This window comes from Zootoca vivipara, chromosome 8 (genome assembly GCF_963506605.1).
Source record: "Zootoca vivipara chromosome 8, rZooViv1.1, whole genome shotgun sequence".
In the NCBI taxonomy this organism is placed as follows: domain Eukaryota; kingdom Metazoa; phylum Chordata; class Lepidosauria; order Squamata; family Lacertidae; genus Zootoca; species Zootoca vivipara.
Window position 1 is genome coordinate 20,670,267 of NC_083283.1, and position 72,089 is coordinate 20,742,355.

Below are 72,089 nucleotides of genomic sequence, written 5' to 3' on the forward strand. Positions count from 1 at the left end.
TTTCTCCTCCTCCGTTCCTCTCCCGCAGCCGCCGACAGCAAGGAGACCTCCCAGGGTTCGGAGAAGCGCTTGCGCAGCGCTTCTCCGAACCCTGGGACCTGTCATTGCTGTCGGCGGCAGGGGGACAGGAACGGAGGAGGAGAAAGCGCTGCTTTCTCCTCCTCCGTTCCTCTCCCGCAGCCGCCGACAGCAAGGAGACCTCCCAGGGTTCGGAGAAGCGCTTGCGCAGCGCTTCTCCGAACCCTGGGACCTGTCCTTGCTGTCGGCGGCAGGGGGACAGGAACGGAGGAGCGCTTTCTCCTCCTTCCTTCCTCTCCCCCAGCCGCCGACAGGAAGGACGCGTGCACTCTCTCCCCCCCCCCACCTCCAACCGCCGCTCCTCTCACGGGCCAGGGAGGGTTGTGAGGAGGCCTTCGCCGGCCTCCACCCTCGCTTCCCTGACGTGCCCTGCAGTGAGGCAGTGTCCGGCGGGAGCGGCGGTTGGAGGAGGCAGAGGGGGGGGGAGAGTGCGCGCGCGCAGTCTCTGCTGTCCAATCCCTGTATCCCTGGGGCACATGCGCAGTACCCCAGGGACACACGGGACAGCTTGGACGCAGGGACATCTTGGACATTATTATATAGGATTAAATAGATGATGTATCTGCAAAGCCATCTTGTTTCCTCGATGCTCTGTTCTTCTATGTAGGGAAGAGAGATATCTTAAATCTTTTAGCAAATCAGTCCTGCATAACACAGGTATGAATCATGCAGATAGTATCAGCTGTGTTCTCAATAGGCAAGATTTCACTGTGAGCAGTACTCAACTTAGTCCCACTAAAATTAACAGACCTACATTAGTTATGTCCATTGATTTCAGTGGGTCTACTGTGAGTATGACTAACACTGGATATAACTTTATGATCCTAAGCCGGTTTATTTGAAAATAGTTCCTTCTGGATTCAATGGAACTCACATCCTAAAAAGACTGTATAGGATGGCGGCCTCTATTTTGTTCAGTTTTGGCTCTCGTTCAGCAGATGGCATGGCATGGAATGGCACTGCAGGGTGTATGAGCAAATGCTACTGGCAACTTCAAATTTTTATTGTAGATTAATATACTCTGTCTGTGATCTTTATTTGTTTCATTAATATGTCTGTACATATAAAACGAGGCAAGTGTACAGCATACCTGGACATAGTATAACTGTTACAACAACAAACACAACAAAACTATGCTCTTCCTTCATAGCACCATCCAGGGTGAGAAAATCATGATAGTTATGATGGGGGTTCAAGCAGAGGAGGCAGAGGATAAAGAAAGCAATAGGGACACGTAATCCCACTCCCCGACAAGCTGCACAGTACAGTATAAACCACTTTGAGGGGTTTTTAGAATCAAGTGGTGCGTGAATTTTAGGAAAGGAAAGAAATGAAATGAAGGCTGCTTAAGTCCAGAGTGATTGATATGTCATGAAAGTCCACCAGATGGCCACAAGGTTCTCGGGACCACCACACCCCTTAAGTAATGTACAGGGCCTGCTTACACCATCTATCCATAATAATATTGGTAGGGTCTATCCATTCATATGCCGCAGCAAGCCTTGCAGCAACCAGTAAATATACAATTCAGGGGTTTCAAAACTATTTCAGCATTCGTACCAAGGAATAGAGTTTGGGGTCTGGGTTTACCCTATGACCCACTGGATATGCTATTTTTATTAAGAGTTGAATTCAGTGTAACTTGTACTTGGAATAATATTCAGTTTTTAAAACTCTTGCGCTGATGTGAGATATTCTGCTGCGGACTCCTCTGAGTAAATTGGTGCCCATGGGTGTGCTTGGATACAAACTCTAAAACCATTCTACTGTTTGGGGTCTCTACTCTGCCTTGGATACGCCACATTCTCCAGACTGAACCTTTTGGGTCTACTTTGCCTACTCATCTCCTCCTGCTTTCAATCTGTTCATTTTGGCTGGTTATTTGAAATCCTACCTGCGATTTCAATCATTTTAGGTTTATAGAAATGCAGTAAATTGACCAAGTCATGCTATTGGAATTTTTAAAGGTTTTGTAGGAAGATCATTGCCCATCATCATCTGGCTATTTTCCCAAACCCAAAAAAACCCCCACAAACACAGAGAAAAGTGGGTGACATACAGGAAAGGATTGGGTGCTGTGCTTATTTCATCCAAGTATACCTGAAATGAGGAAATGATGGTATTATACATAACTTTTGTGTGACATTCAGTGTTCTTATAGTGATACAGAACAATCTTGTTTCATCATGGCAAAGCACAGAAGAAAAAAAGATTGGTGCTCAAAGGACTGAGAGTCAGTTCTTCCCTGTTCCAGTACAGGGGTTCTTATGTCTGTTTCTGCACTTTTGCCTGTGAAAATGGGTAAGGTGAAGAATAATAAGCCATACAGCAAAACGTTTATTGGCTACCTCTCACCTACCTTTGTCATGTGCTGCTGGTCACGAATTTGCTTTTGCTTCTTTCCTCACTCTGCAACCTGGGAGCCATTTCTTTTTAAAAAATGGCTTGATCTTGAGGTGACGTTAGAATTACGTTACATTCTCAAGCTGTCAGCAAGCTGCATGTCTTGCAGCCAAATCTGATTTACTATGTGATGTCACTAGCAAGGCTATTCAGAGTGATGGCAAAGAAGCATTGCCCTCATTCAGAATATGCTAGGAATATGCTCCCTGGTGACATCACATGGTAAATCAGAGTTGATTGTCAGACAGTGTTACAGAGCCAAATTGGAGTAAGCAAAGAACTTTCTTGCATCACTCGGAATGAGTGAAACTTTTCCTCCCAGTTTACAGCCTCTTCCTCCCAACAAATAGCAAGAGGGGGGGGGTTGCATTTGGCAGCAGGTGACTGTTTTTGTACAATACACATATTCTCTTCAGCTCAGTCCTATTCATAGGTGTGAATAGGTCAGAATTTGAGGAGAAAGCCATATAGACGCCCTCGCCTTGCCTATGTGATTGCTCAATGAAATGTGTGCCTTAGATTGAGGAGCTGAGTAGGCTATGAGACCAAAAATATGAGACCAAAAATAGTGGTAGTGCGGGAGGTAACTAATGGAAAGTATGCTGCTTAAGACTGCCTCTTCTAGGTGCCTTACAATCAGTTCCTAATGTGAAAATAAGACCAAATTTGGCTGTAATGGGTATTTTTTACAAATTCTCTACTGGATCAACAGTGTTCAGACATGACACAAAAGTAGAATCGACACTCAAAGGCTTTTTTGTGTGTGTCACTTGTGAAAATACCCCCTCACACCCCAATACAAAATATGCATATACTTGGAAGTGAGTGCTATTGACATCAATGAGTTTTTACAAGAAAATGAGTTTAGGATGGGCTGCTAATCATGTTAAATCCAAAGACTTCCACTTTGGATTACACTATTAGAAATCCAGAATCTATTTAAAACAAGCAATTAACCCCACTTAAGTCAGTAGAATGGGATCAAACCAAGATCAAAGCATGCCTTTAGAGATGCATTTACATCTTCTGACATTTTATTTTCAGTCATGCTTAGATTAGAACTAAGCCCATCCCCACTGCCAAGAGCTGCACAAGATAGGTGTGTCATTGGGTTAACGTAACCAGTGCCAGAGTTTTCTTGACACTTCAAGTGGCCCCTTTCGAAGAAGGAACAGACATTTAAATGGGAAGTCCAAGAAGAATTTTAGCATTCGGCTCAATAGCTATCAATTTACAATAACATTTTTTTAAAATATTCACATTAATTAGAAAGGCTGTGAAAATGGTTTATGAAGACGGGGCTTCTGAAAAGGGTGGGGGTGGAACACTCACAATCAGACAGGGAGTTCAACTTAGAATTTCAAATTGACTTATTTTATGATACATTATTTAATAAATGTTAGCATAAATTTTTTAAGAGTTCATTTTGCATGACATTATTGGGCCAAATGGCCGACAAGTATCAGAAATTAAAGAAAGGTGCACCATTCATTTGGGTGAAAAAGAAAAAAAATCAAAGTCAAATCTTCATCATTACACAGAATAAAGGTGTCTGATAACTGCCAAAATAATAAATTTCCTTGACAGCTAATATTTAAATCAAACTCTTTTTAATATCACCCCAAGGAACTTGGTCTTGACCCAGTTAAAAGTATTTTTAACTAAAGCAAAACTTAAGACCTGGTAGGAAAAGGGTGGGTGTGTTTCTCTTTTCAATTAAAAGAGTTTGACATGAAAGAGTTTGTCTTAAGATAAAGTCTGAACTACAATTTCTATCATCCTAACTATGATCCAGGTTCTGATTTTGAGACACAAAGTTTTACTCCATATAAATGAAATGAATTTCAGTATTTCAGGAAGTGCTAAAACACACACAAGCCATAGTTAAGGATACTTGAGAACATCATTCAATCCACATTTCTAAGCGAACCAGCCTGATTTACACTTTCTGAGCTAATATGTGGATCAGAAAACAATTAAACTTCAGGTTTTCGCAGTACTCTTGAATGTTGTGATACAAAGTGTACCAAATTATTCCAATGTTCCACCCTAAGAAGAATAAAAAATAGAAAATAATAATAAGCAATAAAACTCATGGCAGCCCAGACAACTTGGAAGGGGTTTTTTAAAATAAAAAAACCTGCAAAAATTGAAGAAACCATATACTGTAGATTTCCCAGGGTTTCTAGAGGGAATGCACATGAAAATAAGCATTAAAGGATAAAATGAATTATCAAAAATGCGTATTTTTAGGTAAAATGCATGCAAAATGGCACACCAAAGTTGTGAATTTTCATATGGTTTTTTTAATTATTTCTTTCTCTCTTTTTAGAAAAAGAAAGATTGTAGAATAATGTGGAAAGAGTGCAGAATGGGTTTATGAATGAAGACATGTGAAATTGGCATGAACTGGAAATAGATTAATCCATTGATCTGTACCCTGAAGTTACAGTTCTATGGTCCCAGGGCAGAGGTAGAAGGCAGGCCAGCGATAGCTCTGGAGTGGCTTTATATCCAGCCCAAAATCTGGAGGGTGCCAGATTTGGGAGGCTGGTGCAGTTAATACTGAGAAAGGTGGACCAATGGTCTGATTTGGTATAAGGCTCCTTCCTATGTTCCCCAATTACCTGATCACACTAGTTACAGGTTGGTCTGACGTAGTCAAAATAAAATAAAATAAAAAATTCCTTCCAGTAGCACCTTAGAGACCAACTAAGTTTGTCATTGGTATGAGCTTTCGTGTGCATGAAGAAATGCGTATGCATACGAAAGCTCATGCCAATGTCAAACTTAGTTGGTTTCTAAGGTTCTACTGGAAGGAATTTTTTTATTTTGTGATCAGACTGTGGCTGTCCAGGAGAGTCTGGAGTTAGTGGACCAGCCTGAGCTGGTGAAAGGTGCTATATGATTAATTTCAGGCAAAAAGAAAGTGTTTTGCTGTGTTTCATTGATCAAGGGCTTCACCTTCAAGTGAATTTGATGAGAAATAATACCCACCTACTAACATACCGTACTGTAATTCTAGGTATGCCTTCACACCTCTGCTCCTTTATTCCATTCATGCCAGAATGATCTGTGTACCAGCAGTTACTGTGAATTTGTGGGAAATCAAAGCTTTACTCAGTTGAAGGGTAGAGAAATCAGAACAAATTTGGGTAATAATAGGTTATGCATAAACAATGCCAGATCTACCTAACTAAAGCAGGCACGTGTGTGTGTGTGTGTGTGTGTGTGTGTGTGTGTGTGTGTGTGTGTGTGTGTGTGTACATGACTGTATATGTCTGATTCTGCCTCCATTATTCATCTTCAGTATATTTTCTTTACAGGACTGGTGGTTTCTTAACCATTTTCAGGTATATGCATTAAAGTTTAATAATTTCCTGTTATTCTATAGAAGTGAAATGCAGGGTTATAAGTGAGATATCAATTAACATAAGAATCAATTTAATGGTAATTTAAATAGCTAACTTATAATTTTTGCATAATTAAGTGGCCTGTGGGCTTGAAGTCTTAATCATGTCTAATTAATTTAAAGGATGTTACATTTTATTATCGCTGAAATGTCTGACAGGTGATAAAACATTTAGGGTTGCAGTCACAAACTTTTTTTTTTTACACACTGCAATGTAAGTAGACAGGTCATAGAAATCCCTTCTCTGGAATCAAAACAGATATATGAATATTTAGAGAAAATGGGGTGATATAGTTTGTAACAAATTGAACCTTGGCACAGACTGGATAAATTCTCACCAGGGAGTTTCTGAAGGTTTGAACCACCCCTCCCTTTTTTAAGGATAGTTTTTGAAAACTAAAGAAAATAGTTGTGAAATAACAGGTATATTCACCTCTAAAATCAAGATGGCTGTGCTCCTTGTAACCCTAAACACTATTATTTCAAAGCAATTTCAACTGAAATAAATTGAATTTACTTTTGAGTAACCAGATTTAAGTGGGACGCGGGTGGCACTGTAGGTTAAACCACAGAGCCTAGGGCTTGCCAATCAGAAGGTCGGCGGTTTGAATCCCCGCGGCGGGGTGAGCTCCCGTTGCTCGGTCCCTGCTCCTGCCAACCTAGCAGTTCGAAAGCACGTCAAAGTGCAAGTAGATAAATAGGTACCATTACAGCGGGAAGGTAAATGGCGTTTCCGTGTGCTGCTCTGGTTCGCCAGAAGCAGCTTTGACGTGCTGGCCACATGACCTGGAAGCTGTACGCCGGCTCCCTCGGCCAATAACCCGAGATGAGCGCTGCAACCCCAGAATCGGTCACAACTGGACCTAATGGTCAGGGGTCCCTTTACCTTTACCTTTTAACCAGATTTAGGCTGCAATCATATACCTGTGAGTACACCATACTGAACTCAATGGGACTTATTTCTGAACAGACATGTATAGACAGTTGCAGACTGGCATGATCAGAAGCTGGTAAGAGAGGTCGCTGTGTACAGATTAAATATATTCAACAAAGGTAATAATTTTCAAAATACCATCACTGCCAATCGTGAGGAACCCTGTGTTGAAGGCTCCACAGGGCCAAAGAGCACTCCCCAAGCATCACCCTCTAGAAATGACTATCCAGTCAGGACTGGAACTACTACAAAGTGGAACTACTACCCACAACTCGGATAGCCATTCCAGGAGGATACCATGATTGATTGTATTGAAAGCCCCGGAGAGGCAACCAAAACCGGTGCCAAAACCAAGGCTAAAATCTGATTGAAATGGATTTAGAAAATCAGTTTCCTCCAACAGTGCCTGGATCTGGTATTGGTTTAGGCACTGGATTGAACAGACTAGATGACTCCCTCCGCTCAGCGTGGAGTCATCAAAGGTTAGCAACCAGAAGGTGGAGCCTGTTGATGCAAATACAACTGGAAGCTCCCCCTGATGCCACCGGGGGTTGTGCCATGGCCCTAGCCACCCATTAACTTAAATACATTGTGCCCTTGTGTCTTTATTTCCTCAAGCGGGTGGCGGGTTCTCGACTCACAAGCTGGGGATGTTCAGTCTCCACAATTGCCTCATAGGGGCAAGACCTACCAAAGATAAACACTGTGCTCATTAGACCTGACACTCTTCGGCAGATCCTGTTTCTTCTCGTTAAGATTTAACGTCACTTAATCAGTGTGATTTCTTGCTGGCTTGTTCCTGACACCAGTGCCAGATGTCCCCGCAACCCTTGCCACTATTATACCCACAGTATGGCACTCTAGGTGCTGCCAATGCCAATCACTCACCTACCTCACCTCACCCCGCCCCTCCCTTTCAAAAACACATAAGTGTTTGGTCCACAGCAGCAGCACTTTTGAATGGGAACTGAATTGGCAGTTGGCTCACACCCACAGTGGCTTCTTGCCATATTTGATTATGCAAAATGTAGCGACAGGCTCGGCATATCAGGTCGGACATTGCATTTTCGATAATCTAGCGCAGCAGGAGGTTGCCATGGATCAGAGCTGAACACCACAGCTTGGTTCCCATTGCAGAGCACCAGGCAGTGGCAGCAGCTTCCATCCCCCTGGGAAACATGTCCAGGTTGGGTTGAGGCAAGTGAACAGCAGTATGCATAGCAGCAAAAGCACATAGCAGCACCAGGTGGGGGCCCAGGTTGGCGCCATGTGGGGCTCATCAGCAAGTGAGAGCCCACTCAAATATAGCCCTTTTCTGACAACCCACTGAGGTCTGGCACTGGCCCTGACACAGCATATATTAACAACACAGCAGCAGCAACAAATCTAAAGATGGTTGGCAATACTGTAATCTTCACATCACTTTATTTTAGAATCATAGAATCATAGAGTTGGAAGAGACCACAAGGGCCATCCAGTCCAATCCCCTGCCAAGCAGGAAACACCATCAATTGGTGCTATGTGTGGGAAGCAGGACCTGCCATGTAACAGGCAGGGGTGGGGGTGAGGAGTAAAAGAGAATAGAAAAGGGCAGATATCGGAGCCTGAGTGAGTGGTGTAGCAAGACTTTTCAAAACGTTGGCCACAAAATGTATGGGGGGGGGATTTGGTTTCTTCTTCTGGTAGGAAAAAAAATGCCCCGGGCAGGTGTATGGGAAGCTGGAAGAAGGCTGGTATTTTGATGTGCAAAGGAATTAGCTATTAGTATTGAGAAAGAAAGAAAAAACTACAGGCCTTGTTTCAGTACAATCCCGGTGCTCCTACTGCACTTAGCTCAGTCCATGTGGTTAGTGTAAATGATTTGAGAATATTATTTAAAAACCCATAAAACATTCCATAGCCTCCTAAAAGGAAAGAAAACACATGTATTGGCCTGACGACAGCTAAAACAAGGAGAGAATGCAAATGCAAACGCAAACCACATTTTGGTTTTAGAAAGATATGCTTCTAATCGTGTTCCATTATTATCGCCGAAATTACAAGTTCTTTCTGCTTCCATTGTATTCTGCCACAGTTAATAATTTAAATGTAAACACATGAAATACTAATTTAATGGCAGACTTTGTAATTACAAAAGTACCGTGAGTGTTTGTTTTTGTAAATGTATGTGAAGCTCTTTTGTACCTACAGTAATTAGGGTGATCAAAAAATCTGGGAATTATTCAAAAGGACAAATATGAAAAACAAATTTTCCTGGAGGAAATATGCAAAAGAGGTCCATCTTGGGTGGGCTTTGGCTTTCACAACACCTAAATACACCTGGGAAAATGGCAGATACTAGTTTTATATTTATCCTTTCTCGAAGCTTTGTGGCTGTTTCAATGAAACTGTTCCCACCAGATTCTTCAGTTCAAATAGGTTGTTGGTAGTTCACACGCCCCTGTAACAATGCTGCATTTCCTGGCATGATTGTCATTGTCTCTCCAATTGCTCCCACAGTGACCTGGGCATTTTCACAAAAGTAATATGGCTTCCTGGATTGTTTCCAAAGACTCCAGTTATCAAGGAATCGTGTGAAATAAGCCTTTCTAGATCCATAGATCACCCTCATGAAGAAGAAAGGCTGTCAATGACTACTAGCCATGATGGCTACATGAAACCTCAAGGATCAGAGGCAATCTGCCTCTGGATAGCAGGGTGTACTCAAATGGGAGAGGCTTACCGCCCTCATGTTCTGCTTATGGAAATAGACACCCCATGCCACTCTCTAGAACTGCAATCGACGCAAGATAATACCACCAAATCAACTATCTGTAAACAAACAATAAACATCCATAAAAATGGCAAAAGTAGTTTCCCCCCCAAATAGGTTTTATCTTAAACAATTGCAAATGCAGTAATAAAGAGTCCACTTGTGATATACCAGTGGTTCAGTGCTTGGACGTCATTCCGGTAATCAGACGTTTTGTCCCTAAAGAGCTTCATCATCAAGCTTTGTAGTAAATAATATACAAGAGGAGATATCATGTAAACAACTCAAAGCAGGGGTATATCTGTCCCCATCTGCATGTTTCCATCGGGAGGACATGGAAAGAGGACAATGCCCTTCAGTTTGTCCTTCAGTGTGGTGTAGTGGTTAAGGGCGGTAGACTCATAATCTGGGGAACCAGGTTCGCGTCTCTGCTCCTCCACATGCAGCTGCTGGGTGACCTTGGGCTAGTCACACTTCTTTGAAGTCTCTCAGCCCCACTCACCTCACAGAGTGTTTGTTGTGGGGGATGAAGGGGAAGGAGAATGTTAGCCGCTTTGAGACTCTTTCGGGTAGTGATAAAGCAGGATATAAAATCCAAACTCCTCCTCCTCCTCTTCATAGAATCATAGAATCATAGAGTTGGAAGAGACCACAAGGGCCATCCAGTCCAACCCCCTGCCAAGCAGGAAACACCATCAAAGCATTCTTGACATATGCCTGTCAAGCCTCTGCTTAAAGACCTCCAAAGAAGGAGACTCCACCACACTCCTTGGCAGCAAATTCCACTGCCGAACAGCTCTTACTGTCAGGAAGTTCTTCCTAATGTTTAGGTGGAATTTTCTTTCTTGTAGTTTGAATCCGTTGCTCCGTGTCCGCTTCTCTGGAGCAGCAGAAAACAACCTTTCTCCCTCCTCTATATGACATCCTTTTATATATTTGAACATGGTTATCATATCACCCCTTAACCTTCTCTTCTCCAGGCTAAACATACCCAGCTCCCTAAGCCGTTCCTCATAAGGCATCGTTTCCAGGCCTTTGACCATTTTGGTTGCCCTCTTCTGGACACGTTCCAGCTTATCAGTATCCTTCTTGAACTGTGGTGCCCAGAACTGGACACAGTACTCCAGGTGAGGTCTGACCAGAGCAGAATACAGTGGTACTATTACTTCCCTTGATCTAGATGCTATACTCCTATTGATGCAGCCCAGAATTGCATTGGCTTTTTTAGCTGCTGCATCACACTGCTGACTCATGTCAAGTTTGTGGTCTACCAAGACTCCTAGATCCTTTTCACATGTACTGCTCTCAAGCCAGGTGTCTCCCATCCTGTATTTGTGCCTTTCATTTTTTTTGCCCAAGTGTAGTACTTTACATTTCTCCTTGTTAAAATTCATCTTGTTTGCTTTGGCCCAGTTGTCTAATCTGTTAAGGTCATTCTGAAGTGTGATCCTGTCCTCTGGGGTGTTAGCCACCCCTCCCAATTTGGTGTCATCTGCAAACTTGCTCAGGATGCCCTCAAGCCCATCATCCAAGTCATTGATAAAGATGTTGAACAAGACTGGGCCCAAGACAGAACCCTGTGGCACCCCACTAGTCACTACTCTCCAGGATGAGGAGGAGCCATTGATGAACACCCTTTGGGTTCGGTCAGTAAGCCAGTTACAAATCCACTGAATGGTAGCATTGTCTAGCCCACATTTTACCAGCTTCTTTACAAGAATATCATGGGGCACCTTGTCAAATGCCTTGCTGAAATCAAGATAGGCTACATCCACAGCGTTCCCTTCATCTACCAGGCTTGTAATTCTGTCAAAAAATGAGATCAGATTAGTCTGACATGACTTATTTTTCAGGAACCCATGCTGACTTTTAGTGATCACAGAGTTTCTTTCTAGGTGCTCACAGACTGTTTGCTTAATGATCTGCTCTAGAATCTTTCCTGGTATTGATGTCAGGCTGACTGGGCGGTAATTGTTTGGGTCCTCTCTTTTCCCCTTTTTGAAAATAGGGACAACATTTGCCCTCCTCCAGTCTGCTGGAACTTCGCCTGTTCTCCAGGAATTTTCAAAGATTATTGCCAGTGGTTCTGAAATCACCTCTGCCAGTTCTTTTAATACTCTTGGATGTAGTTCATCTGGCCCTGGAGACTTGAATACATCTAAACTAGCCAAGTATTCTTGTACTACCTCCTTACTTATTCTGGGCTGTATTTCACCTGCTGAATCATCTGCTCCATATTCTTCAGGTCGGGCGTTGTTTTCTTCCTTGGAGAAGACTGAGGCAAAGAAGGCATTGAGGAGTTCTGCCCTTTCTCTGTCCCCTGTTTGCATTTCACCATCTTCTCCTCTGAGTGACCCCACTGTTTCCTTGTTTTTCCTTTTGCTACGGACATACCCATAAAAGCCCTTTTTGTTGCTTTTAACCTCTCTAGCGAGCCTGAGTTCATTCTGTGCTTTAGCTTTTCTGACTTTGTCTCTACACGTGCTGGCTATATGTTTGAATTCCTCTCTGGAGATTTCCCCCCTTTTCCATTTTTTGTACATATCCCTTTTAAATCTTAACTCAGTCAAAAGTTCTTTAGATAGCCAGCCTGGCTTCTTTAGGCACCTTCCATGTTTCCGTCTCATTGGTATTGCCTGAAGTTGTGCTTTTAATATCTCCCTTTTAACAAACTCCCAACCATCATGAACTCCCTTCCCTTTTAGTATTACTGTCCATGGGATTTCACCCAGCGTTTCCCTAAGTTTTCTGAAGTTGGCTTTCTTAAAGTCTAGAATTTGGACCTTAGTATGCTTGGTTGCTCCTTTCCGCTGGATAATAAACTCCAGAAGAGCATGGTCACTCCCACCTAATGATCCTGCCACTTCTACCCCACTAACCAAGTCATCACTATTGGTTAGGACCAGATCTAAAATGGCTGATCCTCTTGTTGCTTCTCCCACTTTCTGGACAATGAAGTTGTCTGCAAGGCCAGTGAGGAATCTGTTCGACCTTATGCTCTTGGCTGAGTTTGACATCCAACAAATATCAGGATAGTTGAAATCCCCCATTACTACTATCTCACTTCCTTTGGAATGCTTGGCCATCTGTTCCAGGAAGGCATCATCTGTGTCCTCAGTTTGGCTTGGGGATCTATAGTAAACTCCCACAATGAGATCACTGTTGTTTTTCTCTCCCTTAATTTTGACCCAGATACTCTCAATTTGGCTTTGAAGTTTTAAATCCTGGATCTCTTCACAGGTATACATATCCCTAACATATAAAGCTACTCCTCCTCCTTTCCTGTTTGGTCTATTTCTCTTAAATAGATTGTATCCCTCTATTACTACATTCCAGTCATGAGACTCATCCCACCAGGTTTCAGTGATGCCTATTATGTCATATTTAGTTTGCTGTACCAAGAGCTCAAGTTCATCTTGTTTATTTCCCATGCTCTGTGCATTAGTATACAGACATTGAAGACCGTTGATCATTCCCCCATGTCTCTTGTTTAAGGATATTTTCGTCCCACCACTAGGTCTGCATGCTGCTTGCTCCATTTGGTCCTTGACATTTGGATGATCATCTTCAGCATTTGATAGACTCCTACCTTCAGGACCACTGTCTCCCTCCCCCACATAAGTCAGTTTAAAGCCCTCCTGATGAGGTTTTTGAGTTTTGTGGCAAAAACATTCCTCCCAACTTTTGTGAGGTGCAGTCCATCACTTGCCAGAAGTCGATCTTCAAGAAACTGCAGACCGTGATCTAGGAATCCAAACCGTTCCTGTTTGCACCATTTGCGAAGCCAGTTGTTCACTTCCCCTATTTTTCCCTCTCTCCCTGGGCCATGTCGTTCAACTGGGAGGACAGAAGAGATGACAATTTGTGCATCTAATTGCTTCAACTTCCTGCCCAGAGCCTCATAATCATTTTTGATCTTCTGTAAGCTATGGCTTGCAGTGTCATTGGTTCCCACATGCACCAAAAGGAAGGGGTATTTGTCGGTGGGTTTTATGATTCCTTGCAGCCGTTCTGTTACATCTTTGATCTTGGCCCCAGGTAGACAGCACACCTCTCGAGACATCTTGTCAGGCCCACAGATCACTGCTTCTGTACCCCTCAGTAGGGAATCCCCTATCACCACTACACGCCTCTTCATAGGCTTGGTTGGGATTCTTCCATGTGCTGTCCCTTCCAAGGTTACCTGCATATTCCCGGAGGACTGACTTTGCTGCTCGTCTTCATATTCCTCATCAACTGTGATGAGGGAGAGATCCTCAGGTGGAGTCTGTTCCTCGTCTTCCATGAGCACTTCAAAACGGTTGTGTAATTCTAAGCACTCAGAGCGATCCCTGGGCCTTCTACTTCTATGAGTCACGTTCCTCCATACATCTGGCTGCTGTGTTGGGGAACTGACCTCCTCCTCAGGGAGATTCCCTGTCTCCTCCTTGGTGTAGACAGTGTGCTCTGCTGCATCCAAGAAAAGCTCCAGCTCTTTAATTCTCTGGAGCGTAGATACACGTCCCTGAAGCTGCTGCACCTTCTCTTCCAGAAGGGCAACCTCTTCCTCCTCCTCCTCCTCCTTCTCCTTCTCCTCCTCCTCCTCCTCCTCCTCCTTCTTCTTCTTCTTCTTCTTCTTCTTCTTCTTCTTCTTCTTCTTCTTCTTCTTCTTCTTCTTCTGTTCAGACAATGTCCTTCAGGAGGTATCACCACCCTGTTCATTGTTTTATTGTTATACTCTCTAGAACCGGCCTTGAAGGAATGGAAGCACTGTGAAATAGTGCCTGCCATTCCCAACTCACAGAGGCTGTCCAGCAAGATGTCATCATTAACGGTATCAAAAGCTGCTGAGAGACTGAGCAAGAGCAACAGGGTCACAAGCCACCCCTCACCCACAGCAGCTAAATCAAAGCCAATTCATTTCTGATATTGGCCTGAACCTGGACTAGAATGTATTGAGCTAATTGGCTTCCTCCAAGAGTGCCTGTGCTGGCACTATTATCTTGAGAACCTTCTACCCAAAGGGGAATTAAATATTAAATGTCCCATTAAATATTAGACAGACACTGTCTCTCTGTTGTCATTTTGTCACCTATTGAAGTCCTTCCAACATGCCTTTTAAGTAGTGATCGCTCGAAGTCTACATCTGTATTGGAATCACTGGTGGATATCACTGATCCCACCCTTCGGAGAGCTTTCATAATGGCCTGGTTTCAAACATTGCCAACTGCAAACAAACATTGCCAACTGTAGATTTACAAAAATCCCAGCAGAACACCGTTTATGACCTTGCTTCATGAAAATTAAAGAGGATCTTATACATTACCTCCTCTATTGCCCCATTTACTCGGGCTTTAGAGACGCGATACTGCAAACTATACCCAACTCTATAATCAATCCTGAAGATAGAGTAAATTTTTTGTTAGTTGATGCTAACCCACGAATTTCCCATGTGGTAGCGGTCTTTGTGATGAAGGCCATGAAAGCCAGGGAAAGATTTATGGATGATAAAGTAAAGACCCCTTCATCGTCTGTTTAACTCGTTGCTTGTTTTCCTTCTCTTTCTGTTTTGTGGGATGAAGGTTTTGTTGGGATAGTATGTAATGAATTTTAACATTTTTAATTATTGTTGTGTTGATATTTGTGTACAGGCATGGTCCTCACAATAAACGGTTTTGTTGTATTGGAATCACTTTTAGATGTTTTAAATGTTCAGTCATTTGTGTGTTTGTCACCCTAGGCTCCTTTTAGGGGAAGTGTGGGATACATCATCATCACCACCATCACACCAACTGTGCAGAAGCTGTGATAATACCTGTGGGTCCAGGGTAAGATGATGATTATGATGATGATTTTAGGTACACCCTACCTTTGACAGGAGGGTATAGGAAGTCCACAAGGCAGGCAGGCACCACCCCTCTCCAGCTGCTCTTCTCAATTCCAAATGTAGTGCAAAGCCATCACATTGCTCTTTGCCCATTCCAGAGGAAGAGTGGGACAAAATAAGAGTACTGGGAATGTGCTAACATCCCCCTGATCAAAGGGCTCAGGGAAACCTTGAGATGATGAAGAAAATCAAAGAAGTACTCAAAAAGACGAATGCTATAGTAATGGGTGACTTCAACCTTTCCCAGGAGCACCTTAGTCATCCTTAAACCTTCAGTTATTTCTAATCAACTTTATTCCTCCCACCCCCAAATATTCTACTGTTTCCAGGAACATCTTCTCGTTCTTTTGCTGTGAATGCTTACAATAATGATTTCCTGAACAATATGTCTGACAAGCATGCCTTTTCAACACATCCAAGAAAACTAGCACCTAAACATCCAGTCAAACTGTCTACTTTTGGAGCTCTTCCAGCAAGTTAAAAATTTCCCAAGATACTTCAGAAATGGAGTTCATCAATCCCAAGAGGAATTCTGGCAATCCTTGCTCAGAAGTGCACATCTGCTTATTGGTGTGGAAACTTGATTTTGTCTAGTATAAGATTAGGACAGTGGAACTAGACTATGGCTATTTACCTTTTAATGAGTGCCCTAAAAACACAGCAATCAATCCTAACATGTAGAACAATCAGGTACAACTCTAAATATTTAGTGAGAATTACAAGAGAGTCACCAAAGGATGAAATCTGGGCTGGAAAATACTGAAAAAAGAACTGAATGGGAACATTACATACCATGAGGACACACTCTAAAGAGCTTGAGGTGGGGGCAGGAAGACACAAGAAGAGAGAAGGAAGAGGAGGACATTTTACCATCATTCAGTAAAAAGAGATGAAAGGAACAGTTGAAAGTGGTGAGCCAGAATTAATAAAGGCAAGAAAATAAGGCATGAATTTGGAAGAAGCAGGGAAGAAAGTACTCTTAGAATAGTGCTTTCTTTCAACAGGAATCATCCTATCTAGCATAACACTCACATTAGCAGTCGCAACAAAAACAACAGCTACAGGAATCTTCTGTTTGTGTTGTGTACTATATTGAAGGATTGGGCCATAAATGATCTTAAAACCAAGGAACCCAACTTGTAGGTGTACTAATGCAGATGTAAGGACTGAAGCCTTAGTTGGTTTGTACCCATGGCTGCTAAAAGTAGAAGCTGTGTTTTTTAGAGGATTTTTTTTTAAAATCTAATGTGGGCAAAGTCTAGGTCGGATAAGCATAAGATATGCCTATGTCTACAATGCGACAATCTCTTCTGACAAACACAGGACAGAAGCACAAGGGATTTTCTATTGAGCAAATGGAAACATTATTTCTAGAGTAAGTGGAATAATTTTGTTTGTGAAGAGTATTTGTTTTCATGCCTAACAAAGGGATTTAACTCCTGCTTTCTGTGAGAGACAGAACAAAGCCGTACCTAAGCAGTCAGTACCAATTTCGACAGCATTTGTATCAATATGTACAATAGACGTGAAGTACAACTGGGACTTTTCCCATTAATTCTTCTGTGGTGGTATATGTGGGATACACAGTGATTCACCCACAGAACATCTACTCCTGTTAGATATGCTGCCTTCATTCAAGGATTTGAATAGTGTGGCCTGCAGTAATTGGGATTTCCTTTAAAATATTGAACTGTTTTCACTATTAACCACTATCTTGAAAATCCTGAGGGCAGCGTTCCAAGAGCTTTGATTTGCCCCCAAAATGATTTGGTTCCCAGAATGTTTCAATTTCTGGATTTAGCGACTCTGAGCTGTGGTGCAGAAAAATATATTTTTAAAAATCTTTGAAGCTAGGCACAGAGAACAGCGAAGTAGCTGGCTAGAAATTGCAGTGTGCTTTATTTTATTTTTTTTCTTCTTCCCCAGCCTCCGGATTGCAGCCCAGCAGGCATACAAACATCGAGTGGGTGCCAGAAAAACACAACCAACATACTAGATATCGGGATTTAATTTCTCCCCCCTAATAATAAAAAAAATGACTGAAAAAATGTGGCTGCTGGTGTTCGTTTGGTAATTATCTGCTTCCATATTATCTGCCTCTTCTCACCAGTGCTGATGGACACAGCCTGCTGAGCTCTGCTTTCCGATTTATAAGTCCTAGGTATGGACAAAAACCTGTGTTTGTGCAAGAAACATTTAGAATAAGCGAAATTCTCTTTCCCTTTCCCTGCACTTTCCCCACATCTTGCCATCTTATCCAAGGAGGATAAACCAAGCAATCTAGTGGCAGGTTAATAGCTAGAGGTTGGTCTCAGTTCTGCTCTTGTCTGGCTAACAAAAAAAAAGAAGAAGTTATGAATATCAAAAGAGGCAATACTGTATTGTCCTGCAGTGCTGTGCCTCCAGTGTTCAGACGCTTTGCTCATCCCTGCCCTCTAGTGGTGGCCCTCAATAATCTGTATTGTGTGGGTTAATGTGTTTAGGGAGGGCCTGGATACGACCAGGGAGGGACTACAATTCACCTTCAGGTATCTTCCATTATTTCCCATGGCTAAGGGTGGATTCTTTTGGAATGCGGGAGGGGGATGTGGGCCATAACACTGCACCTCCATTGTATTCCTAAAAAAACTGGTATTGCCAAAATTATATGGAGCTTAAAGTGCACTGGAAGGACAGATCGTGAAGCTGAGGCTCCAATACTTTGGCCACCTCATGAGAAGAGAAGACTCCCTGGAAAAGACCCTGATGTTGGGAAAGATGGAGGGCACAAAGAGAAGGGGACGACATAGGACAAGATGGTTGGACAGTGTTCTCGAAGCTACGAACATGAGTTTGACCAAACTGCGGGAGGCAGTGGAAGACAGGAGTGCCTGGCATGCTCTGGTCCATGGGGTCACGAAGAGTCGGACATGACTAAACAACTAAACAACAACAAAGTGCACATGCAACATTTAATGTTCCCCAGTACATTTCATATTTGGGGAAATGTGCATATGCAAGGATTGTTTGTTTGTTTGTTTGAACCATTTATATACCACTTAAGACCACAGTTTCTAAATGGTTTACAATGAAGTTACGAAAGAGATACAATGGATGAAATAATATAAAATTACCCATGAGATCAGAAAAGCTTACTTGAACTGTTGGCCGAAATTCATGGATATACTGTACCGTGTTTCTCATATTATAAGACACGTCTTATATTTATTTTTTCCTCAAAAACCCCCACTATGGCTTATTTTCAGGGGGTGTCTTATTTTTTTCCTCCTCCTCCTGCCACGGCCGGCATTGTTGCTGTGCCTATCACTATGTCTTATTTTCGGGGTATGGCTTATATTCCTTGAATGCTTAAAAATGCTTAAAAATCCTGCTATGGCTTATTTTATGGGTATGTCTTAAAATATGAGAAACGGGGTATATAAAGAAAAGTCTTCACCAAGTGCCTGAAGATGACAGCTAGGAGGGCTTTCCACAGCGTTGGGTGCGCAATAGTGAATTCATTCAGTGTGGATGTATTAATCTATGGCAAATAAGAGTTCCCCACTGGTGGAAATGGGAAAGTGAGAGTAAAAGGGCAATCCCAAGTGTGGCATTTTATATATTAGCTTTCTCCAGCTTTTGCCCTTTCCAGATGCTGTAGACTACAATGCCTATCATCCCAGTCAGCATGGCCAATCATGTGATGATGGGAGTCCAAAATATCTGGAATAAACCAGATTGTCTCCAGATTATATCAGCAGAGGATGGTCAGAGCAACTATACAGGATTTTCAAGCTAGTAGATAATAGGCAACCCCAAGCGATTTACACCCAAATTAGGAGGGACATACCGGCACCTTTTTTCTAGGGGGAAAACACACACTGATCTTGATGTAGAAATGTGATATTTTATTTGTCACTTCTTCTCTTTCATCCAGTATTATCTAGTAAACCAAAATATGCTAGTCCTACCCACCTCCCGTTCCACACTTTATTGGCTTCAGCTTGTAAAGACAGAGACACATGAGGGGGTATTGTCATCAGATATTCCATTTTTGCTTATTAGAGGATTTCTGGGCAGAGAAAGGAGTGAGCAGGACCTAAGCTCCAATAACAGTGACTTTTGAAAAGAAAGAACTAGATGTTATTTTATCAGACTGCTTTGAACCTGGAAGGAATAAGTGTGCATTGCCTTTCCCCAAAGTGTGTAGTTTAGCTTGCTTGTTTGGATCTAGAGATGTAGGCTTAATCGAGTCAATGCCACTAGATTCGCCCCTCTAAAGTTGTTCAGTCTGCTTTCATACAGCTAAAACACACAATAAAAATACTATAGAAATTATACAGCAGTTAGCCTCTGTTTGCTAAACACTCAGTTGTCATTCTTTTGGTGTTCTGAGAATCCTGCAGGGATGGGAAACCTGTGGCTCTCTAGATGTTGGTGAAGCCCAACTCCCATCAACCCCTGGTAGCATGGGCTATGGTCAGGAAGAGTAGGGCATGCAGCCCACCAACACCTGAAGAGCCACAATTCCGCACCTTAAGGCATAAAAATCAATCCCATGCTGGCCTTAGGTAGGAGAGCAATTTTAGCTGTGTGGAAGTATCAAATAAAGCAGGACAAAGGAGCAGGGAAGCAGCACCCAAGTATGCCATATTCAAGTTGAATGGCGGAAAGTGTTCCATATAAAAGCAGAAGATGTCGACAGCTAGAGCAAGCGCGGAATCTTAAAATATTAATGTTGGTAAACATTGATTTGTTTAGATTTAATGCATAGGATTAAGGACTCGTGGAATGAAGCAAAAGACATCAGGCTGTGCCTGAAGGTAAAATGTGGTTTCCTAGTTATGAAAATTTAATTTGACTGCTTATGGTATAATTGCTCATATTTATAGCAGCCTCATCCCGGCAAGATAACAGTCAGTCAAACGGACAACATGCTTCCGCCCCCCCACAACAGCTGTGAACTATTTTGGTTGGAGATTGTCCAATTTTTAAGACCTATCCAGAGTAAAAACAAAAAGTTAGCAATCCTGTACAGCATTTTTGTGTTACAATTGCCTATTTCATCTTATATAAGGTTCCATGTAGAGGTCAGATATTTTTCAACTCAAAATTGAAAATCTTGTTTGCCACTCATAAATGTTGGGATCTCATTTTCATTTGCAGGTTGTTGTTTTTTAATGCTCTGGCAGAACAGCATACCTTAAAACTGATGCAAATTAACGATTTGCCTTAAAAACATAGATTATTTTGACACCATGATTAACCTTTTAATATACGAAACTTTACTCATTTTCTTGAAAAGCCTGTTTAAAAAAGACACGCCACCATGGGATAAGAGAATTGTAGAGTTGGAAGGGACTGTGAGGGTCATCTAGTCCAACTCCATGCAATTCAGGAATCTTTTACCCAATGTTGGTTCTTGAACCCATGGCCAGAGATTAAGAGTCTCATGCTCTACCAACTGAGGTATGAGGCTGGAATTCAGCTTATTCAAATGTAAGAAGTCAAAGTGCCAATGAGGAATCTCAGCCACCCATATATACAAGCAGTGGAGAATCTGGTCAGGATTTGATCTACAGCTCCCCTCTTCATCATTGCTGTTAATGGAGAAGTGATTCATTGACACATTAAAAGTAGTACCTCAGTGCCACTGGTCTGCTTTGGAATAGTGCATTGCTATGGTGACCAATTACTCACTGCCCCCAAAGAAGAATCCCATCACCCCAAAACTGGACATGGATGTGCATAAAATTTGCACATGATGATTTTTATGTACAGCTGCAAAGTTAGAAATAATTGCTGTGATTTGTAGAAATGCATACTGTTCATTGCACCACAGTGGTGACAATTGTATCCACAATGCCATTCACTTCTATGGGTAGCATTTCTCCATGCTTCATCTACAGTTCAGACATAAGCCAGAGTGGAGTTGAGGTGTATGAGCTAGAACAGGCATAGGCAAACTCAGCCCTCCAGGTGTTTTGGGACTACAACTCGCACCATCCCTGACCACTGGTCCTGTTAGCTAGGGATGATGGGAGTTGTGGTCCCAAAACATCTGGAGGGCCGAGTTTGCCTATGCCTGAGCTAGAAGCTAGAAGGAAGTGGCAGGTTGAAGCCTGTGAAGGAGAGACATGCTTGATTTCTGCTTGAATCCAAGGCTGTGGCTATGGGAGAAGGAATATCTTATTGGGGTGTTAATGCTGTGAGCCCCTCCGTTATTGGCTCAGTTTGTATATATGTGTAAATAAACCATAGATCACAACGACACCACAGTCTCCGTTGTCCCTCATTCTGAGGAAACTGAACTCTGGGTAACTGCCAGGAACTCCCGTTATCTTGCACCGCTCAGAGATTGGGGTGGTGTGAGACAATACGTATAGGATTGTACTTATCCGGTACATAGTTGTAAGCCCCACTGAATTCAGTGAGACTTACTTCTGAGTAGACATGCATTGATTTGTGGTGTAAATCAGTTATGTGGAGTTATTAACTCCCAAAGACACAAATAATGGATCAGCTCGTTCGAAAATCAAGAGATCACTTCTAAATACCATGTCAAAATCCTAACAGAAAGGCAGTATTAATCATCTCTAACACTCTTCTAATCCTCTCCTTTTTCTTTTCTTTTAAAAAAAATAAGTCCCCTTGTTTTCTTATTCCCATTCCCCCTCCATCGTTCTTGGCCACTCCGTAAACACCATTAATAACTGATACAAAGAATCAGGCACATGCATATAGATAAACTGGGCATGACAAAATATCAACTTGCAGCTGCTCAATTGAATGCCGTATCTGTACGAGTGGTAATTACTTTTAATTTAATTAGGACTCCTAGTATTGTTTCTATCTCATAGATTACATTATAACATGTAATGTGTTAAAGTAACAAGGCAGAGGAAGGTGGGGGGAGAAGCAGTAAATATTACCCCTTTATCTACAATGTCATAGTTCAACTTGTCTGCAACATCGGTTATTTGTTTGCAATCACCATTTCATAAAACACTTTGGAGGGATTGAAATGTGATGGATAAATAAAATAATAAATAATTTGCGTTCATTCATTATGAGAGAGAATGGAAGAGGTTTAAACTGAGTTAGCATGAAACAAATGTCCCATTGAAGAATCTGGATTGTTTTAGGCATTCAACAACAGCCCAAACCAGAATCCACATCACTTGCAACATTCTCAGATTTCCTTTTCTAACTTTGAAACATTTCTTTTTTCCCCTACGGTAGCTTCATAGCAAAGTGTAACATTTTAAGAACCACAGGAAGAAATACAGTATCCAGAATATAGGAAACACTGATTCATTGGACTGCTTCAAATGGCTAGCCTGGTCTTATGGCAGCAGCCTCTTCATCAGAGCTAATGAAAGTAGTGGTTGTGATCCTATGCATTCCCAGTAGCAGGGATAAAAGCATAGCAAGAGCCACATTAACTGCTTCTTTGGCAACGTGTGTGTGTGTGTGTGTGTGTGTGTGTGTGTGTGTGTCAGACAAACACACACCACCATTCATGATGTGGTTGGATGAGACACCTCTCTATGACCCGTGCATGGGAAGTATCAATCAACATGTGCAGATGGCTGGAATGCTAGGATGAGACTGAACTATTCAGTACACAAACATTCATCCCATATGAATGGCACAAGCTTAGAAACAGATGTTTGCATCTTCCCTATTAGAGCATCCCCGAGTCCAGTGGTCAAGAGACTTAGGTGTAAACATCATGTTCATTGAGCATTCATTCTGACTTTCTTGCACAAAGCTAATGCAGTGGTTAGGCTATCATGTCCATACTTTATTGAACATTTGTTCTAATTTGTTTATGGGGTGGTTATATGACAATAAGCGTTCATTTTGGTGTACAGTATTTCCTCCTCATTTTCTAACTACGAAATTCTTGTGGTTTTTTTTATTTGTGTGCTAATAGAACACTTTAATTGACTTAATTTTGCAAGCTTTCAAAGTTTCCATTCTACCACAAAATAGTGATAGTCTGGATGCACTTTCATCTGTTTCCAACAGAGTTTGGCAATCTTTGGCTCATGATTAAGGTGTAACAAGTGAAACCCTGTGAAATAATATCACAGTGATTTTAGTGAACTCATCTTCTACTTATTAAAACCCACCCTTTTTATTTTGAAACACCTTCCTGTGATTTTAAAAAGTATTGCTTACCTAATTCTATGATTAAATGAAATCAGTATTAGAACAATTTCCTACTTCATAACATCACATACTTTTTAAAAAAAAACTCTATAATTTTATTATTCATTATCTATTTTAAATATTTATTATAGTTATTTTACAGTAGAATCAACATTAAATATGAAAAATCTTTTTCCTCGGTATTATTTCTTGTTCATATTTTCTTCTTTAGCTATTTCCTGCACCTTAGAAACTTGTTTTGGGAACTTAAGCATAAACAAAAATAACCTTTTCTAAACCAGGTTTATTGAAAACATCATTAGTTTTACATTTTTACAAAAAAATTCACTTTTTTTCGCTTTGAAAAATGCCAGGATGTTTTTGCTGTATTATTTATTAAGGGCTCTACTTCATCAACTTGCTTTTTTAAAGAAGCAGGAGGTTTGAATCACTTCAAATTTAAAATTGTGTGCAGCTCATAAAGCTGGACATTTCTTTGTTTCTATGGTGCTTCTTTTTCATCTCTCTACAGACTGAAATCTATCTTTACTTTTATTTCTGAATCCATCCCTTCCAGGCGTGCTGCCTGTGTTTCGGCCAATTTTGCAATTTGCAGGAAATATTCTAATGGATATCTGATTTTCATTATATAAAAAAAGTATATATATTAGCCCTCTTCCAAGAAAATTAAAAATTGGACATAGTTCTATGACTATGTGACTTCCAAGGTAGTACAAAACTGACATTGGGTGGTATGAAACTGTAATATATAGTTTTATGGAGAATAATTCTATGCCAAGTCAATTCAAATGTGTTTGAGGGTGGTAAAATGTTCCAATACAAACCTGTGTCAGAAGCAGGGCACTTGTCTGAGATTTTGTTCTTTTGCTTGAAAACCCCTCAAGGGATATTTATTTAGCTTAACGTTGGATGCAAAAGCATAGCAATGAGAACATAATTTTTTGTGGGATAGTCTTTGTTGCAGAAGTTTTTCATTTCCAGAAGGAAAAATGTAGTGGGTAAGTGGGTAAAAGATGAGGACATTTTTCACTACTGTGCAGGTGACAATAAATGAAAAGAACTAAGTTGTAGATCTACTTCTGTGTAAATTCTGCAATGAACAGTGAACCCAGGTGAATTCCACCCCCCCCCTTTTTTTTGCAGAATGTCAGTCTTATTCAGAATACTGTTCTGGCACCTCTTCCAAAGGTAAGATGCATTTTCTACAGACCAAGAATAAGTTCTTGCTTTGAAAATGCTTTTCCCACTCACCCCCTTTCTTTCTTTCTTTCTTTCTTTCTTTCTTTCTTTCTTTCTTTCTTTCTTTCTTTCTTTCTTTCTTCTGCTTTCCTTCCCCTTTTCCAGTATCATGTACATTAAATAAAGCTGCAATCCTGTACACAGTTTATTTACTTAAAATGTTTTATGCTGCCTTTCACAGAATGTTCCGAGACAGTGCACAAATAATAAAAATCATTAAAATACATTATCATTAACAATCCAATTAAAACAATAAATTCAGCCATATCCACGACTCAGAGAGAAGGAAATAACTTAACCAGAAAACAACAAGCTAGGACAAAACACTCAATAGCCAGAAAAGACCTCAGAGAACAAATGCAATTTGAGCAGGCACTGAAACATCACCGTCACTGCCTGCCTTACCTCAGAAGGGAAAGTTGGTGCTGCCACAAAAGAGTTATACAAAGCATTGTCAGACATATTGGCAGCTTCAGCCATACATCACAGTAGAAACATGATTTCTGGTGAAGAGCAGAGGTTCCTTTTGGATTTGGAGCATAACGAAGACACAAATGGGGTGAGCACTAAAGATTTTATTAAACAGCCCAAAGAAAACTATGAAGCACTGCAATTCTCTTACGCCCTTCTGGCTGCTTGGCATAGCTGCCAAGTTTTCCCTTTTCTCGCGAGGAAGCCTATTCAGCATAAGGGAAAATCCCTTTAAAAAGGGGATAACTTGGCAGCTATGCTGCTTGGATTCCCATTGGCAATAGACATGACTTCTGAAGCTGGAGCTTGGCTGGTACGCAGCACTCTCCAGAAAGATTTGCATAGAGTTTCTACCAACAGAGGTGTTCTCAGGGCTTATATACAGTATTGTTGGAGTTATGTAAGCCACATCTGGTGTTGGGCGGGAACACATCAGTTCCTCATCAAAATGAAAGGCTACTTCACCAAAATGAAAGGCTACTTGGCGGGCAGTCAACATAGACAACTTCTAAGACTAGCTGACACACCCTTTTCCAGGTGCCAGCATATCAGAGCTAAGGAATCCCACATAGTGCCATCAGAGCCTATATATCTAGCTGTGAATAACAGGGTTGAAACAGAAGTAACCATTTAAAGGCCACAGACCCACGTGATTTCTAGACACAAAAGGAGCATTGCTGGATACCACCTAAATCTCCTCAAAATAACAATTGTCTTCCATGACAGTTCCAATACAACATGGGAGCCACTTCCCTAGGTATTGTCCCAAATTATTTGGGAGGTGGAATATCATTTCCCCATCCCAGCATGTCTGCTCCATTTACCATGTGGAGGTGAATCCCACACTATTGCAATTAGCAGATGAATTGGGCATGGTTTTTTGGGGGGGGGGTTGCTATAAAACCTAGGCTATTCCTCAGATATTCTCTACCTAGGGCATGGTCTGAAGGCACAGGATGCAGCCATATTGCTGAAGCTTAGCAGGCAGGTCTGAGTCTGGTCAGTGCCCTGATAGGAGATTGTTGGGGAACTGCAAATACACTTTCTTGAGTTCCATGGTGGAAGAAAGGCAGGATATTGTTGTAATAAATAAATAAATAAATAAATATACTGTATTGTATCACATTATATATGGTACAGTTGTTGAGGGTAGTAATTATGGTATGTTGTTGTTGTTGTTGTTGTTGTTGTTGTTGTTGTTGCATCTCCTTAACTAAAGCACACATCAGAACATAGCTATTCTTCAGATTTTGAACTTCTTTACATTTTACAAAGCAGCTGAAGGGGGGGAAATTGCAGTGGGAAAGCAATAGGCAGAAGTATTGGTACAGGCAACTTCCTGTTTGCACAGGGGTTGTGTTATAGGTCATTGTGCACACCAGTGGTTGTGCATAAGCCCATTCTGCTGCCACCCCATTCCATCCCCTTCCGGGGCCGAAAGCCAGGCACATGTTGGCGGTTGTGTGTCAATTGGATGCACGCAAAATGGTCACCACCTGTACCTCTCTATTGTCCATTGTTCCGCATAAATTCTTCCCTGCCCACCCCCACCCCCCATTCACAATATTCAAGGCACAAAAGTGTAAGGACCCATGTTTGCCAGGAAATGTGTACTTCCTGGCTTACGTAATCTGTCCAAGAACAGTGCATACTGCAGATGAGAAGGCTGCAATAATAGTGGACCACCTAAGGTTACACACTGAATTTATGGCTGCTACAATTTGAAGTGGTAAATTCCTGGATTAATACTCATTCTCCTAGCCACTATATTACACTTGCAGTTAAAATAAACTGCATCAGGTAGTGTACAAAGTTGCTGTTAAGATTGCTTTCAAAGTGAGCTTCACTCGCTCTGGAATAAAGTTGTAACAAAATACCACAAGTCTACACTCAGAAGTCCTTTTTTTGATGCTATCCCTCCTTTTCTTCAGCATATCTCTGTTCCTTTTCATATTTATTGTGATGCTGTCTGACCCGACGACACAAAAGCACAAAATCCTTGCAGCTTCCCTTTGGGTTTGTTTGATTTTAGCCTGTTTGGCGACACAGTCAGTATCGCAGCTTCAGACTCGCCCTTCATTGCAATCCTAATGGGCAATTTCAGATTCATGATGAAGAGTAAGACAAACAGGCAAATGGCCGTAAGCACGCAAGCTTGAAGGGGCTTCATTGCCAGCTCATTATAGCTCCACTAATGAGATTTCCATCCAATTTGTGGGATAGCAGAACTCTACTCAAAAGGGGGGATAGAGCCACTGATACAGTGGGATTACTATGCCCTATTTTAAAAAAAAGAAAAAGAAAAGAAATAACCTTTGTAAAATTCTAAATTCACTGAGTTAGTGCAGTGTTCATATAACACTAACACAATGCATAAACAGTTGTTGGATTATTTACATTGCTTTCATCAGTTTAGCATAATTGCTAAAGTAATGGAAACCTCATATACCCTACTTAAGCTGCAATAAAAACACAATTTATGCACAATCTTCAAATAAAATAAAGAGCATAAGTTTTTCTTCTGCCATCTTGAGCATAAACAGATGCTGTTTATCAGAATCAGTTTTGAGATTGGTAAAACGGATTGAAGAAGAAATGGAAAGTGTATGATTCCAGCCTGTCTCAGCTCATGAAGGGGTAGTCCCCATATGGCACAGTATCCATAAACATTTAAAGCCATTTCCCGATGCTCCACAATTTTTTTTTAAGTTACCCTGAAAGAAATGCTGCTTTAAACTCATAGCATGTAGAGAAGGAATGCAGAACTGTGCCCCTCCAGATACTGTTACTTCCAACACCCCTGGCCACTGGCTATTTGGGTAGGGCTGATGGGAGCTAGTATCCAACCACATGGCAGGGGCACAGGTTCTCCATCCATATTATAAAAGCTGTCTTCTTCTTCTTCTTCTTCTTCTTCTTCTTCTTCTTCTTCTTCTTCTTCTTCTTCTTCTTCTTCACTCGTAGCCAAGTAAGATTGCCTTCCATAAACACAATTTTAACAATGGGTCCATAAGTGACTGTGGAGGCCAATTCTGGATCCACACGTCCTTCCACAGTGGGGGCATTGGTTTCCGGGCGGGAGTTGATCACGGTGTGGATTTGCCAAGCATGCCTTCCTCTTAGCACGTATCTCCCTTGCGTCCTGAGATCGAGTGTCTTCAAAGCCCATTACACCTTTGGTAAAGGCTGTTCTCCAACTGGAGCGCTCGCAGAGGCCAGTGTTTCCCAGTTGTCTGTGTTTATACTACATTTTTAAATATTTGCCTTGAGACAGTCTTTAAACCTCTTTTGTTGACCACCAGCATTATGCTTTCCATTTTTAAGTTCGGAATAGAGTAGTTGCTTTGGAAGACGATCATTAGGCATCCACACAAAATGACCAGTCCAACGAAGTTGATGTTGAAGAATCATTGCTTCAACACTGGTGATCTTTGCTTCTTCCAGTACACTGATATTAGTTCGCCTGTCTTCCCAAGTGATGTGTAAAAATTTTCGGAGACACCGTTGATGGAATCTTTCGAGGCGTTAGAGATGGCGTTTATAAGTGGTCCATGTTTCACAAGCATATAGTAAGGTTGGTAGTACAACAGCTTTGCAAACAAGCACTTTCCCTGCGAATGTGGTATTCTTAGATATCATATATATCCAAGAATCAACAGGACTTGGAACTCTGCTTGCTGGGAGATGTAGCCAGAGATCACATCCACACCATACATTTAAAGTACTCTTATACCACTTCAACTGTCATGGATTATACTGGGAACTGTAGTTTGTTAAGGATACTTAGAATGCAGGTCAGTGAGGTCAGCACCCTTAACAAACTATAGTTCTCAGGATTCTTTGGGGGAGCCCATGATTGTTAAAGTGGTATAAGAGTGTTTTAAATTGAAGATGTGGTAAGCAGGTAGAAAAGAGAACTTCCTGGACCTAAAGAGAAACCCAGCTTTCAGAGAAGTTGTGCCTGGGTTCTACCACTGTAGGCTACAGGTGGGCATGGGGCCTCACACAGCAAATGCTTCCACCATAGAAGAAAAACATCCCAAAGAAAACTAGATATCAGAGACAAGGATCCTAGTTTTCTTTCCAACACTTACTTGTCTACATGCATGGTAATATTTTTGTGCATGGATATCTAGGGGGTGTACTAGTCTAGGGGGTGTACTAGTTAGGAATGTGTGAGAAATTTGATTCAGTTCACATTTGAAGTTGAACCTACCTAATTTCCCCTTTGCAAAACAATATGAGCCATCCTTTAAAATTGACACTGCTCCAAATTTTTCAACACAGTTCTCCACTCAGCTAATGTGAACAAAAATGCATAAACTGAGGTAAAGTGCGGCATCCGTTAACCTAGAAGCTCCAATGCTCTTTTGAGTGGTTGTTTAGTTTACTTTGCACCTCTTCCCGTTAATGCAACAAATGTGCTATTGATAACTCTCTCTCTCTCTCTCTCTACATATATATATATATATAGCTGTAGGATGTCTTTCAATGGTTTATTGAAAATCTTTTCACTTTTCAGCTGGATCTGTCTCACCAGGCCCCTAACCTGAGTGATGTGAGTTATTAATTAATACAGATGCACAAAAGACTTCAGCAGATTATAAGCAACAATTTTCAAAACACCTTAGTAACTTATCATTAATTTATAAAACCTGTAATTTTCAAAGTAACAACATGTTTGAAATATTCTTTCAGTCACAGATTTGTTCCGTCAGTGATGACCTTGGAAACATGATTAGGGCTTTGTGTTTTTAATTGCCCAGGTTAACTGTTGTGTTCCTCCTCTATAATCTCTGACGTTACTTATTTATTCAAAATCAGTTTTATTATACTGATACCTTTCAACAAAATGTTGTCTGGTTAGCACACACATCCAATAAATCAACTGATGTAGGATATGATCAGCTAGCACAAAGGGAGGAGAGAAAGCAAGTTTTTTCTATACCTGAAGATTTTGAATATTAAATTTAAGTGTCTCAAATATTTGCACATAATTGATTTTAATGGCCACCTCTCTGATTGCCTATGAAGAATAATGTAGGGTTGGTGTTTTTTAATGCTGAAAATAACAACCTATGTTTATTTACAAAGAAGGACTGCCCTCATGAGGCATTTTTAAATATTTGGGTAATATCCATCATATCAAGTTTAACATTATTTTCTTAATGTGTGTAGCTCTGCATGAATCTGGACTTTTCAGTTTTCAAGAATGAATCTCACTAATTTACCTGTCCTTAATTCATCAGTGTTACTTCTGAAGTTTGGAAAGAAACACTAATTTTATTGTGGAGTATCACTTTAAATCCCTACCCCCATTCAAAACTGCTTTCAGTGAAGTAAAGCAAGTAAATTTTAAAGTTGAAAATAAAACAATCCTGGGAGTAAAAATCAGTCACTTATCAGTGTACTTCCATGTGGCTCATTCGGAATTCAGAATTTGGAACACAAATTTAGAATATTGAACGTGGCATTATTCATTACCTGGCACTCAGTCACTCAAGGCAGTTAGCCAAACAAGCTATCTCTCTACATACAGGTGAACCAACATTTCTGAGAATCTTAAAAAATTGAAAACATTCATAAATCAAAATAGGAGGTTTTCTATGAGAGAAGCTCAGAACGTGCCAATTTTAAGTATACTGGATGTGAAAACAAGTCGGGTTTCCTGACAAGACGCCTCCATTTGTGCTGACGATATCAATTAGTGACTATAAAACAGACTTACCAAAGATGATATTTCAATCAGTAATAAGCTTTCTAGATGCAAAGAGGACACACTTTCTTTTCTCTGCCTCTGTCTGAGAGTCTAGGAAGGACAATAATGATTACTGTAGCTGGCGGAGGGAGGAGAAGCATATGGGATTAAAAAAAAATAAGGTTGCTTATGAAGTGACAATTCAAAAACTTCCTCAGTACTCCAAATTGAATCACAAACTTTTCTGCAATGATTTCTGCCAGGTTTTGCATTTGTGATCCAAAGGAAAAGCAATTATTTCCCTCACTTACTTTGTTCTTATAACTATTATTTACTGGTTCTGCAGAATGAACATGAGGGACCCCAAACCCAGCAAGGTTTGAGGTTCTCTCACCTCCAATGTAAGGCCTTTAAGTCCAGAATCTACAATTACCTAACCATACTCCTAAGTATTTTGATGATACACAATGTTTTCATATGGAATATGTTTAATTCTAGACCAGCATGCAAAAGTACTAATATTATGGGCATTGAACACTGAGGAACATTTCAGGCGATTGTATCATAAATAACACAAATATTCTGTTAATATTTCTGCCTGTCTGTATTTTTCTAATGTGTGTGAGTGTGTTTTCTGAAGTGCGAATTGGTGTTATATGTAGCAGGTGATTTTTGTGATTCACATTCTTTATCCATACAAGTCTTTTGTATAAGAAATGTTGGATTGCCTCTGAAACTTATCATACACAAATCTCACTGCTGTAACCATATACAATATTATCCCAAGAGCCTTGCTGACAGGAATCTGACCCCAACAACAGGAAAAAGAAGAAAATAGGTCAGCTTATTCCAAAAAACTGCTGACCCACAAACACAGTCAAACTGAAGAACAGTTTGGATGTTGAGGGGAAAGGTCCTAAGACCCATCTTTATCCACCCCCACTTTCTCCCCAAGGGAACCCAGAAGAGAGGGATGTTATTTTAACTAAATTCAAGTTCTTTTTTTCAGAATATCTGGTGGGCTCCACACCAAAGAACTTTAATGGTGACAAACAGATATTGTTGACTGGCGTTTGAAAATTATGTTATCTCAATCACATATATAAGCAGGAATATTACATAAATAATACAATTCACACATCACAAATAAACAAGAGCACCAGACTCCTTAAGTTCTGTTGTTCCTTTTCAGGTTGTCACCATAGAATCTGCCCTTGAAGCCTGATATTTCTGCTGGTCAGTGAGGGAAAACAGACTCTCCTTATTTCACCTCAGCACCACAGCAGTCTTCTCAAAATGGCGGATGGTGTCAGTAACTCAGGAACAAACCTATAGCCCTTTATAAGCTAAAAGAACTTAGACAAGGAACTCATATGGTTGGGGAAATGCATAACTCTTAAACAATTTAAAGGAAGCCTCACAACTAACCTATTCTTAAGGGTTCAAGGCCTTACGGAGAGGAGAGAGCAGGCATCCAAACGGCATTGAGGTCATGCACATAATGGTGGCTGCTCTCTGCTTCAGGGGTCTTGCAAAACATGTGCAGAATCATTAAAGTGATATACACAAGTGGGTTACTCATGCATGATCAGGCTAAAAAGACTACTGTTGCAGTCAGTGCAGAATGATAAAGAGGCAGGAGTGATGCAGCCAATTTATGTGAGAACCCAAAAAACTGACTACACCATCTTGCCTGGAGTGCTTTGGGAGCAGAACTTTGCTGCAGAGGGATATTCTGAGCTGAGAGCTAATGTGTGGAGATAGAATGAGAGACACAGCTGAGGTTCTGAGTGGAGATACTGAGCTCTAAAAAGTGAGCCTCTAGTTCTTCTAACACTCTTTTTAAGACCATTGGGATCTCTTAATTTATTATATGGATACCTTGGGACCTTAAAAACATTCTTTTCATTCCTTTCACCTTGAAAAGTCGTCTTTTCTTTCATTCTTCCCCTGCCCATGTGTCCCTTTAAATCTTTATTCCTATTTGCATCAATAATTATTTCTGGATCTAATAGATATTGAGCTGTAAATACTGAAAGCGGGAAAAGGGGATGAAGAAGAGAGAAATAATGTTGACTAGGATGTGTATAATGATTAATATTCAGCATACAACATTTCTCAAGGATGGTATATATAAATACCTAATTTTGTGCCATTATCATAAAAATGTTGGCTAACCTTAGCTACCCCTTACTTACTTATGGTCTAATTATTGTGATTTTAACCAATGCTTTTCCATTCCAATAATGGCCCTATCTGGATTTATCTTTACTTTCAGCATCGTTCATATCACTCATGCAGTGAAAATGGTAGCCGGAATTAAAAGTTATTTTAAAAACCATAATGGCTTAAAAATAAACACCGCAGCATTCAAAACCAAAATAATTTTCTCCTCCTGAAAAATTGTGCTTTAATTCCATTTAAATTAATTTCACTCTGTAACATATTTCACTTCAAGGATCTCTCAAAGGCTCCTTCCCCACCCTCCTTTTTTTCACACCCAGCCTGGTGATAAAAATTAGAAAGCAAATAAATGAGATGAGCAGCAGCAAGGAAACTGGATGCCCAAAAGTGCATCATATATAATTGGAAGAGCAGAAGAGAATGTTTAAAGTAAGTTCAAGAATAGCGATAAGGCTGGAGGTGATGTTATCTATTGGACAGAAGAAACCATTAACATACACCAGAGTGTTTTCAATCACTTAATCAGAAAACCCTTTTCCTGAGCACTGTTTCTTGTCCATGTGCCACAGACAAACATAAATATTTTGGATTTCCTGCATCCTTCAGTCTGATAATAGCCTCTTAACTATAAGCCCTTCCCACCTCAAAGACAAAGCTAAAACAAGTGATAACGCAAGAAAGATAGAGATGATTTCTATGCCAGATGAGTTTGCGAATACTCCACAGAGGATCTGCTGTGACTTTTTTGCAACTTCCCTTTAACTTCAACTCGGTAGACAAAAGAATGGGGCAAGAAAATGGCTTAGGGTTCACTAATGAAGCTGCTGGGCTATATTACAGTAACACTGCAGTGGTGTCAAGTTCATCTGAAGCAGAGTTTCCTTGCCCATCACATACGAGATTCTAAAATGTCAGCATTTCATTTTAACACATATTTTTATTCTCTTTATTCTGTCTGACTGTCTGCCTCCTGACTTACACCCCATTATTCACCTGAAGCTCAAAGCAGCTTTCATAGGCTTCCTTGGAGGTATTTCATCCAGCTAGCTAACTTACCTGCCCGAATTCTAAGATGTGATAAACTTATTCCAGTGACGGCAATGGTTGTGGTGAGGGTGCCTAGTGTCAAGTGCGTAGTATGAGATACTGCCACTCAAGTGTGCACTACAGTACATAGGCAGCTCCCAATGCCGTGCGAGGATTGTATAATATAGCAGGATGAGCACTTCTAGCAAAATAAATAAATGTTTTATTCTTTTGGAGGTTTGTTGTAAATGTATATATAAATATGCATTTTTTTAACACTGTATGTCACTGTGAGATTGTTTATGTAGTAAGAGACAAATAAACGTAATTATTATCAGTGACAGAAAATGGGCGGGATTCAAATAATGAACCTGCCGGTGGAAGTCTGCACAAGGAATGGTGCTAGTACAATGAGGCTATCCACCCTCTCCTCCTCCTCTTGTGGTTGGGAGAATCTCCCAGTACGGTATGGGGGGAGGAGAGGGCAGATTGTTCCATTAGGCAAGCAGAAATGCTTGCGTTGAAGGTGCAATCTGCTTAGCACTACAGTGGTGCCTCGCTAGACGAATGCCCTGTAAGACGAATTTTTCACTTAACGAAGAGATTTTTCGAGCGGAGGTTGCCTCGCTAGACGAATTCGTTTTACGAAAAATTCATCTAGCAAATCACGGTTTCCCATAGGAATGCATTGAAATTCAATTAATGTGTTCCTATGGGGGAATTTTTTTCAATGCATTCCTTTGGGATTCGCTAAACGGATTTTTCGTTATACGAATTGACTCGTGGAACGAATTAAATTCGTCTAGTGAGGCACCACTGTACTTCGAATTCCTGCCAATATTTTTACTGTTAGTCTGCTAAGCTGCGGAGCAGAGGCAGAACGGAATATGTAGGTCTTACATTGTGCAATGGCCAGTCCTATAGGCTGCCCACATTTACCACCTGTCCTATGCCATGGGCTTAAACACTTCGTTAATTAATGAATTTGATTTCTAGTCTGCAGGGCCTATAGTGGGTAACAGCAGTTTAAAAACATCCCAAAGGCCAGTCACACTTGGCCAAATCCATTTTGGAGATAGTAGCACACTGGATCAGGGAGAAGTGGAAATTGGCTCAAGAATGCTTCCTTGCATTCCTATGCAACTCAACGCTAAGGGGCTTTATATTGAGTTACAATGCAAACTTCTGAGGTTCTGGGATCTAGTTCAGGCTACCAAGCTAGTAACTAAATCAAATATAGATAAGAGCCCACTATATTTTACAGCCAGCTGGGACGAATGCCACCAGATATCTTTAAGATATAACTGTGAAAGCAAGATCATTGATAGCTAATGAATCCGAGCACCTCTTGCATATGGGGAATATATGTTTTCAGTTCGCAAGTTGTTGGCAACGTAACCTTCTCAGTAACCCCAAACAGTGAGGGAAATGGTTTTGAACAGGGCATGAACTTCAAGGAATGGAATGATAAAAAGACATCAGTCCCAGTACTTTCATCAGCAGTTTACACATTTGGCAGAATCCAGTGCTCAAACATTTCCTAATTCCAGTTTGAATGCTCCCTAATGATGGGGACAGGAGTTGTTCTGCAAAGTTTAAGACTTCTCCCTGGCATGCTGGCGTATCAATGAGTTTTACCCATGTTAGGATGTTTCAATACGCACCTAAAAGATGGTTGTTGTTGGCATCTATCTGTCTCAAGAGACAATGGAGTGCATTTCCGCCGAAGTCAAACCACTGCAAGCCAGAACAATATGAATTTTAACAGGGAAAAATGAACAGGGCAAAAAAAAATGAAAGGCACAAATACAGGATGGGTGACACCTGGCTTGAGAGCAGTACATGTGAAAAGGATCTAGGAGTCTTGGTAAACCACAAACTTGACATGAGTAAACGCTGTGATGCAGCAGCTAAAAAAGCCAATGCAATTCTGGGCTGCATCAATAGGAGTATAGCGTCTAGATCAAGGGAAGTAATAGTACCACTGTATTCTGCTCTGGTCAGACCTCACCTGGAGTACTGTGTCCAGTTCTGGGCATCACAGTTCAAGAAGGATAATGACAAGCTGGAACGTGTCCAGAGGAGGGCAACCAAAATGGTCAAAGGCCTGGAAACGATGCCTTATGAGGAACAGCTTAGGGAGCTGGGTATGTTTAGCCTGGAGAAGAGAAGGTTAAGGGGTGATATGATAGCCATGTTCAAATATATAAAAGGATGTCATATAGAGGAGGGAAAAAGGTTGTTTTCTGCTGCTCCAGAGAAGTGGACATGGAGCAATGGATTCAAACTACAAGAAAGAAGATTCCACCTAAACATTAGGAAGAACTTCCTGACGGTAAGAGCTGTTCGGCAGTGGAATTTGCTGCCAAGGAGTGTGGTGGAGTCTCCTTCTTTGGAGGTCTTTAAGCAGAGGCTTGACAGCCATATGTCAGGAATGCTTTGATGGTGTTTCCTGCTTGGCAGGGGGTTGGACTGGATGGCCTTTGTGGCCTCTTCCAACTCTATCATTCTATGATTCTATGACTTAAGTCCCTTTGTTTGATTGGGCCTGCTCTGAGAATGATTTAATCTGACACTGTCTGTAGACTTTGGGGGAACTGTGAGATAAATCCGCCTCATATCCAACGTGCTTAAGTCTAATAAATGCATGGAGGGGTTAAGACCATAGGCAGGCATGGCCAAAATTGGCCCTCTAGCTGTTTTGGGACTACAATTCCCACCATCCCTGACCACTGGTCCTGTTAGCTAGGGATGACGGGAGTTGTAGTCCCAAAACAGCTGGAGGGCAAAGTTTGGTCATGCCATGTGCTAAAGTATTCCTGGACTCTGGACCAATCATTACTACTTGCTTGTATCTGTTTTATATTTCCCCAGATTGTTGGATCTTTGATCTAGTTTAATATTTGTCATGATTTTTTCCATTGGGTCTACTAATGGATTTTGTAGATGAAAGACAAAGATATATAACTCTATTAAAGAAAAATGAGAGGCGGGGGGGGGGCAACTAACTTCCTCTGCTCCACTTACTTTTCCTCCTCCCATTCAGTTATCCCAACCACAGCTCACCTGCAGCATAATCAGTTCAATCTGTGTCATACAGAAATACTAGATATCTACAGGCACAAAGCATACTTACCTGCAGGTAGGTGAACTGTAGCCTAAAGGCCCCCTTAAATGGAAGGACAGGAGGCAAGGGAAGAACTGCTTAACCTTTCTACATCCCCTTGGAGAACCATAAATTTAAATACTCACATAAGGGGGAGTATTTGGAGAAGAGACATAGCATTCCACCTCCACTGGGAGTGGCTTTTCTTCATTTAAAGGAGTCATAGGGCTACTACTCACACATGGGTGTACGTGCAATGTGTAGTTTGGGCCTTAGACAAAAGTAATTATTGCTGTCTATAACTATTGTGCATGGTTTTTATAACATTTTTTTAATGTAAGTGGCTAAAATAGCCTAATGAAATAAAATATCCTGTTAGATAGACCACTCTCGGTGTCAAAGGCTACTCAAAATATTGGGTGAGAACACAGGTCAGAGGCAGAGTGCATGCTTTGCATGTTTTAGGTTCAGCCCGTGGTCAGATGATACCAAGCATGTGATGATACAAAAGGACCCCTGCAAAATGCCCTGAGGAGTCACTGACAAGCAAGCAGACAATACTGGTGGTATAGGTGGATTAAGTCATCTTAATCCAGGCATCCCCAAACTGCGGCCCTCCAGATGTTTTGGCCTACAACTCCCATGATCCCTAGCTAACAGGACCAGTGGTCGGGGAAGATGGAAATTATGGTCCAAAACATCTGGAGGGCCGAAGTTTGGGGATGCCTGTCTTAATCCATGTTCCAAGAATACCGTAGTGTGCTTTCAGAGGAAACTTAGCCTTGGATATTTATTTTAAAAAAATCCTTCCAGTAGCACCTTAGAGACCAACTAAGTTTGTCATAGGTATGAGCTTTCTTCAGAAGAAGTGTGCATGCACATGAAAGCTCATACCTATGACAAACTTAGTTGGTTTCTAAGGTGCTACTGGAATGAATTTTTGTTTGTTTGTTTGTTTCGACTACGTCAGACCAACACGGCTACCTACCTGTAACCTGGATATTTATGGCAGAGCTGGGAAACCTGTGCCCTGGCCGATGTTGTTGTACAACTTCCCCCACAAACCCTGACCACTGGCCTTGCTGGCTGGGACTCATATGAGTTCAGAGACCAAAGATATATGGAAGGCCACACACACACCCCATCACTCCTCTGGGAAAAGGGAGAAGCATGGTTGCAGGATGGAGCCCAGGAACACTTCTTTCATGTGCCCTTGCTGTTTGAAATTATTGGGCATACAATTCCGGCAAGGCAGTTGCAAGATCGCCTTACATAACAAAAACCAGTTTGCAAGATTGCCTTACATATAGCAGAACTGGCTGGAAGCTTCTTCCTGCCTGCCTGCTCTTACAGGCTTTGTTTTTTGCTAGCACAGGAATAGGTGAACAGAGCTCTTGTACCTGTGCAAAAGGGAATTTCAGCAGGTGCGGATTGCCTGAACCCTTCATGACAAGCAGCACCTGCTCACTTTCCCTCTTCTCTACAAGCATTCACTCCAGGATCCCTGTCCCCCTTTCATCTGGGCACCCTACAGACAAAAGCACTGTATCTTCCCCCATCCATGCTCTTAGTACTTTCTTTTCCCTTATCCCTATGCTAGCGAATGTCTATTATCAGAAACAACAGAAGTTGTGACAATGGGAGTAGTCCATATGTACACAGTTGATACAGTGTTTCCCTGGGTACAAATGGGCTTTGTCAGTCATTTGAATAATGATGGACCAGAGACTGCAATTTGTGCTCAAATAAATAAACCAAAGCAGGATATGGAAAATAAAGTGAAGCTAACTTCAAGCCATCTTCATAAAGAACAAAAGAACAAACAAACAAACACAACCCACACCTTTTCCCAAGTTTAATATCTGCCATTTCTGTTTGTGTTGTTCTGTTGTTAATTTACTTGCTGAAATTATCTGATATGTAAAAAAATAAGAAGATTAATATTAGCACCCTTGTAATAAACAAGCCTATTCAGATGACATTTCCTCCAGTTCTGATTTTGTAGCACAATATTTTACACAGGATCTAATGTAAAATAAATCATAGCACCACTGTTAATCATGTTAATTCTGCAACTACTTCCTGGGAAGTAGGCATCATCACTTTCAATGCCTTATATCCACCCAGCCAATAATTACTTAAGTCCCCTGGCTCAAGTCTCTTTGTGAAACATCTATTTCTTCTAAGAACATAAACTGCTAGCTGATTTTATACCTAACTAGGGAAAGCACAGGATCTTAATCGACTGGGGGCAAAAGGCTTCAGTACCGATTTCTGAATACACAAGCTCCCTACTAAGAAAAATGGCACTAACAGGTATACAAAAATATGACATATTCCTGATGCATCATGACTTAAAGTTCTTTTTCTTGAACCAAGTAGAAACAGTTCTTCCATCACCAAAAAGAAGAAGAAGAAAAGATTTGCTGCCAAATTTCACAGTAAGGATTCTGGAACAAGCCTCAGCCGAGATCTCATCTTTAATTCAAAACTCACTGATATTTATGTCTGGCAAGACACTATGATATATCAATGTTTGTAGGGTTCAATATCTGGACTATAAAACCTCAACAGAAACATTTACATTTTTAGGAAGGAATAAACAGATGTATGCTAAGGCTGTTTGAATGTGGCAATATTACCCACATTAAGAAAACTCAGGTTTGGGGTGTATTTGGGTTTTCTGAAAAGGAAAGGGGAAAAGGCAGTTGAATCACATTGGAATCTCAAGACAATTCCAAGATGAACTGACTTGGAGAGTAAATGACCTCTTCATCTCAGTGATAAAGTTCCAGCCAAAATATTCTCTCAGCCTGAGACGTGATTCATTAGGAATATGTACATGGTGTGGAGCTCGACTCTCTATCTGGCAGAGTCCGGCCTGCAGACTGATAAGGAAGCAAATGCAAATGTCCTGATAAGAACTGAATGCAAATATTTATGATATGATATTCCCTGGGAATTATGTGGAGATAAAACAAAGTGTATTATTTTCCCGCTTCTCTTTCAGGTTTGCCAAAATGCCCTTTTTTGCTTTCGGAATTTGCATTTCTTCAAAATTGATTCGGCTTGCGTATTATGTTAAGCTATTTGTTTGCTAAGGATGGTAATTAGTTACTGTAATTACAGCAATGACAGTTGCTAAATTGTTTTTAAAGCATTACAGTGAGCCTGTGCCAGAAGATTGCAGTATTTTTTTGGATTTAAGCAGAGGCTGGAAAAACTCCCACTCTAAGGCCAGCGTGGGATTTTCGACTACAAAGCTGCTTTTCCTGATTGAAATATTTTTTTTTTTAAAAAGAAATCATTAATTTGCATTGATTGTAAGTAACTAACTTTAAATTTTGGTTTATTCACAGATCACAGAAATATTAGTGATAGTGGGTCCTGTGAGAAAGGAGATACAAGGGGGACTCCCATCGTAAATAAAAGTGAAAGCTGATAGCAGAGGGGGAAAGGGTCTAACTATTACTTGGAGCTTGTTAATTAAACCCTTCAGTCTGGTTTTTTTAGATAATTTCTTTTTTTAAAAAAAAAACACAATTGCAAAATGTCTGATTCAAAGTCATTCCTGAACTTTTTTTTTTTTGGAGGGTCTTTGGCTAATATGAGATAACAGAAGGGACAGAGTGGGTAGAGAAGAGAGGAAGGAGAATCTCTTCTAAAGAATGCATTAAGTTCCACACAAGGAAACGTTACCACCAGCAGCCCTTTGCGGTGTGGCATCATGCGTACAACCAACCTTTTGCAAATCATACCTAACGAATGAACATGGAATGTGTCATGGGGATAAACATCTACCATTGACCCCCCCCAGAAACCTTCTCCAAGGATCACTGTTTATTCCTCTTCTTTGCCTTGCTTCCTCCCTTTTGACAGCAGGGAGAGCAGGTGGCTTAGCAGTAGAAACACCCCAGGCACGAGGCCTTCCTGTTCCAAGACATGTGGTCCCAGGAGATTAGTTTGTGTAAGAGTGTGGATGTGATTAGGGGTGTGTGTGTGTGTGTGTGTGTGCATGCATGTTAACCCTAAGGCTTTCATCCATCTCTTCCTGTTTCTCTTCTCCGCCGCCCCCCTATAATCTCATTCCTCACAGTATCTAGGAAAAGACATAATAAACACGGCCAAAACAAAACAAGCAGCCTGCTTTGCCCCATCGCACCCTCTAACAAAGGGTGCCTACCTGAGCAGACATACATATATCCATATCCCACTCTGCCTATATGTCTCACCACTTCTTTGCATCCTGTAATTCTTCACAATCCCTTTCCCCCACACCCTTCCTCTACCACCCACATCTATTTGTATTTGCATTCCTTTTGCAACACCTTTGCAACCTGTACATTTTGCTGTGCCTGCAAGCGGCCTGCCCGCCTCCATGTAAGCAATCTGAAAAGTGTTTCTTTAAAGGGACCTTTGCTTCCCCCCACTTGCCAGCTGAAAAGGTTCCCAGAGCAGCTTACATCAGATGGATAAAAACAATAATAAAAAAGGCAGCCCATGCCCTCGGGCCGTACAGTCCAAAATACACATGGCACAAATGAAATACAGGGCATGCAGACGAAGACAGGCAAACTCAGGCAAGGCAACAGGTCCCAAAGCTGCTAAGTTTCTCTAATGACCAGCTTGCATAGAAACAGTCCGGGGAAGAGGAGAAACCCAGTGGAGGTGGCCTTTCAGTTTGGTTAATGGAGTGGACCCTACTGTCACTTCTCTCCCTTTGTTGCAAGTCAAATGGAATGGGAGTGGGTTTAAACTTTCAGCACAATCTGTAATAAATTACAGATTGTGGTTTCGTTGTTTCTGTTTCATTTTTAAAAGTGGGCAAATATTCATCGCAAACTTCTTGGTAGTGGCGCCCGCCCTGTGGAACGCCCTCCCATCAGATGTCAAGGATATAAGCAACTATCTGACTTTTAAAAGACATCTGAAGGCAATCCTGTTTAGGGAAGTTTTAAATGTTTGATGTTTTATCGTGTTTTTAATATTCTGTTGGGAGCCACCCAGAGTGGCTGGGGAAACACAGGCAGATGGGCAGATTTCAATAATAAATTAGTATTATAAATTATGTATTTATTATTATTATTATTATTATTATTATTGCATAGTGGCTAAGAGTGCGAGCCATTGTTCAGATTTCAACCCACTCTTTAACTCACCCAGTGTCATTATGCTAGTGACTATTCTTTTTAGCCTCAGCTCCCTTTCTGAAAAATGGGGAGAATAATCCTAGCCAAAGTTATAGGGCTGCTGCGATCCTTTTGTTCTAAGGATTACTGAGATGATGTATTTGAAATCCGTTGTGAGCATTTCCACCATGTGTTTTATAAATCATCAGGCTGCAATCTTAGGAATACTTACCAGAGAATAAGTCCCACTGAATACAATGGAATGTACTCTGAGTAAACACACCTAAATTCACACTGTGGGATGTGCAAAGATAGCACAATCACAGTCATATTCCTTGGCTTTGGAAGCTTTTGTAAAAGACCTGATGAAAACTGGTGGAAACTTACCCAATAAACCTTTCTTTTTATATTGCAGAGCAAATGGATTGACCCTTTGCTGGACTAACAGTAAAGCTGTGTCCATAGGAATTGATGGGTCATTCATTCAGTGCCACCACCCTGACGTATGCATTTTTTCCAGAGCAGTGCTACAACAGTGTGATGGAATAACACCCTAAGCCACCATGTAAATATCACTAGGAATGAAACTGGTCCTCTGAGTAGGTGGTGCTGAGATGTTAAACCAAATAAGCACCAGCCCCCCACATATCACACTTGTGGCCTCTTACGTTTTGCACAAAAGGAGGTCAAAACAGAGCACGAATTAATATAAAATTGTTGTTGTTGTTGTTTAGTCGTTTAGTCGTGTCCGACTCTTCGTGACCCCATGGACCATAGCACGCCAGGCACTCCTGTCTTGCACTGCCTCCCGCAGTTTGGTCAAACTCATGTTCGTAGCTTTGAGAACACTTGTCCAACCATCTCGTCCTCTGTCGTCCCCTTCTCCTAGTGCCCTCAATCTTTCCCAACATCAGGGTCTTTTCCAAGGATTCTTCTCTTCTCATGAGGTGGCCAAAGTATTGGAGCCTCAGCTTCACGATCTGTCCTTCCAGGGAGCACTCAGGGCTGATTTCCTGAAGAATGGATAGGTTTGATCTTCTTGCAGTCCACGGGACTCTCAAGAGTCTCCTCCAGCACCATAATTCAAAAGCATCAATTCTTCGGCGATCAGCCTTCTTTATGGTCCAGCTCTCACTTCCATACATCACTACTGGGAAAACCATAGCTTTAACTATACGGACCTTTGTCGGCAAGGTGATGTCTCTGCTTTTTAAGATGCTGTCTAGGTTTGTCATTGCTTTTCTCCCAAGAAGCAGGCGTCTTTTAATTTCGTGACTGCTGTCACCATCTGCAGTGATCAAGGAGCCCAAGAAGGTGAAATCTCTCACTGCCTCCATTTCTTCCCCTTCTATTTGCCAGGAGGTGATGGGACCAGTGGCCATGATCTTGGTTTTTTTGATGTTGAGCTTCAGACCATATTTTGCGCTCTCCTCTTTCACCCTCATTAAAAGGTTCTTTAATTCCTCCTCGCTTTCTGCCATCAAGGTTGTGTCATCTGCATATCTGAGGTTGTTGATATTTCTTCCAGCAATCTTAATTCCGGCTTGGGATTCATCTAGTCCAGCCTTTCGCATGATGAATTCTGCATATAAGTTAAATAAGCAGGGAGACAATATACAACCTTGTCGTACTCCTTTCCCAATTTTGAACCACTCAGTTGTTCCATATCCAGTTCTGACTGTAGCTTCTTGTCCCACATAGAGATTTCTCAGGAGACAGATGAGGTGATCAGGCACTCCCATTTCTTTAAGAACTTGCCATAGTTTGCTGTGGTCGACACAGTCAAAGGCTTTTGCATAGTCAATGAAGCAGAAGTAGACGTTTTTCTGGAACTCTCTAGCTTTCTCCATAATCCAGCGCATGTTTGCTATTTGGTCTCTGGTTCCTCTGCCTTTTCGAAATCCAGCTTGCACTTCTGGGAGTTCTCGGTCCACATACTGCTTAAGCCTGCCTTGTAGAATTTTAAGCATAACCTTGCTAGCGTGTGAAATGAGCGCAATTGTGCGGTAGTTGGAGCATTCTTTGGCACTGCCCTTCTTTGGAATTGGGATGTAGACTGATCTTCTCCAATCCTCTGGCCATTGCTGAGTTTTCCAAACTTGCTGGCATATTGGGTGTAGCACCTTAACAGCATCATCTTTTAAAATTTTAAATAGTTCAGCTGGAATATCATCACTTCCACTGGCCTTGTTATTAGCAGTGCTTTCTAAGGCCCATTTGACTTCACTCTCCAAGATGTCTGGCTCAAGGTCAGCAACCACACTATCTGGGGTGTACGAGACCTCCATATCTTTCTGGTATAATTCCTCTGTGTATTCTTGCCACCTCTTCTTGATGTCTTCTGCTTCTGTTAGGTCCTTACCACTTTTGTCCTTGATTATGGTAATCTTTGTACGAAATGTTCCTTTCATGTCTCCAATTTTCTTGAACAGATCTCTGGTTTTCCCCATTCTATTGTTTTCCTCTATTTCTTTGCATTGCTCATTTAAGAAGACCCTCTTGTCTCTCCTTGCTGTTTTTTGGAAATCTGCATTCAGTTTCCTGTATCTTTCCCTATCTCCCTTGCATTTTGCTTGCCTCCTCTCCTCCGCTATTTGTAAGGCCTCGTTGGACAGCCATTTTGCTTTCTTGCATTTCCTTTTCCTTGGGATGGTTTTCGTTGCTGCCTCCTGTATAATGTTACGAGCCTCCATCCATAGTTCTTCAGGCACTCTGTCCACCAAATCTAAATCCTTAAACCTGTTCCTCACTTCCACTGTGTATTCATAAGGGATTTGATTCAGATTGTATCTTACTGGCCCAGTGGTTTTTCCTACTTTCTTCAGTTTAAGCTGGAATTTTGCTATAAGAAGCTGATGATCTGAGTTACAGTCAGCTCCAGGTCTTGTTTTTGCTGACTGTATAGAGCTTCTCCATCTTTGGCTGCAGAGAATATAATCAATCTGATTTCGATGCTGCCCATTTGGTGATATCCATGTGTAGAGTCGTCTCTTGTGTTGTTGGAAGAGAGTGTTTGTGATGACCAGCTTGTTCTCTTGACAGAACTCTATTAGCCTTTGCCCTGCTTCATTTTGAACTCCCAGGCCAAACTTGCCAGTTGTTCCTTTTATCTCTTGATTCCCTACTTTAGCATTCCAATCCCCTGTAATGAGAAGAACATCCTTCTTTGGTGTCATTTCTAGAAGGTGTTGTAGGTCTTCATAGAATTGGTCAATTTCACTTTCTTCAGCTCCGGTAGTTGGTGCATAAACTTGGATTACTGTGATGTTAAAAGGTCTGCCTTGGATTCGTATCGAGATCATTCTGTCATTTTTGAGATTGCATCCCATTACAGCTTTTGCCACTCTTTTGTTGACTATGAGGGCCACTCCATTTCTACTACGGGATTCTTGCCCACAGTAGTAGATATGATAGTCACCCGAACTGAATTCGCCCATTCCCTTCCATTTTAGTTCACTGATGCCCAGGATGTCGATATTTATTCTTATATATTTATTCTTTTATATTATTTTATATAATATAAAATTATATAATATTAAATTAGGAGAGAAACCATAGCTAAATTGTAGAGCAGATGATTCGCCTTTAGAAGGTTCCTTTTTTCTTTCCTTTTGTACTGTGTTTATTTATAAAATTATTTCTGACTGAATTTTGCCCCCAAAGGGACTTAAAACTAGCTAACTTTAAAAACTTATTGTAAAGCTTTAAAGCAGGTTCGGGGAACCTATGGGTCTCCAGGTGATGCTGAAATACAACTCCACCTTCCTTGCCATTGGCCATGATTGCAGGGGCTGGTGGGAGTCATCTGGAAGGCCAAAAGTTTTCCCCACCTGCTTTAAGGGCTTCATTGAATCATAGAATCATAGAGTTGAAAGAGACCACAAGGTCCATCCAGTCCAACCCCCTGCCAAGCAGGAAACACCATCAAAGCATTTCTGACATAAGGCTGTCAAGCTTTTGCTTAAAGACCTTCAAAGAAGGAGACTCCACCTCACTCCTTGGCAGCAAATTCCACTGCCGAACAGCTCTTACTGTCAGGAGGTTCTTCCTAATGTTCCTAGATGCTATACTCCTATTGATGCAGCCCAGAATTGCATTGGCTTTTTTAGCTGCTGCATCACACTGTTGACTCATGTCAAGTTTGTGGTCTACCAAGACTCCTAAATCCTTTTCACATGTACTGCTCTCAAGCCAGGTGTCACCCATCCTGTATTTGTGCCTTTCATTTTTTTTTGCCCAAGTGTTTGCTGAATTTTAATCTTCGACATTTCCAGTTAAAAATACCAGGTGGCAGGTATTCGGAAAGCTCTCTGCCTGAGATCCTGGAGAGCTGCTGCTATCCAAAGCAGACAGTAATACGCTAGATCAGGCATCCCCAAACTTTGGCCCTCCAGATGTTTTGGACTGCAATTCCCATCATCCCTGACCACTGGTCCTCTTAGCTAGGGGTCATGGGAGTTGTAGGCCAAAACATCTGGAGGGCCGCAGTTTGGGGATGCCTGGGCTAGATGGACAAATAAGTGTGCCTTAGTATAAGGCAGCTTTCTATGTTTCATAAATCTTACCCTATTATGGATGCATACCCTCCAATATGTTGGGTCCCAAAACCAGGACATGCATCTTCCCATCCGTGCTCCCTCATGAGTCATGTGACCTGTGCAAAATCACGGGTCCTAAAAGGGGAGGAGGGCAAGACTGCATCCCTGAAAAAGTGGTTGGGGGTGGGGCTGAGATCTCGGCAGAATATCATGCCACCCCAAATGGCCGGCATGCTCTCATGGGGAAAAAACAGGATGGCCTGGTTTTTCTGGGACACTTGCGGGGTATGGAGGATAGACTGGTTTGCATTATACATATATATATATACAAAGATGAAACAAAGTGCAGTTTGCACCATTTTATGGTTGTGTTGTTCCACAGGTATAGATTACTGGTACTTTCCTTAATGCCGATACTACCTTCAGTTTACATACTAATTTCCTGCCCTGTGACAGCATCTCTCTCTATCCAACCTGATAGGCACTTTGGGCAAATCAAGGTTCAATTCTTATTAGTGTTTAATAGATTTACAGTAATATCCCCAACTAAATGAGGAATCGTGTGCAAATAGCTGCTCTGAGCACAATTCCACAATGCAATTCACCAGCCAGGGCCTCACATATATATATATATATAGGCTCAACTGGATATACTGAACATCACCTTCCTTGTTGTATGCTATCCCTGCTAAAGTGTTAACTGGCACTGCTGAGAGTAGTTAATTGTGGCTACATGCAAACAGGTTTGGATTGTGACTATGCTGTGCAAAATTACCCAATTCTGAAATGAGGAGTGTTTTATATTGTGACAGTCAGGGATTTCCTTCAATATATTAACATGTCAACAAGTTTTTGCAGAAGACGTAATCCTGTAACTATACATCTACAGCTGTTAAATACAAGTAAACCTTTAACTTCAGTCTAAGTTGATATTAATTTCCATGTTGGGTTGGGAAGAGATGCTGGCCTAGGAAGCTATATGCAACTTGATCTCAACATATAAGGGAAAACAGGTACCCTTAGATGACTGTGATGTAATGATGGCAGCAGATTCTAACATCAAATGAATTTGGAAGTATTTATGGTGATTTAAGCAAACAAATGCTCTCTGCTATGAAAGTTAAAGATGATTCCCATGTGGCCCATCAAGAGTAGGATGAATGACTCTTAATCACATTTTGAGATATTCTCCAACTGCATCAAAGAAAATTCATTCTGCCCAGGTGTGCCTGAGCCTCTTTCCCTAAAACTTATGATGGTAGCTGATAGATGGCAAATATAAATTAGCTGCTTTGGATCAAAGACCAGCTGTAATGATGGGGAAAGAAGAATGGCTACATTCATCATATCATATATAGCAGATGGAGTCAGAAAATGACAGTATTTTGCTAAGCCAATGTAGGCATGGGAAGAAACAAGCAAACAGATATTATGTAGTTCAGCCCAGACTACTACACAAGCCTAACAGACAATTTGTTGACTCTTAAAAGCTAATTATTTTGTTGTTGTAAAAGGGTTTTGTAAAATGTATTTTCAAAATCTAAAATGTTTAATCAACGATAATTTTATTTGTTTATTATATGATTATATATAGTCAAATATTTTTAAGCCACCTTTCATGTATACAGCCTTCTCAAGGGGGCTGAAATGCATAATGAATATACAGTTTTATCAGTAACAGTGCTTGGAAAGTTCATTTTAAAAAGGAATTAGTTCCAGTTCCAGGTCTCCACTTCCAAAAAAGAATTTGTTCCAACTCCAGTTCACCCCTTCCAAATAAGTCCTGCATTGGAGAGGGTTGGACTAGATGCCTCTTTGGGTCCCTTCCGACTCTACAATTCTATGACTGTATGAGTAACCAATTCTGTTTCAGTTTAATTCACAGTTAGTTCAAGTGGTCCTCAGTGTTGTTTTTCAGCCTTTAGAATTTTACAAGCTGCTCTGCTTAAAGTATAAATAGTCTAAGAAAGCACAGAAACCTATACACAGTGTAAATGTGAACAATTGTGATATTTAAAACGTAAAACAGCTACAACACTTTTCAGATGTTGTTGTTGTTGTTTAGTCGTTTAGTCGTGTCCGACTCTTCATGACCCCATGGACCATAGCACGCCAGGCACTCCTGTCTTCCAGATTACTGTGTTTTATCTTTCTGTTGGAATTCTTATTATTCCACTGCCTCCCGCAGCTTGGTCAAACTCATGTTGGTAGCTTCGATAACACTTGTCCAACCATCTTGTCCTCTGCCCTCCCCTTCTCCTTGTGCCCTCAATCTTTCCCAACATCAGGGTCTTTTCCAAGGATTCTTCTCTTATCATGAGGTAGCCAAAGTATTGGAGCCTCAGCTTCACGATCTGTCCTTCCAGTGAGCACTCAGGGCTGATTTCCTTAAGAATGGATAGGCTTGATCTTCTTGCAGTCCATGGGACTCTCAAGAGTCTCCTCCAGCACCATAATTCAAAAGCATCAATTCTTCGGCGATCAGCCTTCTTTATGGTCCAGCTCTCACTTCCATACATCACTACTGGGGAAACCATAGCTTTAACTATACGGACCTTTTGTAGGCAAGGTGATGTCTCTGCTTTTTAAGATGCTGTTTAGGTTTGTCATTGCTTTTCTTCGAAGAAGCAGGCGTCTTTTAATTTCGTGACTGCTGTCACCATCTGCAGTGATCATGGAGCCCAAGAAAGTAAAATCTCTCACTGTCTCCATTTCCTTCCCTTCTATTTGCCAGGAGGTGATGGGACCAGTGGCCATGATCTTGGTTTTTTTGATGTTGAGCTTCAGACCATATTTTGCACTCTCCTCTTTCACCCTCATTAAAAGGTTCTTTAATTCCTCCTCACTTTCTGCCATCAAGGTTGTATCATCAGCATATCTGAGGTTGTTGATATTTCTTCGAGCAATCTTAATTCTGGTTTGGGATTCATCCAGCCCAGCCTTTCGCATGATGAATTCTGCATATAATTTAAATAAGCAGGGAGACTATATACAGCCTTTCCCAATTTTGAACCAATCCGTTGTTCCATATCCAGTTCTAACTGTAGCTTCTTGTCCCACATAGAGATTTCTCAGGAGACAGATGAGGTGATCAGGCACTCCCATTTCTTTAAGAACTTGCCATAGTTTGCTGTGGTCGACACAGTCAAAGGCTTTTGCATAGTCAATGAAGCAGAAGTAGACGTTTTTCTGGAACTCTCTAGCTTTCTCCATAATCCAGCGCATGTTTGCAATTTGGTCTCTGGTTCCTCTGCCCCTTCGAAATCCAGCTTGCACTTCTGGGAGTTCTCGGTCCACATAGTACTTAAGCCTGCCTTCTAGAATTTTAAGCTCTAAAACTATTATTGCCTCCTAGTGGAAGTCTTATGTTTCCTAGCTGGATGAACAGGTCTACACCACAGTTGCCTATGTCATATTGTTTTTAAAATTTGCCTGGCCTTATTTCATCAGTGTTGTTTTAAACTGTTTTTATTTAATTTTATCCATCATCTTGAGGCATTTGTGTAGAAGCTGATTCACTAACAAATAAATAAAATGAGGGGGAAATCAAGAAAATCATGTGTACCATAATTCAAAAGTCAAGGCATCACATAGAAGAACATTTGTATGGATAGACCTTTTTTTTAAGGTCACATGCTTGGAATTTTGAAAGCAAAAACAAAAACATGCATCCGATAGCATCACACGGCTCTCTCCTGCTTTTTGTAAACGTCCTTCTGAATATGATGGCATTATCTGCCCATCTACTGAAAGCATTAGTCTGGAGTCACATGATGCACCTAGCAGCTTTTCCTCACCATCAGTTGCCAGTCATTTTCATCTTGTTTTTGCTCATCTACTTCCTTAGCATATTTCCTGAGACAGACTGCAGAAAGCCCTTGTCTGTTTTGAAAAACTGGAAGACTGAGTGGGGTACTTTACCTTCTTTCAGTACCCTTTTCTTAACCTCCTTACATTTCTGGCTGCCTGATTTGTATTTATGGCTAAACATGGCAATATGGTGTCTGTGTATACGCATCACACGTGTGTATCTGACATTTACTGGCATGTATTTGGAGCCTTAGGTCCTACCAGCACCACTGACATCCGCTGTCCCCGGAATCAATATCCCTGATCATTATAATGTATTTTCCCTCCAACCAGCTGTCCCTCTCTGGGACTTGTATCTTTTGTGAAAGCAATGCACAAATCATCTGTTTCGCTAGTTACCGTAAGTTAAGGTTACCAGACGTCCCTGTTTCCCGGGGACAGTCCCCAGAATTACAAATCAGTCCCCTGACAAAATCCATCCATTCCGACTGAAGTTGAAAAGTGTCCCCGGATTCATTGAAAAAAATCTGGTAACCTTAAGTTAAGTCCTACTTTAACCAAACAAGCACAGACTCTCTATTCCAAAAAGGGCCTGAGCAAGCAACTCACTGTTCACTTGCTCTGCTCTCAAACTGTTCTAATTGGTTCCAGCAAAACTCACATGACCGGGGCAACAGGTGCATTCAAAACGGGAGAAACAAATTTTTGTAAAAATCCTGAGGTATGATCTACAGTTCAGTCTCAATGCATCCCTGCCATGCTCTGGTCCTAAACACTAATGGTCTAAACACGACTAAACAGCAACAAGAAGAAGCCTGTACAGGATGTTGCAAAGTGATCTGGCAATTGCATGAAAGCAAAATGTCAACTGACAGCACTCTCCCTTGTTTGCCATCTTTCTGTCTTTGAAAACTCCACTAGTGTTTAGGCCTTTTGCTCCCTACAAGGACAGCGAGTCTTAAGCCCACTCAATAAATGCTTTCTCACTCTTATGCAAAATAAATTAACCTCATCAGGCTGTAGAGTCATTCAAAGTTTTATTAGTGAATCACTCTGATGAGGACAGAATAGTATGAAAATGCTTTGGCAGACCTACAATTATTAGCAGGGGTGTTTTTTTTTTTTTTGCACTGCTAAAAATCTCTCTCTCTCCCTCTCCCTCCCCCCACCTCTCTCTCTCACACACATATAAAGGGTAATTTTTATAGTTCTTATAAATGAGGTCTGTGTGGTATTTTATGTGAGCAGTTGCCTGCAACTGAAGCTGAATCTTTTTATTGTAGTTGCTGGCATCCATCTGTCTGGAGAGACAATGGATTGCACCTGCGAGTGTTAAGTCAAACCGCTGGACAACCACAGGGCACAAGCCTGAATCACGGCCAATTATAATAACTGACTATTTCTCAGTGGTAGAGTACATGCTGTAGATGCAAAAGGTTCCAGGTTCAATCTCTGACATCTCCAATGGAAAGGATCAGTTGGCAGATGAGATTAAAGACCATGGAGTACTGTTGCCAGACAATACTGGCCTAGATAGATAAATAATCTATCCTTATTTAATGCAAGTTTCTTTATTCATATTGGTTCCTGCCAACGTAGCTCTAGGGTCGTCACAAGTTGTTGTACAGAACTGCAGGGGAATCATGGTCACTTATTATTATTCTGGCCTAACACCTGCTTTTTACAGCTTAACTTAGAAATCCATACTGTACTTTGCTGTACAATATGCAAACTGAACCACAGGTATCCTTTAAAATTCACACTTCTCCAAACTTTGCAATGCAGTTCTGCAGTCAAGTAATGCATATACAGTACAGTACTATGGTAAAATGTGCATTAAAATGCACATATTAGTGAAAATAACATTTTAAAAGCATTATATATGGGGAAATTGCTTTGCAAAAATTTGTCAAAATGGTATGCGTTTATTAAGGGAAATTCACACTAAATTTATGAGAAATGTTCATGAGAATTTCCCCCCGCAAACTGCTGCAGTGGAAAACTTAATTTAAGATTGGAAAAATGAGAGACCAAAATTGACAAATTCATTGATCCCTAGACCCAGGTACTAAAAGCCAATACAAATAAGATACAACATTCATACACCCTGAAATATGACTAACTACTTTCTTGGTTAAGTTTGGTTATGGTATTTTTGGGGGTATTATTTGTGCATTACAAACATTTGTATATTACATGGAGCTCCCTAGGATCAGTGGTTAAGGAAATAATGACCAGCATAACATCAAACATCTGTATCGTTCCAAAAATGATGTATTCAGTGAAACCTGTACTGCAACCATTGGTTAATGCATTGTTAAGGTGGTGTAATGGAAAATGATAATTGCACATATTTTTTCCACTTTATATATTTGCTAAATTGAAATTAGTTGCTTAACTTACCGTACACATATGCATTGCCTCCACAGCTACCTTGTGTCTGATTAACAATGTCACTCCATAGGTTAACAGTAATCTAAAGCCATTCAAATGTTTACTGGGTGGTTTAGCAATGGTATTTACTAATAGCTCCTCTTTTAAATAGGGTTATCAGGTCTTACTTTGCTTTCATGCTTTGTGTCTTTTATCTAAGAAGCCCTTTTTAGGCCTACCACACATGGGAGGGGGGGACACATATTGAGAGGCCCCTTCCATGCCCATTTCTGATTACTAATCAACTCACATAATTTGTCATGGAATAACAACTTATCACACATACTCAACATATGACATGTTTAAAATAAGTGGCATTGCAGCGTAGGTTAGCACCAACTTCTCTACTTCCATCTGGTGTCAACGAGAGGCTGCAGCAAGCCATTTTTAACAACGTGTTACTGATTCCTGAGAGTACAATACTGATAGTAAGAGCAGACTGTGCAACAGGCATGTCAAACCTGCGGCCCTCCAGATGTTTTGGCCTACAACTCCCATGATCCCTAGCTAGCAGGACCAGTGGTTGGGGAAGATGGGAATTGTAGTCCAAAACATCTGGAGGGCCGCAGGTTTGACATGCCTGCTGTGCAACGATTGTTCCTTTGCAATACTTAGATCGCTGCAGTCAGAAACTGGGCTCTGCTATCCTTATTTATCACTTGGAACGTTAAGAAACATCATACTGAGATTTAAGCAATGTTTAAAAGAACAAAAAAAAAAGGTCTGAGTCATGAAACACATTTGTTCCCTCCTATTAAAAAATGCCTTGTTGCCGCTGCAGTAAGCCTGTGTTCACACCATATGTGTTAAGACACATTTGAAACACGTGTTTCTCCACAGAATCCTGAGAACTGTAGTTTAACCCTCACATAGCTACAATTCCCCACGTCTTTAACAAACTACAGTTCCCAGATTTTGCGGGGGAGGGGGGAGTCACATATAAATATATGGTGTATACACAGCATCTGGGAGCTGTGGGTTCTCTCAATACCCTTTTGTACAAAGAAGTTAGTTCAACATTTAAAAATAATAATAACCAGCATACCAGGGAGGTGGAGCTAGACGCTTCCTGATCTCTTGTTGTTCCATGGCCAAAAATGGCCTATCTTCTGAGTTAGGCCAATAAAACTCAGAGACAAGAGGAATTAGGAGTCCATTTTGTTTATTGCAAAGCAATAGGCGACAGTCGAATCATTTCGCAAAACTGCAACCCTGCCCAACGTGGGGCAGAGGAATTTATAACATTTCAGACAAAGGATTTCGATTTAACCAATCATATAAATCATTACATCATTTTATATTTTATATTCATCATTACCTCATTTCATGTTTAGTACGCATGCGCAATAAGCATCGCTAACTAAACTTTGATTCTCACCGTGATCTGTTACATATTGTTAGTTTACATGCAATGGGAACCTGTGTTACGTGTGGATGTAAAAACTTATGTTCTAGTTTATGAATTGCTTCTTTGTGATGGACGTATTAGCTGACCTTCTCCCCCAGTAGGGACGGCTTCCTGCTGAATCATAAGATTCTTTAAAGCATCAGGTTACCATAACTCTTCTAATATAAGCATATTCCAAGATATATAAGGATTTACATAGTAACCTTAATTGTGGCCCTTTGGGCCCCTGCTACATTGTGACAACTTTTTTCTGTATAAAACCTTTCTTAGGCCCTCAGTCCTCCAGCTCAATTGGAGCCAATCACTCTTCCTCAGCCTTGTCTTCCTTACAGGACTGATGTTGTAGGAACAGGGCAGGGAATCCATGTCAGCAATGCTATCTTGAATGGCTTGGAGGAATTACATCTTTGCTAAGGGCCCTCTCTTAAAGGAGCCACGTGCCAGGTATATAGTTGGCAACATATACATTACACTTCAACAGTGCTTTTTTATTTTCTTTGAAAAAGAGCTGCCAGAATTCATAACGGCAATGACACCCACCTGAGAGGTGCTGGAACTGCACCTCACACTATTAATTTTTGTACCTGTTTTGTACATCTGTTAAAACATAATGATGTAACAAAGCCTATATTGGAACTATGGATGTCCTCTCCTGGCTGCAGTAGGGGAGAAGAGACGAGGGCCTAAGACTCCCTGTGGCTCTTTCACATAGTGAGAAACGATGGTTTTCTGTTCCATTTGAATGAGGCCAGAGAGAGAAAAAGAGGCCAAGACAGAGAGAGGCCTGTAGGAAAGGCTTGTGAACTGGAAGATTTTAATAGGAGGGCTCAACCAGATATGTGCTTTCCCCGCTGATATTCCCCTTGGGAAACCTTTTTCTTTACCACTGAATAAGAGCAAACGTCACTCGAGTTTTCTCCAGATATATATTTACTCTGATTTAGCACTTTAAAAAGCGGGTTTTCAAGGGGGAAGTGGTAGGCAAAATTGCTCTGACCCATGCGTCGAAAGCACGGGTCACAAGCAGAAGTGTGGATGACGCACCAGAAAAGAAAAAGAGAAAGAATCAAACTACGCCTAAACTAGTTAAATGTATGTAAATAGACTGAAGATGGTTGTTTTTAAAAGAAATGGGGGAAAGATAAGATATAGATAAGGAAATAAGAGCATTTCATTGAAGGCAACACTTTCCCTCAAAATGCATTTTATGCACTCTGGAATAACTCTGGGGCAGTGCATTGGGCACTAAAGAAATATATTTGCATTTTAATTTCAGGACAGACATATTCAACAATAGTGTAGTTTCAGCTGTAGCTCTCTGGAAGTCACATTTGCGTTATGGTGCAACAGCAATGGGTTTTATAGGAAGCCATTTTGGTTGTGTTTAAAATCAATTAGCAACCTGGACCTGGGAAATGTGGGTTCCCTTTACAGCCAGTCAGATAAGGTCTCTTCCAGGATTGCTGTGATGTGGACAGAGAAGGTAAGAATAATAAATCACATTATTTATTAAGAAATAAACACTCCTAGTCTTTCTTAGAATTTCAATACGCTTTGGGTTTTAGGCCTGGCCTGAAAAGGAACACAGAGGACTGGTAAACTGAGAAGTACAAATGGAAAAGAATATTAAGCTGATATTAGAATTATCTTCAAAGTTTGCATGAGCTTTTTATTGGCCTTGAGTATATATTTCAAGAATATTGAAGGGGGGAGCACATTAATACACCAAACTTTAATTGTTGTTAGTTTATCCATGCAGCCCAGCACTTTTTTTTTCTCCAGCCTGCTCCAGAAATGTTTGTTCACTTGTTACAAACCATGTCACAAATCTTCAGTGCCGCAGCTAATATTTTACAATTGATCAAATAAACTGGGCTATGTATTCTAAATATGTGACTTAATGAAAACAACTGAAAGATTTATGCTCCATTTAATGTACTTAGCTGAAGACCCAGGGGGATTGCCAAAGGAGATAAAAACTGCAGTACGGGTTAATGCTTAGTTATCTTTTGGTTAACTCTTATAGCTTAGTAGTCAAAGGACATGAAAGGAAAACCTTTGATAAAAATTAGCCTATTTGTAAATTCCAAAACAGGCAGCTGCCTTTATGTGTAACACACTGTAGACTTTTATACTTCCAAACAAGGGGTTGTTGCAAAACTTCTTTTGCCATTTATGGACAAGGACAATTTTTTTATTGGTTTGGCATCCTAGGAGACAGGGGAAACTTTAAAATCAATTTTGTGAATAAATAAGGCAACTTATCTGAAGCTATTAAGTAAAAAAAAACATTTTCTTAAAAAGTTTTTCCATTCTTAAAATTTATTTATTATCATCATTTTGAAAGAGAGACATAATTATTGGAAAATAATAACTGGAAAATAATTAACATATATCCTTCCATAATATGCTAATGTATCCATCACAGAGCAAAGTCAACATATTAATAGTTTCATGTACACTAAAATCAAGGTCACAAAGCAAAGGAAACATATTAAGGTTAGGTTACAAATCCCTTGACTAGTCAAACACCCTATTGTTATTTGACTGAGGTCAAATATTGTCAAAGAGACTTTGAGGTCAACAATATTCTTGTGTAAGTATATGTGGCATTCTTTATCTTTTTATTACACCATTATGTCACATCTAACGGCACAAAGACCTCCTTGTTCTGCAGCTTTGCAGGCATCAAGATCACATACCCGTGTGCACGCATATGCCCTGCCCAAAATTTTCTGCTGGGGGTTCTGATCTCTCTGCTCTCAATTATGTGCTATAGTCTATTTTCTTTTTTTTCTTTTTTAAATGTTTAATCTTTATTAAGTTTAAAATCAATATAAAACAAAACAATTCTCTAAAATAAAGGCAAAATCAATGCATACATAGATAATCATACAAATTCAAACAAAGCTTACTCCATCTTCTCAAATATATCGTCAACTTGTCTTATATATCTTCCATTCTGTCTTCACATCTTCTTTTGTAATTCGACTTCCCCTTCTCTTCTATCCTGACTATAAAATTATTTATCCTCCTACTGCTTACATTAACTTTCCTCCTTGGAATACTACAAAATATTGGTTTCAAACCCAAGTTCTTATAGTCTATTTTCTTCTACTTACCACATGTCATTACTGGCAGATGTTGATGAACAGGAGGAGTACAGGATTCAGGAAAAAGCCTGACACCCGGCGTATACATGTAATGTTTAATCACGGCAGCTAAGGTCACAGGTGGCCTTGAATCAAGTGCTAGTAGTGATCCTAAAATGGCATTCCTATTTCTTATAGAGCACAGCACATCATTTCTCATAAATATGTACTCCTGACATATAACATGGTTTTATGTAATGCAAAGCCACAATGCAAATCCTCTCTCATCCCTTTCCAAGCTGGAAACAATGAGAGGGAAACGAGTGGAGGAGATTTAGTCATGCCCAGTACAGTGGTACCTCGGTTTATGAACTTAATCTGTTCTGGAAGTCCGTTCTTAAACCGAAACCGTTCTTAAACTGAGGCACGCTTTTCCTAATGAGGCCTCCCGCCGCCGGTGCCCTTCCACTGTTCGGATTCTGTTCTTAGACCGAGATAAAGTTCTCAAACCGGGACACTATTTCCGGTTTTGCGGAGTTCGTAAACTGAATCTTTCTTAAACAGGACTGTTCTTAAACTGAGGTACCACTGTACTAAACTTCCCACCAATCCGTTTGGGGGTCTGTCAGGGCCCAGGGCAGCTTTGCATCCTGTAAATCTAAGCTGTTGCTTGGAGTGTCCCTAATGTGTCTGCTTTTTAGCCCTACCCACAGAGCTCCAGTGTCAGTTGGACCAGGATTTAGGAGGAGCCAACGGCAGTTGTCAGGAAAGCTCCATCATCAGATTTCCCTTTCTGGTATCAGAGCAATGTATCGGATGTCAGATGGGGTGGATCCAATGAAACCTGTCCTATGACAGTTTGGTATTGCATGATTCATTTTTTAAAATGCTAAATTTTCAGCGAGGGTTATTAAGATTGGTTCAGGGATTATATAAAACTGCACACAGTTTGAAAGCATCGGTGACCAATTACCGGTTGGCTTGACGTGATACCACACACAGAGGGCTGAAAAGGAGGGAGCACTCCAGGCTTCAGCATCTTAAAAAGTGATGATGCATCCTACTCAACAGCTGATTGTCTAGAACCCAAAAGCACTTTCAAATTAGCTGACAGCTCTTCAGGAGGCTTAGGAGGGGCATGAGGAAGATGCCACTATTTTCCATACAGTTTGTGGATTCCAGTACTTAACTGCTGTTGCAATAAGTGAGACACAGGATGACAGACATCTGTTTCAGTAACTCCCTGACTGGAAATGTGCCTCCAACATCCACCTCTAAACGTCATGAAATTTTGTCAGGGGTTTTCATTTTAATATTTGGTTGTATTTGTTGTTATGCATATGGTGCCTGGGTGTGCATTTGGTTGATTTCCAAAAAGCAAACTAGATAATAAATATTACCTATTGCCGATGAAATATCTATGCACGAATCATTGCACAAATTTATACATGTGTCGTCAAGTGAGATTACACAGACTCCAGGGGTCACGAGCGGGACTTGTATCCAAAAGAAAAAAAGACGAGTCAAGAGGGCGTGCTGAGAGGTTGCAACCTTAGCGCCAGTCCTCCTTCTTGAAGGCTAAATGTCAGTAGGGCTTGGAGGCATTGAAATTAATCCAATCACAATGAAGCAATAAAGACAAGGCATCTGTACCTCTATTGACTTTTCACGTTTGTGCGATAATTATTGTAACATTTTATTAAAGGCCACAGACCTTTTGATGATAAATACATCTCATTACATGGAATTTTTATACGTAATCATCCCCTAGATCTTCGTGTAATTCAGTGGATGTATTTATCGTGTGTTAATCCTAGCATAACAAGCCTTTAACCTATTTGACTTAATTGCAGGCGTATCATATGATTTCCTGGAAAAGTCTTCTCTTTTTCTCTCATCTGCCAGAAAAGTTTTATTGCTTTCTTAACCCTTTGGTGAGACCCAATATTTTTCTTTTTCCATGCTCCCTTTTTACTTTCTCTAAATTCAAGAGCTACCAAATTCAGTTACTAGCTTGGCTTTTCCAGGGCTAGAAAAAGATTTCAAATTTCTGAGCACCAACAAAAGTTTACCAAGAGCAGAGAAGAAAAAGAATACACAGCCATTGTAAATATGGCAAGAAACAAGCATATATGGAACAGCTACACTCTCTAGCAATTCTCTATAAAAGCCTACATGAGAACACCAACAAACACCACATTTTCTTTCCTTCTTCCCCTCTCTATTTCTGCATCTTTCACGGAGCACAGACTGAGCATGATATATCATACTCTAAGATATGGCATGTTCTAAGAAAACCAATACATTTGCACATTGAAGATCTGTTAATTTCAGACCTTTGGAGCCACTGGCCTCAGCTCCCCAGCAAAGGTTTTCACAGTGTATGTGAGTTTTTAAAAAAATGTGCTTCAAATATTGTGGTTTTAGTGTGTTTATTAATCCAGCTCTGTAATATGCATCTGTTAAAATGAGAGCAAATAAACAAATTCCTCCAGAATTATTTTGACAGCCGGGGCAAGGCAAAAGCAGCTATAATGAATGCTGGTGGACAATCCCCCTCAGAAAGAATTTAGGTATCATTATGAGACTCATCTGCATGAGTAGAAATTTATTGCATCTATCATCTATTGCAGGGGTGAGGAATACGAGCCTCAAGAACAATGTAACCTGTTGTAGAAAGGTAAGAGTCACACCTGCTGTTTTGCCTGCCTTTGCCTCTGGCCCCACCCACCTATGGCTTGTGGCTCCTGGAAGGCTACCCCTGAGGGAATGCGGCCCTTGGAATTAAAAAGGTTTCCTGCCCTTGATTCTGTCTCCTATCTCCTAACAGCACTATTGCCCCTCAGCTGTACCTCCTGTCTCGCCCAGTTCCGAGAAGTTACAATCCAGTCCTTTGGACCAAATATTCTCAGTAGTGTAAGTAGTTCATCAGAGGCAGGGAAAGTCACTGGGAATAACTCAAACCAGATACGTACTACGAGAAGCAAATCCAGGCATTTGATTTACAGTATTTTTGGATGAATGGGATGGTAGTAGTTTTGTCTCATTTATATGAAAAGTATATGCTATAAGCAAAATGTAATAATATAAAAATAAGGCAAAAATAAAATGAAGCACCAGAGAGGATTTGAAATCAAAATATTATCTCATAGACAAAGGAAACTTTGTTCGTGGTTTGCCTATGTCATGGGTACTTTATGCAACACACACACGCATTTACTTTTCAGTTATCAACCTACTCTTCCTCAGTATCAGCATGTTTGTGATCTTTCCTGGCACTGCTTTGATCTTTTACCTCTTTTGTTAAGAATACTAAATTAGTAACATTAAACTGAGCTGTAATTTAGCATTTCATTTTATACAAAGTGAAAGCTGAAAGCTGTCAGGTTATGAGTCGTGCCATGCATTTAACCATTTAAACCAAGGCCGTGGCTTGGGGGGCAGAGGAAGCTATTAAGATGTCTACCGCACTTAGTTCTGTACACAGCTGTCATGCTTTTAATGTCAAACTTAGTCACTAAGGTCGGGGTGAGACAGAACTGGCTAATAGTGCCACTTCTTCACTCTCTCCAGTTACAGCAATAGGATGACTAAAAGCAGCACAGAACTCAGAGTAGGACATGCAGGATCCTTTTATTGTATTTTGGAACTGGGTGTCATAATAATGCCTTAGTTCAGGCATCCCCAAACTTCGGCCCTCCAGATGTTTTGGACTACAATTCCCATCTTCCCCGACCACTGGTCCTGTTAGCTAGGGATGATGGGAGTTGTAGGCCAAAACATCTGGAGGGCCGCAGTTTGGGGATGCCTGCCTTAGTTGGAAAGCAGGGGTGAAGAACCTATGTTGCTACAGATGTTGTTGGACTACATCTCCCATTATCCCTGACGGTTGGCTGTGATGGCTAGGCATGATGGAAGTTGGAGTCCAAAAACATCAGGAGGGTCACAGGCTTACCTTCCCTGATATAAAACCACTGGGAAATATTACCCTACTTTGACTCTTTAGGAAATTTTGTTATATTACTTGAGACAGTGATAAATGTGACATAAATAGATTATTGTCAACAAGTGGTGGGCAGCTGCTGTGTTTGAAGGAACCTGAGTGCCCAAATTCTGCATTCTTCTGCCCAAGTGTAAAGAAGCTCTCAGAACACATGTGATGAGATACTGTTACAAAAATTGAATCTTCAGAAGTTCCAGCTCATAAAAGCATGCTCTGGATTGTTAGGTGCAGTGGTGCATTCACACTGAGAGATGCAAGCCACTGAAGCGCAACACATTCATTCAATCACACCGTTTTCTAATATTAAATAACAGAATTTTAAAAAAGAAATTACTGAACAACCTTGTCTATGGATAAATGTGTAGTTATAATTCAAGGAGTAGCTAAGTTAACCAGACTGCCTTCAGGGTGCAGTAGCGGAAAAGCCCATATATACATTTATGCTCAAAAGCACATCAGAGATTTTTCATAATTCGTGAAACTATAACCTTGATGAAAATATTTTAGAACATCAGGCAATATTTGAAAATTCAGAAGCAGTGCTCAGATGGCCCCATGGAATTCTCTACCCTTTGAGCAGAGTTTTGTGGCACCCTCCAGGAACAGAATCTGCTAACTATAAGCCTCCCATATACTGATCAAAGCCGTCAATACACTGATCTGAGCAAATCTACGTGTAACTGGGACCCCCCCCCCCCGTTTCAGTGGAGCTATCTTCTAAGTACCTATGATTACTGGGTGCAGTTTCTACTCATATATAATTAAACACACTAAGCTTCCTATGCAGTCCCACTGGTGGCATTTAGTTTACAATAAGTAAGTGGTGTTAAATTTACAGGTGATCTTTTTGAGTCATATTCTCTTAAATCCTTTCAACAAATCAATATCCTAGTTTCTATTCCAATGCAGTTATTGGGGAAATTCCATTCATAGAACAGACTATGACTTAACTAGGCTTAACTAGCATTTTACTAGGCTGCTTTGCTAACAAAATAGACTTGGGGTGTGGGGTTTGCATAATTTACTTGTAGCCACTAAACTTTTTTTTTTTTTGCTATAAATGAGTGGTGTGTAACTACACCAAAAGAATGTGAAATGCAATATTTAAAAAGAATCTTATATGTAATACTTATTTACTGGGGTGGCTGAAAACACTTTTCATCTCGAGGGCCAGTCCTTTATGGGCAACCTTTCAGGGGTCACATGCCAATGATGGGTGTGGCTAGAGGCAAAAGTGGGCGGAGCAATGAATGTGACTCTTACCTTTGTACAGTAAGTTACATTCCAGTCATGCAAAAGACAGAGATTTTTACACCCACCCTCATCTCTCCACTCTCTATCTAGATCAGGCATAGGCAAACTCGGCCCTCCAGATGTTTTGGGATTACAATTCCCATCATCCCTAGCTAACAGGACCAGTGGTCAGGGATGATGGGAATTGTAGTCCTAAACATCTGGAAGGCCGAGTTTGCCTATGCCTGATCTAGGTAAACAAGAGGGATCATCACAGTTCACAGACACATTCTAGTCAGGCGAAAGCACCCAGGAAGGGTGCAGAGCACAGCCAGCAAAGGGTTTGTGGCCTGGGCTGGACAGAGGGGTCCAGAGAGTAGTAGTCAGCCCCTGGGACTGAGGCTTCCCAACCATGATTTATTAATGTCAACTAGATGCACACACGACAATTTGGAGACTAGCAGAAAAGGAAGAGAACTCTCTTCATCCCTGTCAACCTTTCTTCATCTCCTTAGTTGGATCTGAAGAAGGCCCAGATCAAATGCCTTGTGCATAAATATCCAAATTTGCAACTCTGTGCAGATACCTGTAATGCAGGGTTTCACTGGAATACTTTTTTAGAAACCCCAATATGGTTGGATCTTGCATTCAAGTAGAATATTAAAGAGACAGATACAAACATTAAAATAATTGCTTTTTTCTGGGGGGTACACAGTACCGTAACAATTTTTTCCCAAATGTTAAAAGTGTGGTACTTACTGTAACAACTTCATAGTGAGTACGTGCACCTTTAAAACAAAAACAAAAAAAACCACAAACTGATTTAAATATATTCAGTGATAAATACTATGAGACATCCAGTTGTGACTGTCAACAAATGGAACAAACGTCCCTCACAAAACAAGACTTCTTGCTTTCTTCTGCCCTACAGCCCACAGTAATCACCTCAAATCTGTTCTGAAGGGTCTGAGATCAAAAGCACAATATGAGTGCCAGTAACACCCCAACAAAAATCATCCCAAGGAGTTGTGTTAAAAACTAATTGTAACTCTTGTGCACATAGAATTAAATCCTTTAGATAATTTAGTAGCACCTATTTATGTAACAGCAATTCAGAATAATGTCTGTTTCTAAATGTTTTAATTCTCAGTTCAAGAAGCAAGATGCTGGCTGTGGTAAGGACATTACAATGTGGAAGGAAAAGAGCTAATAATTAGGGTTCACACAGCACATGGAAATAACATTAGGAAAGTCAACACCACTGGATTAATTCTATAACATCATACCTATTGGAAAGAAAGCCTACCACTGCAACATTAAGGGCTTTAGCTAATAGGTGCTTTTAAAAAATCTCTGCCCAAGTCAGTATATACATATGAGTTTCCTATTGCCAATCCATCACAGGATTTCAGTTTCACATTAAGAGTTGATTTGCACTCTGTGTAAACCCCATTTATCATGATGACAGAAGCAAAAGACCTTCATGGTTTGAAATTCCTTCATAACTTTTCGAAGGCTGATATAAGATGCTTGTAACACTTCAAAAATTATTACGAAAAGAATTATTTATTTTGCAAGGAATGACTTATGGTGAATGAATAGATATTTTCTAGCGGGACAATATTTTTCGTTTGGGGAGAAATAGCTATGAAATTCAAGTGGTTAAATATATTCTTTTAACCTGACAAAAATATGAGGCTAGGCTTACGGCCCACCAGTAATAAAATCAAGACTATCTGCCATGTAGTATAGACTAGGTATTATCTACCAATGAAATATAGAATCTAAGGAGTTAAGTCAGAAGAATATATATTCATTTTCAAGGCTATCCAAGGCATCCACCTAACAAAGAAACTTACAAATTCAGTGCTAGCGGAATGGTACTGAATGGATAAACATGGCATACAGAAGGTTTCAACAATGGTTTTCAACCTATGTTTTGCAGAACCCTTGGGCAGCTGAATAAGAATCTTTGTGTATTGTAGGACACCATGTCAGTCCACACAGGGCAATGTGAGACCCCAATAAGTTTAGCTCAAACCCTTCACCAATCTGGGCCCCTCCAGGTGTTTTTGAAGCACAGCTCCCATTAGCTCCAGTCAACATAATCTGGCTGTCCAAAACATCTGAAGGGCAGCAATTTTGCAGGTGTGTCTTCAAAAGCCAGTAGAATTCCAATACACATGGGGTCTCATGCATTTCAGCAGGGAGTGCGTTCTATAACAGTGGTGCTACCAGTATAAAAACCTGGCCTCTGTGAGCCAGAAATCAGGCCATGGCAAGGCCAGAACCTTGGAACCACTCACATACAATCTCTTAACAGGATTCAGCTTCAATTTGTTGGTACTCATCCAGCCCACCACAGCATCCAAGCACTGGTTCAGTTGTGCATAGCCTCTCTTGGCTTAGATTAAATAGAGAAACAAAGTTAGGTGTCACCAGCATACTGATGATACTGTGCCCCAGATCTCCTGATGATTGCTCTCAACAGCTTCATATAGATGTTAAATAGCATTGGGGATAAAACAATGCCTCGTGGTACCCCACAACTGCATTGCCAAGGTGTAAATACATAGCCTTCTGTAAGATTGACCATGCAAGTAGGAGCAGAACCACTGTAGAACAGTACCTCCAACCCCCAACTCACAGAGACTGTCCAATGGTGTCAATAACTGCTGAGAGATCCAGAAGAAGAAGAATCAGGGTCACACTCCTTCTGTCGCTCCCCTGGGGAAGGTCATCCATCAGGGCAAGCAAGGCCAGTTCCATGCCAAAACCAAGCCTGAGCATAGAACTGGACAGATCCAGACAGTTGGTTTCCTCCAAAAGTGCCTGCAGCTGAATCACCATGATGCTCTTTGAGCATCTTGCCTCAAAATGGGGTGTTTAGTGACTATGAGATAGTTGCCAAGTACCACATGGAGGGTTCCCCCCCCCCGGAACAAATGTATCACAAACTCCTTCAAAGATTCATTAACCAACCCACCCACTGTCCCAGCCACAGCCACTTCCGTGAAAAAAGCCAAGATAGTCAAATGTCAACAGGGCAAGTAAAGGAGGAACAGCCATCATTCATGTCTCCTGGTTTTTCCAGTTGCAGCACCTCTATCTACTGCGGATGGAGCTACAGCATACTTTGCCTATTCCTCCAACCTGCTGCTAAAAGAGAAGAGAATGGCCATTAGTCATTGATGATGGGAACTAGTCCAACAAGTTCTGGAGGACACCACATTGGTTATCGCTGCACTAAAGAAGGATGGGTAAAATAATACATTTATTTGGGCCAATCAGTGTTCACAAGCTATTAGTGCTAGCAGTCATTCAGCTTTAATGCATCTACATGGTGTTTGGTGCTTTAAACGTTGTTTAACGGTGTTAAAAGGAGTTGTGTGGAGGGATTAAATCATGTATTGGAGGAGCTACAACATTGCTGTGCTTGCCTTTGTTACTGTGTTTATTATTTCTTCAACATTATCAGCAAGTTGTTGAGTGAGGGGATGATACTGGTTTGCCTATATTTCTGCAACCTGCAGGATCCTTCCAGGAGGATCATAGAATCACCTTGCCTTGCACATCTGCTCACAAGCTAACCTAGTGGTATGGTGTTCTAGTGCACCGTTATCTTTTATTTTATTAATTCAGGGTATTTATGAATCACACTTCCTCCAAAGCAGCAGTAACCACAAAAGCAAAATATATCAAACCTCAATAAAAACCAGTACAAGCTACAAATTAAATAACACAGTTGTTTTAATATGTCTAATGTTCTTATAGCCCTTGTAAGGAACTTCCCCCCCTTGAATCACTTGCTGCTTGAGATACCATTGGACAGGGTAGAGAAAGGTAGTCAACTGGTACATTCTCAAAGTTTTTGTGCCGTCAGACATAACTCCTGCAGTACATAATGTGAAACTTCTACCTTTGTAGAACTTCAGTGACCCCTGAGATCAGTTCCATTGCTTTTAGAAAATAAAAAAAGAAAGACGTTTTGGTTTAATTTGCAGCTGGATCACAAGATAACCAGTTATTGGAAGATAGCTTTTTAATGGTCAGGTTATATAATACAGTCTGCAAGAATTTATAGCTTATAGGTAGAGAGGCACTATACTAAACATTATAATTAGGACTATTAAAGTGCTTGATAACTTCATTTGTTTTTCCTTCTTTGATGAACTGATAAATGCCCCTTGGGTAATGCCACTTGGAGGGGGGGGAGATTTTTGGTGTTTTGTTTTTCCTCTTTATGGAAAAGATAACATAACTCCTAGGTATTCTTGCTAAGCAGCCTCCAAATCCCAAACAGTGCCAGGGGGGAATTATGAAATAAAAATGAATGGTCTTAAAGGCGTTGGGAGTCTCTAGGGAATAAATGATAGAATTTTCTTATATTTCCTGTATATGCAGATAACAAATACATTTAATGCAAGAAGGAAATAGAATTTTAATAGAATTTTTAACTAAAGATCTTGAAACAAAACTAGACATACATTTTAATTGAATTTCTGGCTCAAATTACAGCAAACCATTATAAATCATTAGGAATCAGTTTTAAAACTGCTTTCACTTTTAGCCGTATTACAAACACAGAGGTAAGCTTTTACAGCTACAGATAAGTGTTAATAAATTACCCGAATTTCAAAATTAATGGCTGCCCGGCTGCTTTGGGGAGATATCATTGTGTTTCATGAATATTTTGATTTTGTGATTAGATCAAAATGCACTGAATTCCTAAACAGTCATAACTAAGGTCTGCTGATCATAAACTGTTCTTTTTTTAATAAATTATATTCCTCGCAAATCTGCTGATATGGAATAATTAGAAATTGGTTGCCTGCATTTACTGTAAGATTTGCATGACTTTAGATCTCCACCTACTGATCTAGTGGCTGGCAGGAAATGTACATTTTGTACATTTCTAAATATACCTTGCCTGCAGAGATAATGGTTTATATTGTGATGTTAAGAAGGTTTTTATTTGCAAAAAACAAAGCGGTGTCACTTGCCAGTTCTGGAAGACATTGATTAGGCTGTTTATGTCATTCCTATTCAGAACTTATTATTTACAGCTTTTCTGTTTCCATTCCTTTGTAAGCGATAATGATCTGTCTCTTGTAAACTGCTTAAAGTGTGTCTATTTTCCCTCTTTTCAGCAGGTCTTGAAATACATTTTATAGAAATGTGGGTATATTAACATGGAATGTAAATGGTGCAAAATGGAGCATATTAATCGAACACAGTATCTGTCAATATGATCTTTGAGTGTTATACAAAATATTTAGAGTTAGAGGGAAATGGAAATTGCTCATCCATTCTTCAGCATGGAATACTTGCTATCTGAATATGACCCTATGGAACATGTATATGCTACAATTAAATGCACTTTACATTTTAGATGCTTTTTGTGTAACATGCACAATTGCACATAGTTATTGTTTCCTGCAGATTTCCTGCAAAGCAGAAAGTATTGTCTGTTATATTGAGTCCACTACTTAGAACTTGGGTTTTTGGGCCATGGTTTTTGAATTGTTTTGAATATTGAAACGTATCGTGTATGGTGTGTGCGTATGTGAGACTATGCACTTTCAACAGCAGAGAAAAAGGCAATTGTTTCTTTTGTGCTAGGCACAGATGGGGGGGGGATTTATACAAGTTTAATTACTAAAATGTTTCTTCATTTTCACGAGCCACTGCCATCACTTTTAGGGCCACTAGAGCCTTGAAGACACATCAAGATTCTATTCCGGTGTGATAAGCTAAATGTTGTCTTTGTCCATGGAGTTTTCTTGGCAGGGATACTGGAGTGGCTTGCCAGTTCCTTCTCCAGGTGGATCACGTTTAGTCAAAACTCTCCACTATGACCTGTCCATCTTGGGTGGCCCTGCATGGCATAGCTCATAGCTTCTCTGAGTTATTCAAGCCCCTTTGCCACGACAAGGCATTGATCCATGAAGGGGGCACTAGGAGAAGGGGACGACAGAGGACAAGATGGTTGGACAGTGTTCTCGAAGCTACGAACATGAGTTTGACCAAACTGCGGGAGGCAGTGCAAGACAGGAGTGCCTGGCGTGCTATGGTCCATGGGGTCACGAAGAGTCGGACACGACTAAACGACTAAACAACAACAAAGCTAAATGTATCCTAAGCTTTACAATTTGCTGTATTCCACGTACTAGGAAAAGACGTTTTTGATTTTTTCTGATTATTGCTGCCGCTACTGTCCACTCTTCCTACTTTTGCTGCTGCTACCCAACAGTGCCTTGCGGTGAATTTTTTTCCTAGGGGAACAGTTAGGGTCAGAGGCACCAGCTTGTGAGTTTGATTGGGGGGGTGCTGTGAGCGTGAGCATCATGCCTTCCTCCCTAAGTCAGGCGTAGGCTTCCCAGGCTTTGAGAAGGGGGTGCCAGGCCTCTGACAGGATGCTGGACAGAAGCTTCCCAGGCTTTGAGAAGGATGCTCCAGGGGAACATTAAGGGGACTAGCCTAGTCTTCCTAGTCCACTGACCGCACGCCACTGCTACCTACTCTTGCTAAGCAGAACAGTCCCAACACTCCAGAGTGAACCCAGAAAACCCCACATACTTTCAAAAGGTTTGGACAAGACTGCACAGGAGTAGTTGGTTCCCGGAAAACAGTCTAGCAGCGTATCACAAGGGACGGTCCTATTGCACTATTGCAATATCAGCACTGGTGCCACCATTTTCTTCTTGTTAGCGTGCCTTAGGGTGTGTTTTTAAGGAAGAAAAGGAGAAAATGTGGAAGGTAGATGCTGAACACCATCTGCGCTACCACATGGCTAAGGTTCCTCTGCTGCTCTCAGTCAGATACTACGTAGAGATTTATCACATTCCTTTCAGTCTAGTCCACGACTGTCTTCCTCTCTACTCTCAGCCCTGGTAGAGTACCTGGGAACTTTTAAGTCACACATAAATACACTAGTGAGGGTGGATGCAGATGACTGTTTAGCACACGGCAGCTTACCAGCTGATAATACTGAAGCAGGTCTCTCCTGTTCTAGCACATTCCTGGCCCCTTAGGATGCAAAATCTTATGCTCCTAGTTCTTCTGAATCAGGTGCCAATGAAGCAATAGCATGCAGTGCTATAGGAGTATCTTTGCTGCCTGGCAAAGGTTGAACCACATCCACCCAACTTTAGAAGATCAGTTCTATTCTGCAGTAGACTGGAAAGCTGCCACCAGTAGCACAATGAGCCAGCCAGAGCTTATCCGGGAGTCATGTTTACACAGGCTGTCAGCAGACAACAGCAGCCAGTGATGGGTTAAACAGGCTGTAACTTTATAGCCAGATTTGCAAAGAGATGATGTATTTGTGTGTGCCTTTATCAATTACCATAGTCTTGAGCAGCAGAGCAACTCAATAGATGGGCTACTGTGGACCAAGCTTGCCATTCTTGGTCTCATCCATTCCCACCAAATACATTTGATGCAATCTCATAAGGATTAATGAAGATCTTCAGTTATTACATGTGTTTTGATATCATCGCACCAAATCCCAGGTCAGCATGTGCCGATTAACTCCTTCAGGGACAATGGCTTGATTGCTATTGCCTCTGCATGCCAGTTTTCAAAAGCCTGTTACTAAAATAACTAGCTTATTCTCATTTAATATCTTACCACAAACCTGGGTGATGCGGACAGAGCTTAACAGAAGTAGAGTTTAGTATTTTTGTTCTTCCCTTGCATATAGCCACGATTCCTTTCAGAATTCCCCCTTACCCTTTAAGTTCTGCAGCAAGGGCACTTCCAGATAAGTTTTTATTGTGAAATACCTGCATATGGTTGTTGTTGTTGTTGTTGTTGTTGTTGTTGTTGTTGTTGTTGTATCATCCACACATCGCTGGCATCAAAAGATGGCCTCCTAAACATCTGCACAATCATAATGCCTAAAAACAACAACCCCCAAGCCACTTTTCATTTCAATCTTCGCAGTGTTAGCAAAATTACAAATAGCTCAAGAAAGTTTGGAAGATTCTCTTGGAGTCCCAGAAAAGGCCATCCATGATCATGAACTATTGAAAATAGCTTTCCTGATATTGCATCCATCTAGTAGTGAAGCCTATGAGAACAATCCTTTTAAAATTGTTACCTGCTTAAATTCCTGGTTGCAATTGCACAGGACATTAAATATCCTTTTAAATCTATCTTGACATAGGCACTGTGGGTTTATTTATTTGTTTTCATTTGCAAGCATTAAGGGCATGAGAAATAGGACTGTGTGAAGAAAGGTGCCCTTAGGCAAGATTCCTTAAATGCAAAGGCCATTTAAGTATGACATCACATCCACGCCATACATTTACCGTGGAACCTCGGGTTACGAACCGTCCTCCTTACAAACGCTTCAGGTAACGAGCTCCGCTAACCCGGAAGTAGATGCTCCTTGGTTGCGAACTTTTACCCCAGGATGTGAGTGGAAGTCGCGCGCCAGCAGCGGGGCAGCAACAGGAGGCCCCCATTAGCGAAAGCGCACCTCATGTTAAGAACGTTTTCGGGTTAAGAATGGACCTCCAGAACGAATTATGTTCGTAGCCGAAGGTGCCACTGTAAAGCACATGGCTTCCTGCAAAGAATCCTGGGTACTGCGGTTTGTTAAGAGCGTTGGCAGAGCCGTCATTAGATGGGGCGAGGCCCTTTCCTCAAGTGGCAGAACTCGGTAACTGAGTACCAGAGTGTGGTTTTGCTTCTTTTCTCCTCCCTCCCAATCTGTTTTCCTTTTGTGTGATGTCTTTTAGGTTGGAAGTTTGAAGCCAACCTTATTATTGATCTTTATAAGCTACTCTGGAAGCAATTTTCAGCTGAATAATGTGGTAAAAATATTTCAGATGCATAAATAAGCAAATAATTTTTACTTGGCCTGAGAAAGTCAGGCCTTGAAGGACTCCACATACAAAAGTTGCTAACAACTAATAAGATGGAGTTGTTATGGTTTCTTGCACGATTGACTTAACTGGTTTTTTGCAGTTATGTTTTGATGGCTTGTTTAAAGGCTTGTTATTTAGTATCTTGATCTTTAGGGCTAATTGCTTTATTATGAATTTTTAATGCATCCTTTTATAGTTTAAGATACTGTAGATTAATTGTTTTTGCTATTGATTTTTGTAC